Genomic DNA, 72,089 nt, shown 5'->3' on the forward strand with positions numbered 1-72,089 from the left:
GAGAGGGAGAGAGAGACGCGCAGAAACCCGCGAGGCACCGCCATTGCCACGAGGACCGCCGAGAGCGGCGTTGGCAGCAGCGCAGGAGAAGCATGCAAAACCTACAGGGTGCCGCCATTGCCACGAGAACCGCCGGGAGCGGCGTCGGCAGCAGTGGGGGAGGAAGGAAAGTGCGGGAGACGCCATTTTAAGCCATTGGGAGACCCCATTTTAAACCACACCCAAAATGCCGAAGAGTGGCAGTATCACCGCATTTGACAATGAAGTCAAAGATTGGACTACATATGTCGAACAAATAGAGGTGTACTGCAAGGCAAATGGGGTGTCAGATGACAAGAAAGCATCGGTATTGTTAAATTTAATGGGTGCAAAGACGTATGGTTTATTACTAAATCTAGTAACCCCAATGAAGCCAATGGAAAAGAGTTTTGAAGACATAGTAACGATACTAAAGGAACATTAAAACCCCACACCGCTGATGATAGCAGAAAGATTCAAGTTTCACAAACGGAACCAGCATAAGGATGAAAGCAATGCTGATTATTTAACAGAACTGCGCAAACTATCGAAACACTGCCAGTTTGGAGCGGGACTGGCAGATACCTTAAGGGACAAGTTTGTGTGTGGGCTTCAAAGTGAAGGAACCCAGAAATGGCTTTTATCTGAAAAGGACCTTACGCTGGAAAAGGCTTTCAGCATTGCGGTATCATATGAAGCAGCAGCACGGGGCGCTGCAGAGATACAACAGAGACCGCAAGAATATGGCACAAACGAAATGTCATATGGAACAGAGAAGTGCTATCACTGCGGCAGAACAACACACGAACAGAATGATTGCTGGTTCAAAGACAAAGTGTGCAGACAGTGTGGAAAAGTAGGACACATATCACGAGTCTGCAGGTCGGGAAAGAAAACCAGCAATAAGAAACCGACCAAAGGAAAGTACAAGAAGGTACATAAGATGACGGAGAATAGTTCAGATGAACAAAAGAGTGATAACGACTCCAAAAGCAGGGAACTGAGTTGTCTGAAACTACATAATGTGATCACAACAGAGGATCACCGAACCATTTGGGTCACTCTCAAGATAGCAGGAGTCCAGGTAAAGATGGAATTGGACACAGGATCAGCCCTAACAGTCATAAACCGACGGGACTACGAGCGGCTATTCTCACACATACCCTTGAGAGACACAAAAATTATTTTGAAGACGTACACGGGGCAAAAAGTCTACCCCAAAGGAAAAATAAGGGTGACCGTTATATATAACGGTAAGGAAACACCAAAACTAGACCTGTATGCATTGCAAGATGGAGGACCACCATTACTGGGACGTGAATGGATCCAGAAAATACAATTGGATTGGCATTCCATACAGGCACTGACTGTGGCTGACAAAAAGGATGACGATGTCACACCTGGGCGACTGTCAAAGATCCTAACTGACGCGAAAGAAGTGTTCCAGCAAGGACTCGGAACACTAAAAGGCATGACAGCGATGATTAAAATTGAAGAAAATGCAAGCCCAAAATTTTTTAAGGCCAGACCGGTATCTTATGCAATCCGCCCAGCCGTCAAAGCAGAGCTGGAGAGTCTGGAACGTTCAGGTGTAATGTCCAAGGTAGACTGGAGCGAGTGGGCTACACCCATCGTCCCTGTGATGAAAAAGTCATTGAGCAGCACGTCTGGGGAACCAAGGAAGGTTCGCATCTGTGGGGACTTTAAGGTAACAGTGAACCCGGTCCTTCACACCGTACAATATCCACTTCCGCGGATTGAAGATATTTTCGCCTCGCTATCTGGAGGGAAACGCTTCACTAAGATTGATCTGGCCCAGGCGTATCTGCAAATGGAGGTAGAAGAAGCATCAAAAAAATACCTCACAATCAACACCCATAAAGGTCTCTACCAATACAACCGGCTGGTATTCGGGGTAGCATCAGCTCCGGCTATTTGGCAGAGGGCAATGGAACAAGTCCTGCAAGGGATCCCAGGGACCCAGTGTCATTTGGACGACATCCTGGTCACGGGCGAAAATGACAGTGATCACCTTGCCAACCTGGAGCAGGTGCTCACTAGATTGCAGGAATATGGGCTCCGAGCTAACTGCCCCAAATGCGAGTTTTTTAGAAAACAGATCTCGTATTGTGGCCACGTTATCAATAAAGAGGGGTTACATAAGTCCCCAGAGAAGATTGAGGCAGTAGTCAAGGCTCCAGCACCAGAAAATGTGTCACAACTGAGGTCGTTCCTCGGGCTGGTAAACTACTACCATAAGTTCTTGCCAAATTTGTCTACAATACTACACCCACTGAACACCCTACTGCAAACTGGGGTGCCATGGAATTGGAGTGACGAATGTAGACGAGCTTTCCAGAAGAGCAAAACACTAATCACATCGAAAGAGGTATTGGCCCATTACAACCCAGCATTACCAATTCGGTTGGCATGTGATACGTCACCCGACGGCATTGGAGCGGTGCTGTCGCACAAATTCTCGGACGGCTCAGAGAGGCCAATAGTCTTTGCGTCACGATCACTAACCTCAGCCGAGCGTAACTACGCCCAGATTGACAGGGAGGCCCTCAGCCTAGTGTGGGGAGTGAAAAAGTTCAATCACTATCTGCACGGGCAGAAATTCACCTTGCTGACTGATCACCAGCCTCTTGTCTCCATTTTTAATCCGAAGAAGGGCGTTCCGGTGATGACTGCGCAACGACTACAAAGATGGTCACTTTTTCAAGGGGCGCACCACTATGAGATTGAATATAAGGGCACGAAACAGCATGGAAATGCTGATGGGCTGTCACACCTGCCACTGCCTACTGCGGAGGAAGCACCAGCAGTGGATCCTGTCGAAATATTCCATTCGACTATAGTTGAATACCTACCGGTAACTAACGCTTGTATCGAAAAGGAAACCCGAAATGACCCGACACTGTCTCGGGTATATGATTTGACGGTGAAGGGATGGCCATACTTAAGAAAAGACATACTTGCTCTCGAGTCAGTACAAAGAAGGTTCACTCGGTTAATCCCGGGGATGAGGGGATGGACATATGAGGAGAGGTTGAGTAGATTGGGACTCTACTCATTGGAGTTCAGAAGAATGAGAGGCGATCTTAGTGAAACATATAAGATTGTGAAGGGTTTGGATCGGGTGGATGCGGGGAGGATGTTCCCGATGATGGGTGGGACTAGAACTAGGGGGCATAGTCTTAGAATAAGGGGCTGCTCTTTCAAAACTGAGATGAGGAGGAACTACTTCACTCAGAGGGTGGTAGGTCCATGGAATATGCTGCCCCAAAAAGCTGTAGAAACTACATCATTACATAAATTTAAAACAGAAATAGACAGTTTCCTAGAAGTAAAGGGAATTAAGGGCTACGGGGAGCGGGCAGGAATTTGGGCATGAGTCTAGGTTCGGATCGGTCATGGCCCTGTGGGTAGCGGAGCGGGCCCAGGGGCCGTGTAGCCTGATCCTGCTCCTATTTCGTGTGTCTAACTCTGTTAGATTCAGGAGATGGTTCTGTGATATTAGATTGGCGGTTAGGATCAGATCAGCCATGATCTTATAAAATGGCGGAGCAGGCTCGAGGGGCCGATTGGCCTACTCCTGCTCCTATTTCTTATGTTCTTATGTTCTTATGGCGACTCACTGTTGCCAGCATTCTCGACAAGGAGAGAACAGCTGTGAGTGTGCCGGGGGACCTTGATGTGTGGATCCCGAGTGGTAATTCCACCCAAGTTAAGGGATAGAGTGCTCAATGAGCTTCATGAGGGTCATCTGGGAGGGGTAAAAATGAAAAGCCTAGCCAGGGCTTATGTGTGGTGGCCGGGAATCGATAAACAAATCGAGGACCTGACCAAGAGTTGCTCAGGATGCCAGATAGTCCAAAATGCACCACCACAGGCCCCTCTACACCCATGGGAGTGGCCCTCATCTCCATGGCAACGGGTGCATATTGATTTTGCTGGTCCATTCATGGACTCAATGTTTTTAATAGCCGTGGATGCACACTCGAAATGGCCTGAGGTCATCAAAATGTCCTCCACCACCACGGAGAAAACTATTGCAGTCCTACGGACCATTTTTGCCAGGAATGGCTTGCCAGAACAGATTTGCTCCGACAACGGACCACAGTTTGTGTCCGAAGAGTTCCGGAGGTTCTTGAAAAAGAATGGGGTAAGGCATTACACATCCGCCCCGTATCATCCAGCCACAAATGGATTGGCTGAGAGGTTCGTACAAACCTTTGAGAAGGCAATAAAGGCTATGTACAATGACAACATTCCGCTGCAGCACAAGGTGGACAATTTCCTGTTCGCCTACCGGAATGCGACACATGCAGTCACCAATCAGGCCCCAGCCATGATGTTCTTTAACCGAAGGTTAAGATCTCGCCTGGATTTGCTCAGACCAAACGTACGAAGAGATGTTGAGAGTAAGCAATTCCAGCACATTCATGAGAAGCCAACAAGGAGCTTCAATGTAGGGCAACCAGTCTTGGCCCGCGACTACCGAACAGAAAAATGGCAGCCAGGAACGATATGCACACGGCAGGGCCCACTAATGTACACAGTGGACGTTGGGGAGAGCATCGTGAGATGCCATGCTGACCAGATCCTAGAGTCACAGGAACAAGTCAACCCCATGCCTCACCCATACGTACCTGGTGATGAAACCGACGTACAGGTCGCATCTACCCCAGAAACAGTAGCATCGGAAGCTGATGAACCAACCGACGACAGGGGGCCAGAATCGCCTCCGCACCAAGAGCAAGACACTCGGGAAAGGCGCTATCCAGAAAGGATCAGGAAGCCTCCCCAAAGACTGAATATATAAATAGACTATTTTCAGCTAATATTGCATGTTGTGTTAATTGTAATTAGTTTGATATTTAATTGTTAAATGAGTGTTATGGTACTGTTAATCTAAAAGGGGAGGAATTGTAATGTATATACCTTTAAGTGGGGAACTATCTTTCACAGCTCATGTATACTGCAGTACCAGCAGTGACCACTCCTGTATATAGCCCTGAGTAGTAATCTGTACAGATCAGTTGCAGTGTGAGCCACGTTGAGTAAACACCTGTTGTACCGTTCTCCGCAGTCTGTGTCTTATTATACACGGACACAACAGGATCAATCAGCTAACTACAGGTCAGTCAGTCTAATGTCTGTGGTAGGAAACTTTTAGAGACATTAATCCGGGACAAAATTAATTGACACTTGGAAAAAAACGGGTTAATAAATGTTAAAGGCAAATTGTGTTTGACTAAATTGATTGAGTTTTTTGATGAAGTAACAGAGAGGGTAGATGAGGGTAATGTGGTTGATGTTGTGTATATGGACTTTCAAAAGGTGTTTGATAAAGTGCCACATAATAAACTTGTTAGAAAAATTGAAGGGACAGTGGTAGCATGGATATACAATTGGCTAAGGGACAGAAAGCAGAGAGTAGTGGTGAACGGTTGTTTTTCAGACTCAAGGGAAGTATGCAATGGTGACCCCCAGGGGTCGGTGTTGGAACCACTGTTCTTTTTGATATATATTAATGACCTGGGCTTGAGTATACAGGACATAATTTCAAAATTTGAAGATGACACGAAACTCGGAAACGTAGTAAACAGTGAGGAGGATAGTAACAGACTTCACGAGGACATAGACAGACTGGTGACATGGGAAGACACGTGGCAGATGAAATTTAACGCAGAGAAGTGTGAAGTGATACCTTTTGGTATGAAGAATGAGAGGCAATATGAACCACATAGTACAATTTTAAAGGCGGTGCAGCAGGGCATCAGCATCTGCCGTTAGTTAGACTTGCCCTTGAACGTTTAGGTTTTCAATTTTTTGCGTGTCAAGTTGCTGATAGTTCGAGCTGATAATGTCGCAGCGAGGGAAACTGGGCATCTGGGTCCTGAGTGAACAGGACAAGCAGCTGTGCCTCTCCTTAACCAATCAGATTGAAGGATTATGAAATAAACAGCACAAGGACTGAGAAGGAAGTGTAAATTAGAGTGGGTGAATTCAATGTAAAATCAGGGACAGAAAGAGAAAGAGAGGTAAAGAAAGATTGGACTAAGAGAGAGGGGAAAAAGAGACAGAAAGGAAAAGTTAAAAAAAATGTTTAATGTAATATTTTTTAAATCGCCAACAACAATTAAAACCTGAAGGAATGAGACTCCACACTTGTAATAGATAATTTTCAGTGCCAGAGAGATTGACTGGCAGGAATTAACACTTATCACATCGGTAAAAGAGTACTTTGACTAAAAATTACTTGACTTTACTTTCTGTGGTGAGTTTAATTCGTATCTACCGTGCAAATACAGCAACTTCACGCTATTCAATGCATTTTAGTGGTGAGCCAGACAGCGAGATGCCGTTTTCGCAGAGGTAACAGCGGAGCGACGCAACTCAGACAGCAACTTTTGGAATTTTGAGTTTAACCGCGCATCTGCCCCTCGCCTGAAGTTGCTGTATCATCTGCGCATAAATAACAGCGAGCGCCATTACCCTCACTGTTGTTTTGACAGAAGAATCTGGCTCAATAGATGCAGAAGGAATTGATAGACCCATTAGGTGATTGTATTTCATTCTGATGCTTTTCCACATTAGTATAGTTGATAACTTACTGATACAAAATAGAATGGGAAAATATTCTTTAGTGACCCTTTTGGCAGAAACTCTATATAGTTCTAAGGATGAATCACTTAAGAAAATGAACATAATCCAGATTATAGTTTCCACAAGATTCTGATCTTGTTGTGCAAGTTTCAACAAAACAGACATACATTAGCAAGAGATGACCACATAACAGAGGATTTGAAATTCCTGGAAAAATAAGGGCTATAAAAGGGGATTTTCAAAGAATCATATTATAATTTGTTTTAGGATAAAAGAGGAAAAATGCCAGACCTCTCTTTGCTAATCAATAGAATTAACTTGTTTTTGACCTTGTGACTTGTAGACTCCTTCTTTACGGTGCTCTGTTCGAAAAGGGGATGATTTATATAATTATTCAAATTCATTTGAAAGGTTCCATCTGAAACCTTGCCTCTCTTTGTATTTCAAATAATGACGAAGCTGCTGTACATTTCCAGCATGTTTTGCTTATTTCCGATTTCTAACATTCCGTTGTTCTTTTTCATCTCTCTTTGCAGCTCTCCACTTACTTTAACATTAACTCTTTTCCATCTTGCTCTTTCAGGTTTTTTTTTACAAACTTTAATACAGTGCCATTCCCAAGCGCATATTCATTCAAGTTCCTCCAAAGTATTCTGCTAGCCAATATTTTTTTTAACTGCAACTGAAGTTGATTGTTGTGACTGTGATGAAATATATGTCTTCATCAGCCCCTGTGTTTTACCTGCATTGTATTGTGTGTACCGCCCCCTTTTCCCCTATTGTGTGTATTGGCTCCGCCCCTGTCTTTTGTCATATAAAGGTCTCAAGGGCTGTATGAGTCATTCTGCCAGACGAATCCGATGTGGAATAACGTGCAATGTTCTTAGCGATTAAAAGCCTTCAGTTGAATCCTTTAACTTCTTGTCTTTGAGTTATTGATGGCACATCAGTGACATTAAATCAGTCTATAATTGGATTGTCCTCGTTTAGCAAAACCCTGATCAATTACACCTAACCCAGTACTAAGTATGCAGAGGTACGTGGCTAATACTGGGTGAAGGAAGGAATTTCAGTTTTCAATCGGCACCCAAAAATAAAGAAAACACCAATCCCCCATTGTCTAATGCAGGTCCTCACATGCAGAACCTGTGGTTGACATCAGTTGAGCTTGAATTACCTACCCAGAAATATGGGGTCAATTTTAACTCACAACAGGTTACGGGAGGGCAGGGTGAATGCGAAACGCACTCGTTAACCTAAATTTCAGGCCTCGGCTATTTTAACTCCCAGGCCTCACTTAAATTTGCCGGGTTTCCTCTGTGATCAGGTAAGGAACGGGAAGCCCACACACTTTCCCGATGGTACTTCTGCCGGAGGCTTATTTAAAGCAGGAATGCACCTCTTAAAGGGAGGTTGCATTCCCTTCTGGCTGATTTCACCGTTTCATTGGTACAAAAGGAAATTGGCCAGAAATTAGAGTGGAGTGTAATTATTGTGATACACAAGATATCACAATTGTGTGGGAAAACGCTGGATGGACCAGATGGTCGTTTCCTGTCTGTCATTGTTCGTGTGTTCATAAGAGACTCGGAGGCAAGCCCCCAGATTTCCTGAACCCTCCCAGGAAGTCATGATTGAAGGGGCAAGGATGAGGAGAATTCAATGGCTGCAGAGAAAGGTGGCTGAGATTGTCAGCTTCAGGAGTATCCACCCCGAGGAGCTGGATCAAGTGCATGAAACACTTCAGTGGCTACACAGGAGTAGCATGAGTGAGTATAGTTCTTAATTTCTCCATCGCTGGCACCTGATCCTTCCCACCCCCCTCTTCCAGCATTTTGAACAATTCCCTCCCCTGCATCACATCCTTCACCACCCATCACAAGGGCACACTAAGCCACCTTTAATTCTCATTCCGCACACACACTCACCTCTTCTTTGCTCCCTTCACAGAAACCAATAACAGCATTCTGTTCTCACATGGCAACCTTTGCAGAATCAGGAACATGTCTCATGACTACTTCTTCACTTCACGCTCCAGCCACTTGCTTTCCATTAACACCTCCCCATCCCGCTTGCATCTTGCTACCCCTCTCTCTTAGCATGTTCACTGACTAGAAGCCCCACATATGTGCACTCTCCTTTTCAGCAGACACTCACTAACTCTCATCCCCTCCTTCTGCAGGTTAAAACAGCAAACAACACATGGGAGGGGAGTGAGACCAGGGGAGAACCACCCAACCTGATGATCCTGTCAGAGCTGGAGCAGCAAGCTCTGGAGATCAGTGGTCCCTCCAGAGCTGCCCAAAATAGAGATTTGGAGGCTGGGGCTTATCTGGACAGGGTCTCTGACTACTACTTCATGTACCTCAGAAAAACACACATTCAGCCAACTTGACAACATCAAGGTGCATCGTGAAGCTTGTCATCTGCTACTGTCCAGCTTGTCAGTACTGTGCTAACTCTTGTCCCTATTCTCTTTCCTACAGGTCCTTCTCAGCAGCAAGAGCCTCCTGAAGGAGACCACTCAGAGGAGGATGATCCTTCTGAGGAGGCAACCTCACATGCTCTAACCCTAACCCTAACCCACCCTAGCACCAGCACAGAGATTGATACCTTGGGTGGGTTAGAGAATGAGTTACATGAGTCTACACATGGTGAAGCACCCAGCACAAATGTGCAGGAGCAGGCAGTGGTGACAGGGAGAGCCTTAACTTCAAAGGAAATGAAAATCAGGAGAGATGTGTAATAGGCGGCTGAATCAATATCAATAGGTTAGGCTTGTATTCCCTTGAGTATAGAAGATTAAGGGGTGATCTCACTGAGGTGTTTAAGATGATTAAAGGGTTTGATAGAGTAGCTAAAGAAAAACTATTTCCTCTGGTGGGGAGTGCAAAACAAGGAGCCATAACCTAAACATTAGAGCTAGGCAGTTCAGGGGTGAAGTCAGAAAGCACTTCTTCACACAAAGGGTAGGGGAAATGTAGAATTCTCTCCCCCAAAGTGCTGTTGAGGCTACGTCAATTGAAAATTTCAGAACTGAGATTGATAGATTTTTGTTAGGCAAGGGTGTTAAGGGTTATGGAACCAAGGCAGGTAGGTGGAGTTAAGATGCAGGTCAGCCATGATCTAATTGAAAAAACTCAGCCTCTTTACCTTTCCGTCAGTACCATTGACTCCAAAGCTGCTGTCTGACATGAAGTTTTCGATGAGTTGAAGTTTCCTTCAGTTCAACAGCAGCAAACGGAGAGTCACCCTTTTCAGTTCTTGCTAGCTCCTACATGTCTCTAGTTCTAGCTCCATTGATCTCTCTGGCTGCCCCTCAGGTTGCAGTGCTTGAGGACATTGGTGTTAGGCACCCTATCCTGCCACTTGATGCCAGTGATACATCGTAGATAAAGCAAATGGATTGGTCAAGTTGCAAGATATGACGGCAGTAGCAGATCCATAGACATAACAGAACCACTCTCAAAGTACTGTTCATGGTTGTATTATGTGGCTTGGTTTCTCTCTCAAGCCTGTAGCCTTGAAGATAACTAAACAAATCTTCACAGCATTTGTATCAAGTTAGGCTGGAGATTTCTGAATGCAGCTTTTTTTTTTTAAACTCCTTTACTAATATGACTGAATTAAATGTATTGCTACCAAACTAAAATGACACAAAAACATAATAATGCTCATTCTTGTTTTGAAATCCACCATGGTCTCACCCCACCTTATCTGAGTGCCTTCTGTAACTATATGCCTCAGCCCATACGCTCTGATCCTCTGTCTCTGGTTTACTTCTTGTCCCCTATACCCTCTGCTCCATCACAGGCCAAGCTTTCTGTTAAGTCCGTGAATGATTTAGACACGGACTAGCAGGAGTGAAAACAAACAGATGTTTACTGGTGGAAGTCCATAACGAATCTAACCAACAGAGGCTCTCTAGCGCCTTTTATACAGGGGTGGTCACTGCCGGTACTGCAGTCTGAGACCAGTTATTCTCTTAAAGGTACATACACAACAATTCCTCCCCTTTTAGATAAACAGTACATAACATTCATTTAACAACTAATGATAACGAATTACAATCACAATTACTGTTGCTAGATACATTGGTTAAGTTTAAGCAATTATAAGTTCAGTCTTTGAGGAGGCTTCCTGATTCTGTCTGGATAACGCCTCTTTGGAGTATCAGGTTCTTCTGGCAATGTTGAGTCGGAATCAATGTCATTGTTTGGTTCATCTGCTTCCAATATTACCGGTTCTGTCGTAGCTGCAATTGGAACGTCGATTTCATTACCAGGTGTATCAGATCGTGGTGTGGAGTTGACGTTTTCCAGTGACTCTAGAATCTGGTCAGCATGGCGTCTTACAATGCTCTGCCCAATGTCCACGGTATACATGAGAGGTCCTTGTCGTGTACAAATCGTTCCTGGCTGCCATTTCTCAGTGCGGTAGTCCCGGGCCAAAACTGGTTGACCTATCTTAAAACTCCTGGTCGGCCTTTCATTCATATTCTGAAACTGCCTGTTCTCCACATCTCTTCGGACGTTTGGCTTAACCAAATCCAAGCGGCATCGTAGTCTTCGATTGAAGAACATCATGGCTGGAGTTTGGTTGGTAACCGCATGTGTCGCATTCCGGTAGGCAAACAAGAAGTTGTCCACCTTGTGTTGTAGGGGTATATCTTCATTACACATTGCCTTGATAGCCTTCTTGAATGTTTGGACAAACCTCTCGGCCAATCCATTAGTGGCTGGATGATATGGGGCAGATGTGTAATGCTTAACACCATTGTTCTTTAAGAACCTCCGGAACTCTTCAGACACAAACTGTGGTCCATTGTCAGAGCAAATCTGTTCAGGCAGCCCATTCCTGGTGAATATGGTTCGTAAAACTGCGATAGTTTTTTCCGTGGTGGTTGAGGACATTTTTATTACCTCTGGCCACTTTGAATGTGCATCCACCGCAATTATAAACATCGAGTCCATGAAGGGACCAGCAAAATCAATGTGCACCCTTTGCCATGGAGATGAGGGCCACTCCCATGGATGCAGAGGAGCTTGTGGTGGGGCGTTTTGGACCTTCTGGCATCCTGCACAGCTCTTGGTCATCTCTTCGATTTCTCTATCGATTCCCAGCCACCACACAAACGCTCTGGCTAAGCTCTTCATTTTTACCCCACCCAGATGACCCTCATGAAGCTCATTGAGCACTCTAGCTGTTCTCTTCTTGGCGAAAATGCTGGCAGCAGTGGTTCGCCATGTGCTGGCCATCCCTTCACCATTAAATCATAGACCCGTGATAGTGTCGGGTCATTCCGTGTTTCCTTTTCTATGTTTGCATTCGTCACAGGGAGACATTCGACTATGGTCGAGTGGAATAACTCCATTGGATCCACTGCAAGGTCTTCTTCTTCCACTGTCGGCAACGGTAGACGTGACAATCCATCAGCATTTCCATGCTGTTTAGTTCCCCTATACTCGATGTCATATTGGTGTGCCCCTAGGAAAAGGGACCATCTCTGCAGCCGTTGTGCTGTCATTATCGGTATGCCCTTCTGAGGGTTGAAAATGGAGACAAGAGGTTGATGATCGGTTAGTAGAGTAAATTTTTGACCGTGCAGATAGTGATTGAACTTCTTCACCCCCACACTAGGCTGAGGGCCTCTCTGTCAATCTGGGCGTAGTTACGCTCGGCAGAAGTTAACAAGCGTGACGCAAAAGCTATCGGCCTCTCCAAACCATCAAGGAATTTATGTGACAGTACCACCCCAATGCCGTAGGGAGACGCATCACACGCCAGCCTGATTGGCAGTGCTGGGTTGTAGTGAGCCAATACTTCCTTCGAAGTGATTAAGTCCTTACTCTTCTGAAAAGCACGTTTACAATCATCGCTCCATTTCCATGCTACCCCCGTTCATAGCAGGGCGTTCAGTGGATGCAGAATTGTCGACAAATTCGGCAAAAACTTATGATAGTAATTCACCAACCCGAGGAATGACCTCAGTTGCGACACATTTTCAGGCGCTGGGGCCTTAACAACCGCTTCAATTTTGTCAGGGGACTTATGTAACCCCTCTTCATCAATCACGTGGCCACAATACGATATCTGTTTCTTTAAAAATTTGCACTTGGGGTGGTTGGCTCGCTCGCAGCCCATGTTCCCGTAGTCTAGTGAGCACCTGTTCTAGGTTGTTAAGGTGTTCACTGTCACCTTCACCTGTTACAAGGATGTCGTCCAAGTAACACTGAGTCCCCGGAATCCCTTGCAGGACTTGTTCCATCGCTCTTTGCCATATCGCCGGAGCCGATGCTACTCCGAATACCAATCGATGATACTGGTAAAGACCTTTGTGAGTGTTTATCGTGAGATACTTCCTAGAGGACTCCTCAACCTCCATCTGCAAATATGCTTGTGCTAGGTCAATTTTTGTAAAACGCTTCCCTCCAGACAGTGAGGCGAAGATGTCTTCTATCCTTGGAAGAGGATATTGTACAGTGTGAAGGACAGGGTTCACCGTCACCTTGAAATCCCCACAGATGCGAATCTTCCTTGGCTCTCCGGACTTATTGCTTAACGTTTTCTTCATGACAGGAATGATGGGTGTCACCCACTCGCTCCAGTCGACCTTAGACAACAAGCCCGCCTTCTCCAGATTCTCCAGCTCTGCCTCGACGGCTGGACGAATTGCATATGGTACCGGTCTCGCTTTGAAAAACTTGGGAACTGCATTCTCTTCTATTTTTAACGAGGCGGTTACGCCTTTAAGCGTGCCCAGTTCTTGTTGAAATACCTCTTTGGCGTTAGCTAAGATGGTTGACAATCGTCCAGGAGTGACGTCTTCATCTTTTTACCGTCCACCATCATTGCATGAATGGAATGCCAATCTAAGTTTATCTTCCTGATCCATTCCCGTCCCAATAACGGTGGTCCACCATTTGGCAGTATGTAGAGATACAATTTCCGTATTTTCTTGCCATTGTATTCGACAGGCACCCTTATTTTTCCTCTGGGGTATACTTTTTGCCCCGTATACATCGTCAAGACGATGGATGTCTCTCTCAAGGGTATGTGTGAAAATAGCCGCTCATAGTCTCGTCGATTCATGACGGTTAGCGCTGATCCTGTATCCAATTCCATTTTAACTTGGGACCCTGCTATCGTGAGGGTGACCCAAATGGTTCGGTGATCCTCTTTTGCGATTACATTGTGAAGTTTGAGACAGCTTAATCTCCTGTTCTCGGATTCACTATCGCTCATCTGGTCTTCGGAACTACTGTCCGTCATCTTTTGTACTTTCTTGTATGGTTCCTTAGTAGCCTTTTTGTTGTCGCTGGTCTTCTTCCCAGACCTACAAACTCGTGCAATGTGTCCAATCTTCCCGCATTGTCTGCATATTTTGTCTTTGGACCAGCAGTCCTCCTGGTCATGGTTAGTTCTGCCGCAGCGATAACATTTTGCAAATCCCCGTGTCATTTCGTGGGTGCCGTATTCCTGTGGTTTTTGTTGAATTTCTGCAGCTCCCCTGGCTGCTGCTTCATACAATACTGCCACGCTGAAAGCCTTATCTAGCGTCAGCTCTTTTTCTGCGAGTAACTTCTTCTGTGTTCCTTCACTCAGGAGTCCACAGACAAATTTGTCCCGTAGGGTATCTGCCAGTCCTGCTCCGAACTGGCAGTGCTTTGATAGCTTGCGTAGTTCCGTAAGATACTCAGCATTGCTCTCATCTTTGTGCTGAGTTCTCCTGTGGAATTTAAATCTTTCTGCTATCAACAGCGGTGCAGGGTTTAAGTGCTCCTGTAGAACAGCAACAATTTTGTTAAAACTCTTTGCCTTCGGTTTGGCTGGAGTAATCAGATCCCGCAATAGGCCGTACGTTCTAGCGCCCATTAAGTTTAACAATATCGATGCCTTTTTCCCCTCCGCTATATCGTTTGCCTCGAAATATAACTCGACTCTTTCCACATACGTGGTCCAGTCCTCTAATGTATTATCAAAAGCAGTGATACAGCCAGTCTTCGGCATCTTGCAAATCTAAAATGGTGCCTCCCGCGCTTTGCCTTCTTCTCCGATTTAACAAAATGGCGCCTCCCACGCTTTGTCTTCTTCCCCGCTGTTGTTAGCGCTGCTTTCCACGGTTTCTTGCGCGTATTCTTTTTCTTTTATTATTTTCCCGTCGTGGAGCGGACACTCTGGGACACTTCCCTCCCTCTTCTGAGGTCCGAACACTGCCCAGCTTTGAAACACCGGCCGCGCCCTGTATGCTCCACCCTCTCTCTCTCTCCTTGCTTCCCGACTTGCTGCCCGGCCCCGTTGAAAGGCCACCCGATCGAGCTTCAGCCCGCCGCAGCCCAGGAAGGATCAGAGCACTACCTGCCACCAGCCCGATTAGCTGGGAAACCACGGACCGAGGAACCCAGCCTGGCTCTGGAAAGTCGCTCCTGCAAAGCCTTGAACCCGATGATTGACGGTCGACGCCCGTTTCTCGAGTTTCAATGGCCTCTATTTTTTTTCTTTCTTCTGGCTCCGACCTTCAACAATGTCGTCAGAGCTGCTGCTGAGTTGCAGGTAAGTTCGTTTCTTTACTCGTCGCCAGTGTTAAGTCCGTGAATGATTTAGACACGGACTAGCAGGAGTGAAAACAAATAGATGTTTACGGTGGAAGTCCATAACGAATCTAACCAACAGAGGCTCTCTAGCGCCTTTTATACAGGGGTGGTCACTGCCGGTACTGCAGTCTGAGACCAGTTATTCTCTTAAAGGTACATACACAACACTTTCCTGCCCCTGCTGTCTGTAAATTTTGCTCTAAACCATTTTGTCTTGCTACCTTGCTCCCTTCCTTTAAAAGCTTTTTAAAATCTTCCTTTTTATCCAGTTGGCCCACCCCCTTAACCATTCTTAAGTTCTGTTCGGCATTCTCATCTCCCCTCCTGTAAAGTGCCCTGAGCCATTTTGTTGTCTTTGCTATAAATACGGACTATTTGGGGGGAAAAGCCACAACTCCTATCTGTCGTTTTCATTATGATCACAAGGAATTATAGATGTGAATGGTGGAGCAGGCTCGAGGGGCCAAATGGCCTATTCCTGCTCCTATTTCTTATGTATGTGAAAACCATTCAGTCTATCTTGATACAGTCATCCAGACAGATCCTAATGTCAACCCATTGTAGCATCCAATTATTTCTTGGGTAATTCTGGGGTTTTACCTTCATTACTCTATCTGAAGTTTATTCCATATGTTGATAACCTTTTGTGTAAAGAAGAACTTCCTGATATCTGTCACAAAAGTACCCTTCTGTAGTTTTAACCTGTTCCCTTGTTCTATTCCCACAGTTTAAGGTAATATTCTGGGCTCACTTTTTCTATACCCTTAACAATCTTATATATCTATAAGATCACTTCTCAGTTGCCTTATTTCCAGGCTGAAAGCCCAAGTTTCTCCAGTATCTCCTCATAACTCAGACCCCTGACACAGGTGATCAGCCTTATGGTTCATTTCTTCATGGCCTTCAACAACTGAATGTCTCTCTTGTTTCTTGGTGACCAGAACTGGGTTCAGTCTTCATGCTGCAGTCTGATTAGACCATTATAAAGTTTAATCATGACCTCCTCTGACTTGTATTCTACTGTTTTGGCTGTAGTTCAACATCCTAATGGCTTTGTTAATTGCTGCTCTGCATTTGCTGAGCATGTTTAGTGTTGAATCTACTAAGATTTCAAGATCTCTGTCAACTTAATCCATTGCTATTTCAACACCACTAATGCAGCACATGTATTTTCTTTTGTTCTTCCTTTGTGTACATTTGTCTGTTAAATTTCATCTGCAATTGTCCTGTCCATTTACATATCTTCTCAAACTCGTTCTGTAATTTCTGAGCTGCCTCTTTCCATTCCACTGCCCCTCCTAGTTTGATATAATTTGTAAATGTAACCACTTTGCATTCAGTTTCTGAATCCAGATTATATAAATTAGAAACAGTAGTGGTCCCAGCACTGAACCAAGCCACCCCACTCTGACAAAAGCCCTCTAATGAGTACTCATTATTTCTGACCCTTCAACCAGCTTCTTAACCATTCCCAGGGTTTACTCTGAATGCCCACAACTTTGAGTTTAATTCCTCAAAGAAGTTGAGGAGACTGGTCAGGCAGGATCTTCCCCATCTTTATCTAGGCTGACTGTTGTTAACTAGTGTTATTGTTGTACAGAGGATCCTCAAGTTTACTCCTGATAAATGATTCTGTTATTTCACATGGAATGATAGTAAAGCTACTGGGTGTGTAGTTAGTTGTGTATGTTTTGTCACCCTTTTACAATGTGGGCACCACAATAGTCTCTTTCCAAGTTTCTGGTACCTCCCTGGTGTACAATGACTCACTCCTAATGGTGGTCAGTGCTTCACAAATCTCCAGTCTAGTCCATTTTAACACTCTAGGATAAATACATAGGAGCAAGGTAGGAACATAGGGTCATTCAGCCCCTCGAGCCTGTTCTGCCATTCAATTAGATCATGGTTGATATGTATCTTAACACCATCTACTCATCTTGGTTCTATATCCCTTAATACCCTTACCTAACATTCGCAGTTTTGTACTTTTCAATCAACCTAGCCTCAACAGCTTTTTTGGGAAGAGAGTTCCAGATTTCCACTACCCTTTGTGAGAAGAAGTGCTTCCTGACATCACCCATGAATGGCATAGCTCCAATTTTAAGGTTATGCCCTCTTGTTCTGGACTCCCGCACAAGAGGAAATAGTTTCACTCTCTCTATCGTATCATATCCTTTAATCATTTTAAACACCTCCTTTAGATCACCCCTTACTCTTCTATACACAATAACCTTCCCTCCATTATAAGGCCTGAAATGGGGATCTTCACTGATGATTGCACAGTGTTCAGTTCCATTCGCAACTCCTCAGATAATAAAGCCGTCCATGATTGCATGTAGCAAGACATGGACAACATCCAGGCTTGGGCTGATAAGTGGCAAGTAACATTTGTGCCACACAAGTGCCAGGCAATTACTATCTCCAACAGGTGAGAGTCTAATCCCCAACCATCCTGGGGTCACCATTGACCAGAAACTTAACTGGACCAGCCACATAAATACTGTGGCTACAAGAGCAGGTCAGAGGCTGGGTATTCTGTGGCATGTGACTCACCTGACTCCCCAAAGCCTTTCCTCCAACTACAAGACACAAGTCAGAAGTGTGATGGAATACTCTCCACATGCCTGAATGAGTGCAGCTCCGACAACACGCAACAAGATCGACACCATCCAGGACAAAGCAGTCCGCTTGATCAGGACCCCATCCATCACCTTAAACATTCACTCCTTCCACCACCGGCGTACCGCGGCTGCAGTGTGTACCATCTACAAGATGCATCACAGCAATTCGCCAAGGCTTCTTCAGCAGCACCTCCCAATCCCGCGACCTCTTCCACCGAGGACAAGGGCAGCAGGTGCATGGGAACACCACCACCTCCAAGTTCCCCTCCAAGTCACACACCATCTTGACTTAGAAGTATATCGCCGATCCTTCATCATCGCTGGGTCAAAATCCTGGAAGTCCCTCCCTAACAGCACTGTGGGAGTACCTTCACTGCACGGACTGCAGCAGTTCAAGTAGGCAGCTCACCACCACCTTCTCAAGGGCAATTACGGATGGGCAATAAATGCTGGCCTTGCCAGCGATGCCCACATCCCATAAACGAATTTAAAAATCCTTTATTAGGTGAGCCTTGTAGTGAAATTGTTCCATTTCATGCATTTTAAAAAGATTTATATACAAGGTACCAAAATAAAACAGTTTCACATTCAAGCACAAAGTAATGTATAAATGAAGGAATTTAAAAATATGAAATTTAAGAAACAGCAGCACATAGAGAGTGGGACTCACCCAAACTCAATGTAAGCCTAGTGACTGATCTTTTTTGAGAGACATTTACAATGTTGGCCACTTGTATTAGAAGAAAAAAGTGTATCAATTTCAGAACATTTCATGTACAGTTTAGCCTTTTGAAATGTATCCTGCTCTTGTATTATGTACATGCTTGGCACTGGCAGATTATCTTGTAGGATAATAATTGGCTTGAACAAGAATTTTCCAGAGTGAGAGTTCTAGTTACATCAGTGAAATTGATTAATTCCATTGGGTTTTTCCAAAAACAAACTGCCTCACTTGCAGCAGTCATCCATTCTTACTGTTTTTAAATATTTCCTTTCATAATATTTCCTTTTAACTCTCAATACTTGTTATGTTACTGTTTTGCTTGAATAGAATTTTAATTCCCTACGACTTTAGTATTTTTTTTGTTCTATTTTCTATGATTCCTAGAATTTTACAATTTAGTCCTGCATACTTTAAAATTTAAGTTTTAAAAAAGATTTTATTTTAATAGTGAATGTAAAATTATATCTTATTTGTGGTATAATCTATAATGTAACTGGAGATCAAAATTAGAAAATAAATGTTACGCAAATTTTGGAAACCTTTTACAAACATTTTGTAGAGTTTTATGGCCATTTTAAGCCACTCTGCATGGAAGAAGTTAAAAGCTGACAGAATGTATTTGTTTTAGTAACCATGAGCTGTTTGAACCTCTCAAAGGAATTACCCTGGTGTTGAGAGGGAAGGAAAAGCTAAAATACATGCCAATTAGTTATTAACTTTGAAGAGAACAGAAGTGAAAATAAATGGCAGACATAAAGGCACTAAAATTCCAGGTCCAGATCAAGGCCAGTTCTGTTGGGATTATGCCCCTTTTTTGCTTACAGCCATTTTCTGGTGGTGTTGGTTGTGGCAGTGGGGGTGGTGGCAGTGGTGGTGGCAGTGGAGGTGGCAGTGGTGGTGGCGGAGGTGGTGGTGGCAGTGGGGGTGGTGGCAGTGGAGGTGGCAGTGGAGGTGGCAGTGGTGGTGGCGGAGGTGGTGGCGGAGGTGGTGGCAGTGGGGGTGGTGGCAGTGGAGGTGGCAGTGGTGGTGGCGGTGGTGGCGGAGAGGGGAGGTGGAAATGGGCAGATCTTCTGCCAGCTCCCTTTATGATCAATGATCACTATGCAGAACACTACCAAGGTTCAAAGGGAGAGGAGAGAAGAAGGTAAACCAGAAGTAGTGATTAGGGAATGCAAGCTTGGGTTTTAAAAGCCTATAGAAATTAGAAGGCAAGGAGAACTAAGGCTACAGTTTCCCTATCAATGCTGCACCATGTAAAGTGGTCAACACTAAAGTGGCAGTTTCATTCAGTGGCACTGAAGGCACCTTGCACTTATACAAAAGCAAAATACTGCGGATGCTGGAAATCTGAAATAAAAACAGAAAATGCTGGAAATACTCAGCAGGTCAGGCAGCATCTGTGGGGAGAGAAACAGAGTTAACATTTCAGGTTGATAACCTTTTGTCAGAACTGGAAAAAGTTTAGAGATGTAATAGATTTTAAGCAAGTGCAGGGGCAGGGAAAGGGGGAGGAGAGGAAAGAACAAAAGGGGAGGTCTGTGATAGGGTGGAAGGCAGGAGTGATTAAATGACAAAAGGTATGATTGTAAAAAGCAAAAGGAGATGGTAATGGGACAAGTGAAACAAATGGTCAGTCTAGTAGAGGTGTAAATGGGAATGGCAGAATCATCAACAGCTGCCATCTGAAAAAACAGGGGCAGGGATTATGGTCTGACATTGTTGAACTCGATGCTGAGTCCAAAAGGCTGTAAAGTGCCCATTAGAAGGATGAGTTGCTGTTCCTCGAGCTTACATTGAGCTTTGTTGGAACAGTGTAAGAGGCTGAGGACAGAGAGGACAAAGTGGGAGTGGAGTGGAGAATTAAAGTGACAGGCGACCCGAAGCTCGGGATCATGTTTACAGACTGAACGGAGATGTTCCACAAAGCAGTCACCCAATCTGCGTTTGGTCTCCCCAATGTAGAGGAGACTGCTGCATTGTGAGCACCTGGAAGGAGTGTTTGTGGCCCTGGACAGTGGGAAGGGAGGAGGTAAAAGGGCAAGTGTTGCATCTCCTGCGCTTGCATGGGAAGGTGCCGTGGGAATGGGAGGGGGTGTTGGAGGTGATTGAAGAGTGGACCAAGGTGTCGCGGAGGGAGCGGTCCCTTCGGAATGCTGAAAGGGGAGGGGAAGATGTGTTTGGTGGTGGGATCACGCTGGAAGTGGCAGAAATGGTGGAGGATGATCCATTGAAATTGAAGGCTGGTGGGGTGAAAGATGAGAACAAGGGGAACCCTATCGTGGTTCTGGAAGGGAGGGGAAGGGGTGAGAGCAGATGTATGGGAAATGGAACAGACACGGTTGAGTGCCGCCAACCACGGAGAAGGGGAATCCTTGGTTGAAAAAGGAAGACATATCGAAAGCAATAGTATTGAAGGTGCCACCGTCAGAATAGATGCGATGGAAACTGGGAGAATGGAATAGAGTCCTTTTAGGAAGCGGTTTGGAAGGAAGTGTAGTCCAGGTAGCTGTGGTCTGGCATCTTGCACTGGTTTGATTTTACACAAAGTGCAATATAGCTCCAACCTAGGAGCTCCATGGTTTAGATCTCCTTTAAAAAAGTTAGGAGATATTGCCATTAGTCTTGAGAGACACTTTTCTGAGTATACTTTGCTGACACGACACAAAATTGGATTTTAAACTATTAGCACAGTGGAATTTGCAACGATACCAGATGGAATAAAAAGACACAACAAAATGTTTGAAATAACATTCCCTTATTATCATATACTTTTAACAAAGTTGACATGGAGATAAAGTTGAAATGGAGATAAATTTTGGACGGTGTTTCAAAAAGTCAACATTCGTAAACACTAATACGCTCTTGAACATAAAACTGCAGGTGACCCATTCGTTCATTTTTCTTTTCTTCTACTTTCCTACCGTGAATCTGATTCTAGTGAGTAATCATTTTGATAAGTATATGTTATGACGGTTCGCAGGAGTCATTCAGTCTCCATACAATATTTGCGTGACAGTATATCTTTCCATCTAGAGAGCCCGTTGAAAGCAGACAAGACGGCCTGCTGCTCGGAGTCCAACACAAACACTATCGCACATTGCGCACCGATTGTTTTGGCTGCGTCAGGGCCGATGTTTAACATGCAAGCGGCACATTCCACTGGTCCCAATTCATATATTTGCACCAGTGTCTTGAGATATCTGACCCGGCAGAAGTGTATTTTCGCTGGTGCGGTTATTAAAACAAATACAATGTGTACTATCCTGCAGATATTGCATCTGTTTTGGGAATCGGGCAATCAGTAGAGAAGAAAGCAAGATGCAGCAAGAGTGAGATTTTTTAAAAAACAGCGGCATCTGTCCAATAAAGCGATGTCTAGCGTCGGAAAGATTGATCTATTAAAGGCGGCGCGATGGCGGTCGTCGGGATGCGTGTCAGCGGATAAACATTTCCCTTCAGGTCTGGGAGCAGCGAGGTGTTTGCCTGCAGTCTCCAAGTGCCAATCACCAGCACAGCCTTCCATTCCGAACCCCCCGCCCAGTCTTTGATCCAATCGGTCGCGGCGTCACCATAGCGACAGTACAACGGAACGCTGTTGTCCAATCCCCGGGGCGTTGCCACGGCACCCAGAGAAGAATTTTTGAGACCGCAACTTTTGCAGCCTGGGCCAATCAGAGCCACGCTTCCGCGGATGGCAGCTTTATAAAATGCAGGCGAGGGCGCAGCGGAGGGTAGAGGGCAATAGTCAGCTGTATGGTGGTGGTAGTAGTACAGTAGCGGCAGCATGCAGCACCTCACTGTGGCACGGCTGGCTTTGCTTTTGCTTTTAACTGAGGTGAATACGTTTAACAGCATAGCTGGGAATATAATATATTAATGTAATACAGCAAGCCTTTATGCGTTTTTAAATTAGTAAGCTGCTCTGTGTGAGATTTTTTAAAGGAAGCTGTTTAATAGGAACAAATGTGTCCAGTTATGAAGTTCATGTTTGGTATTTCAAAGCTTGTGCTCCGTCTTTCTGTTTTACAGCGGGCTAGCGCCCAGTATTGCTCTTCCCCTTGTAAGTGCCCAAAGGATCCACCAAGTTGCACACCCGGAGTACGGCTAGTGTTGGACAGCTGCGGCTGCTGTCGGGTTTGTGCCAAGCAAGCGGGCGAGGTCTGCACCGAGAGCGACACCTGTGACTCGCATCAGGGGCTGCAGTGCGATTACAGCGCCGACACCCGGCACGGTCTTGGCGTTTGCATTGGTGAGACTACAGCGTACACTATGAAGTATCCTTGCAAACTTACTAACCAACCCGTCTGTGATTTTGTTACAAATAGTTTCATCATCTAAGTTAGTATGCACAGTTCCTGATGGGTCCTGCTGAGCACCAATATACCTTGGAACTGATCTGAGCGAAGTCATATTACGCAGACTCCAGGAATTACATTTTAACTAGGATATTAGACTAACTCGGATATTAAATTACTTCTTCATGCTACGCCCTCATTAGTATTCTCTCTGAAGTACAGGCTGCAGTTTGGGATACCTGTTTAATGTACAACTGTATGATTAAATCAGTGCACACCATTTAGCTTGAATAAAACTTTCTGAAGTAAGCATTCATTGAAAGAAAATTGACCCTCTACTTTTCCAAGAAATTTTCAAATGTAAAATGTTAACCAAAGTAGATTAGTCAACTATCGAATAATTAAGAATGCTAGCAAGACTGTTTTGCAAGTGTTTATTTCCTCCCACTATAAATTATTAGAAAATGTATTGTTGTTGCATAGATATAGGATTCTCTAATAGATAGCACTCTTAATAAAAATGATACAAACTTAATGTCGCTTATCTTTGAATTCTAGCACATGAAGGTAATATTTGCATGTATGATGGAGTTGTCTATCGGAATGGGGAGACATTCCAGCCAAGCTGCAAATACCAGTGCTCCTGTAAAGATGGCCTGATTGGCTGTGTGCCTCGCTGTAATCTGGATGTCCTCCTGCCTGGCCCTGATTGCCCATTTCCCAAACAAGTACAAATGCCAGGAGAGTGCTGTGAGCAATGGGTGTGTGACCACAAGCAAGAAGCTCCTATTGGAGGATTTGCAATGGCAGGTAGGATACAATGTTTATGTATTCTATGTTTTAGCTGATTATAAACTTAGGATGCATCCTTTACACCCTGTAATGTATGAATAATCCTAAATGAACAATTAATTCAGTGGCTTAAACTTTTTAGCTGCACTAGAGTGGCACCTTAATTGTATCTAACAATACTGCAACACTCTATACATAGGATATATTTTACAAATTTGCATTCCAGCAGAGCATATTGGGAATTTAGGCACACAGGATATTTTGTCAATTAGCGGCCAAAGCATAAATTCATAAAATCGATCGTTCTGGTGTATACTACTTTCAACTGAAAAGGAGCTAAAATTGCATGTAGAACAGACATGTAAACTAATCTCTGATATTCTATCTACCATGCATTATTTTACCAAGGCCCCGCCTGCGCTCTCAGGTGGACGTAAAAGATCCCATGGCACTATTTCGAAGAAGAGCAGGGGAGTTATCCCCGGTGTCCTGGCCAATAGTTATCCCTCAACCAACATAACAAACAGATTATCTGGTCATTATCACATTGTTGTTTGTGGGACCTTGCTGTGCGCAAATTGGCTGTCATGTTTCCCACATTACAACAGCGACTCCACTTCAAAAGTACTGTAAAGCACTGAGGTGTCCAGTGGTCATGAAAGGCACTATATAACTGCAAGTCTGTCTTTCTTCTTTCTTGCTCTCACCTTGAGCTGGAGAATTTCATTGCTTCAAATTTCCATCTGGACCCCTCTTCCTGAAAGGACTCCATTCCTTTCAGATTCTCCATCTCTGCTTGGGTGCCACTTACCACCCCAGAACTTCCAAAACGTCCTCCTTTTTTCCTCAGCCAAGGATTCCTCTCCACCATGGTGGATAGAGCCCTTGACCACATCCGTCCCATTTCCTGTGCTTCTGCCCTACCCTTTCTCTCCCTATCAGAACCACGATAGGGTCACCCTTGTCCTCACCTTCCACCACACCAGCCTCTGCATTTGACCAATTACCTTCTGCCATTTCTGCCACCTCAATGCAATCCCACCACCAAACACACCTTCCCCTCCCCTCTCAGAATTCCAAAGGGACAAGCCCCTTCTTGACACCCTGGTTCACTCTTCCTTACCATGCAAGAGTAGGAGATGCAACACCTGACCATTCACCTCATCTCACATCATTGTCGGGGCATCAAACACTCCTTCTGTGTGAGACAGAAATTTACATGTACTTCTTCCAACCTAGCATACTGTATTTTCTGCTCACAGTCTCCTCTAATCAGAAAAACCAAACACAGGTTCGGTGATTGCTTTGTTGAACACCTCTGTTCTGTTTGTGTGTGATCCCAAGCTCACTGTCACTTACCATTTTAATTCTCGATCCAACTCTGATCTCCCTGTCCTGGGCCTGATATGCTGTTCTAATGAAGCTCAGCATAAGCTTGAGGTACAGCACCTCATCTTCCCACGAGATGTTTGCAGCCCTCTGACCTTAACATTGACTAACAACTTCAGACCTTAACTACAGCTCCCATTTTCTCTTTGGCAGTAGGTGCTGGCAATGTGTAGTGGGGTTTCCAGGGATGGTTAGGAAGGGGGGGGTGGGGGAGGGAAGGAGTGGATTGGTACTTGAGGTGGAGACCCCTGTTGGAACGCTACTGTGGGGTGGCCTACACCCTTGGTGCCGACCTGCTTTGTTGCTTCCACTGGAGTCTGCTCCACCAAGCCGGTTTTTCATGCTTCACTTTCTACTATGTCCCTTTAGCTATTCACGCACTCTATGGGCTGAATTTTGCCAGCGCTCAAAATGCGGGTTTGGAGGCGGGTCCACTGTCAAAATCAAAGTGATTGACAGCAGGTTGGGAACCCGCTTCGAACCCACCTCCATGTAAGTTTCCAAAGTGTCAGGTCTGCGATTCTAGAACAGACCCGTCACCAAGCGACAGGGGAGGCATTTAAGATAGTTAAATACTTGTTAACTACAATTTTGCCAGCCTACTTCTAGTTTACCACTTTTTTTACGAGGTTCCTGTTGCTCGGGGATCACATCAGGTAAGTAGGTCGGGTTCTCTGTCTCCACATTGCTGTGAATAGGTGACAGCTGCAAAAGTGGTATGAAAGCTTCCATTTCACAGCTGGTCACTTTCCAATGTCAGAAGCTTGAGCCTTCAGGACTTGGAAGACACCTTTGAGCTGTATGCGGTTAGGAAGTGTTTGGAGTAAACTTTCTATCCACTATCACCTCCTTGGAGCAAGCTCTCTCACCATTGACAGATCGCATCTCTCATCTCAACTTCAGCTGCCATCTATTCCAGTAACATCAGTGCCCTTGAAAAATCTCACCTTGGTCCTCTGAATCCCTCCATGATCAGCCCCAACACCAACATCACCAACAACCACACCAACCTTCTCCACAATCACCTGATGCTGCACAGGGCACCAGCACCCGATAACATTGCTGCCCGGGAGGCCAGTTATGGCATCACCACAGCCAGATTTACTTCACTTGACGCTGTACACCCTGCCTGCCACATGATGCGTTAGGTTGACACCATCCCACAGCAGCACCATAAAGCAGCCCTACAATATCGAAGCCATTCCTTTCACACTCATCACAATTGCGGGGGTGGGGGGAAAGTTATGTCTCAGTATTCACTGGAACTCACTAAGACACTTCTAAAGGTGAGCACAGATCTGTCCAATAAGGTAAAGTGTTGAAAATATAGATTTCAATGTTTGACAAGACATTAACACAAACTTCACATGAACATTGGCTAAACCTCTCAAGTGCCCACCCTTGTGTGTTGTTAGTTGTTATGCTTGTAGTAGGATGAGTGTGAGGGGTGGCTAGTGAGATGGGGAAGTGATAATGTAGATCGAGAGGGATGGGTGGAGGTGCAAGGTAAGTTGCTGTGAGTAAAGATGTGAAGGAGTAGGGAAGGTAGAGTGATGTGGATGTGATGAGTGGCACAGCAGGATGAGGTTGAGTGTTTGGCAGTAACGTTTCATGATCTGCTCAGATCATTGAAAGGCTTGCACCACTGCAGCCTGGTCCTCCTGACCACATCCCTGCTTGTGTCCTCCTGTGCAATGTACAACCAGGCTGCGTTGGTGTCCTGGAGAGATTTCTTCCGCTCATGGGAAGGGAAGAGAACCTCCCTGCGTGCTGTGACTCCCTCCATAAGCATATAGAGGGAGTCATGGGAGAGCCTGGGTGCAGCCGTCCACCTTTGTGCAGTGTTTGTAGCACCTCAATGCTGCAGAACACTGGCCGCAGCACTGTCAAAAACAATTTACGCATGGTCCCTTTAAGGAAACCGGCTGATGACGCATCATCAAATGACGTGATGGGACTCGGTTTATTTTCATTGGCCGGGAAACGTGCAGGACGGGCTTTAAGCCCAATCACTTGAAGAGCGGGCTGGAGCCAGGAGTGGGTTCGGGACCCGCCACCCACCCCTCCCGCTGCAATCCCACCTCCGCTGGCGAAATCGCGGCCTTTGTCTCTTTTTATTTCTGTCTCCTTTTGTCTCTTGCTAATATCACTTCTGCCATTTAACCAGCTCCTGTTCTCCATACAAGCACTTAATAAGTCATTCAATTTTTTTCCTGTGACTTTTTCCTTGTTCTGTTCCTTTTTTTAAGTGTTATTCATCTGTAATATCTTCCAGTCCTGAGGCAGGGTCTTAAGACCTGAAACCTCAACTGACTGACCCCCGTTTCTCCATAGTTGCTGCCTGACCTGCTGAGTATTTTCAGCTTTTTCTCTTTTTTTTGTTTTCGGGTTTCCAACATCTACAATATTTTGCTTTTTATTTAAGAGAAAAGTCATGATGGCTAGTCCATGACCCCTGTTGTATTCTCCTGGGGTGCAGAGGCTGGGCTCAGCTGTGATGCACCACGGTTCAATAGCCTACCAACACTTAAGTTCAGATTCAAACCTGAAAAATTATCCCTTAAGTGATATTGGAAGGCAGTTTCATTGAACTGTACCTCAGCATAAGTTACCAGCTTCAGTACAGAACCGGATAAGGGGACAAAACTAAAGCAGAAAAGGAATGGATATGCAAGTACATGTTTGTAGAAAAATGTCACCTTTTTATTGAATTTAAATGCTCGCCTATGAACCCTTTTACTAGGGCGACTTGTATTTAAATTCTCATGATTGTTGTCAGAAGCCTGGTACAAAATGTTTATTTTTGTTAATCTTGAATGAATCCCACAGTGGGATAATCTAGGTCACACAAACCCAGTGTTTCTTGGCTTGTAAACTGTAAAGCTTCCAAGCCAAATTCCCCAATGTCTTTGAATGTTATATCTTGGATAGAAGACACTCTTACTGACATTACCTCTATTTTTAATGGTAAGACAAAACATGAGATAGAATTGAAATTGTATTTTTCCACGCACTATAGAATACAACTTCCTTTCTTCCATGGTTCAGTTAGTAGACTGCCATAGTAACTTAGAAACTAGGAATCATAGGATTACATCAGATTACAAAGGATATACGGCACAGAAACAGGCCATTCGGCCCAACCAGTCCATGCTGGCGTTTATGCTCCACTCGAGCCTCCTCCCGTCTTTCCTCATCTAAATCTATCAAAGTGGTGATATTTAATTCTGCTGTAATTGCAAACAATTGCCTCTTGGTAAGGGAATTCACTTCACCTTCCACTGCAAAGTTTCTATGTATAGCCTTTTGTTAGAGGATAAGGTTTTTTTTTTTCCTTTCAGCTTACAGGCAGGAGGCAACCTATGAATTGGATTCACTTAACCCTAGTCTGAACTGTATACAGCAGACCACACAGTGGAGTGCCTGCTCCATAACCTGCGGCATGGGCATTTCTACTCGCGTAACTAATAAAAACCGCCAATGTGATATGGTGAAGCAGACACGACTTTGTGAGGTTCGGCCATGTGGAGATTACAAAGTCACTGTCAAAGTGAGTACAAACAATTAATACTAGAGGATTGATCTATACTCTTGGTCTTTCTGCAAATGGAATGTTCATTAAGATAGCTGGAGCTACAACAACAACTTGCATTTATGTAGCACCTTTGACGTAGAGAAATGTCTCAAGACACTTCACAAAAACATAACCAGACAAAAGTGGATGCTGTAATTACAAATCACTAAAAGTTTAGCTAAAGCAGTGGGTTTTAAGGGGGGTCTTAAAAGAGATGAGGCGTAGAGGTTTAGGAAGGGAATTCCAGAGTGTAGAACCTAAATTAAGACACAGCCGCTAATGGTGAGCCAAAGGTAATGGGGGATGCACAAGAGACTAGAGTTAGAAGAATACAGAGTTCTCGGAGGACTGTATAGCTGCATAAGGGTACAGAGATTGAGAGAGGCTAGGAATTTAACAAGAGGATGAGAATTTCAAATTGGAGCATTGGTGGACCGGGAGACAATCTAGGTTAGCAAGGACAGAGGGGATGGATGGGTGAAACTTGGTGTGCGATAGGGTATGGGCGGCAGAGTTCAAATTGAGCTGAAGTTTATGGAGGATGGGAGGCTGACCAGGAGAGCATTGTAATAGTTGGGGATAATTTTGACTTTGGGTGATAGCTGAATCGATATCGTCCATTTTACACTATCACCCAAAGTCACAATTACCCCCGTTGGGCCTGGAGGTGAAAAGGTATGGATGAGGGTTTTGTCTGTTGATGAGCGGAGGTGAGCAAGGTTATGGAGGTGGAAGAAGTCTTTGTGATGGAGAGGATACAGGGTTGGAAGCTCACTTCAGGATTAAATAGGGCACTGTGGTTGTGAAAAGTCTGATTCAACCTGAGACAGTGGGCAGGGAGGGAGATGGAAGCTATCATATTTCATAAAAACTTGTATTTCTATAACCTCTTTAACGTAGTAAAACATCCCATGGTTCTTCACAGGAGCATTATCAATCAGAAACTGACATCGAGCCAAAGAAGTAAACATTAGGACAGGTGATCAAAAGCTTGGTCAAAGAGGTAGGTTTTAAGGAGTGTCTTAAAGGAGGAGACAGAGGTGGAGAGGTTTAGGCAAGGAATGCCAGAGCTTAGGGCCTAGATGGCTGAAGGCATGGCTGCCAAAACTGGGGTGAAGGAAGGGGAGATGCACAAAAGGCCAGATTTGGAGGAATGCAAAGTTCTTGTGGGTTGTATGGCTGGAGGAGGTTAGAGGTAGCGAGGGGCTAGGCCAAGGAGGGATTTGAACACCAGGATGAGAATTTTAAAATTGAGGTGTTGCCGTACCGGGAGCCAATGTAGGTCAGCGAGCATAGGGATAATGGGTGAACGGGACTTGGTGCAAGTTAGGATACGGGCAGCAGAGTTTTTGATTGATTAGTTTAAGTTTAAATAAGTAAAGTGGGTTTGTAACTATTATTAAAGCTCATTATTACAAGATATCAATCCCTGGTATCAATATACAATTTTTTTTTTTTTTTTTTTAATACAGCTTCAACTTACACCAGGGTTTTTATTTGGTGTATGTACTCTTAATGTTACATGACTATTGCATGTAACCACAGCTGTGTAGTTCCAACAGGGTCACTGAATAGCTATCAGTAAAGGATGCCGTGGTCTCTTTTTCATCCTCTAGCTTGGGGATGTTCAAACCAGTTGTTGTACACCCGCCGCTGCCCCCGCCCCCCACCCCCGCCTCCTCAGTCCTGCCATGAATGGATAAGAACATAAGAATTAGGAGCAGGAGTAGGCCATACGGCCCTTTGAGCCTGCTCTGCCATTCAATAGGATGGTGGCTGATGTTTGACCTCAACTCCACTTTCCCACCCAATCCCTATATCCCTGGATTCCCCATGAGTCCAAAAATCTATCTAACTCAGCCTTGAATATACTCAATGACTCAGCATCCACAGCCCTTTCGAGTAGAGAATTCCAAAGATTCATAACCCTCTGAGTGAAGCAATTCCTCCTCATCTCAAGCCTTAAGTGGCCAATCCCTTATCCTGAGACTATGCCCCCTAGTTCTAGACTCTCCAGTCAGGGGAAACAACCTCTCAGCATCTACCCTGTCAATCTGCCTCAGAATCTTATGTTTCAATTGGATCACTTCTCATTCTTCTAAACTCCAGAGAGTATAGGCCCAATCCACTCAATCTCTTCTCATAGGACAACCCTCATCCCAGGGATCAATCTAGTGAATCTTCGTTGCACCGCTGCTAAGGCATATATGTCCTTTCTCAGATATGGAGACCAAAACTGTGCACGGTACTCCAGGCGTGGTCTCCCCAAAGCCCTATACAATTGTAATAAGACTTCTTTACTCTTGTACTCCAACCCCCTTGCAATAAAGGCCAACATGCCATTTGCCTTCCTAATTGATTGCTGTACCCGCAGGCTAACTTTCTGAGTTTCCTGTATGAGGACACCTAATTCTCTCTGAACACCAACATTTAATAGTTTCTCCTCATTTAAAAAATATTCTGTTTTTCTATTCTTCCTACCAAAGTGAATAACCTCACATTTCCCCACATTATACTCCATCTGCCACCTTATTGCCCACTCACTTAACCTGTCTATATCCCTTTACAGGCTCTTTGTGTCCTCCTCCCAGCTTACTGTGGTAAACCACTTTTATCGTTACACTATAGTTATCACTGTTGTATTGTTATCACCGTTATCACTGTTGTATCACGATACGAGGTCGCCTCTTGTCGCGCTGTTATACCTGGGCTGACCACCTCCGACTCCGCCCATGGCTCCACCTACCTGCCCAGGTATAAAGGTAGTCAACTGGCTGGTATTCCTCCTTGTTGGACCCGATCACCCACGAGGGTGGGCTCTGTTATTTAGTCAATAAAAACCTTTAGTTACGTTCCTAACTCGTCGCCTTTTATTGGACGAATTGATAGGTATATCACTTACTTTCCCACCTAGCTTTGTATCGTCAGCCAACTTGGATACATTGCACTCGGTCCCTTCATCTAAGTCATTAATATAAATTGTAAATAGCTAAGGCCCAAGCACTGATCCTTGCAACACCCCACTAGTTACAGTCTGCCAACCGGAAAATGACCCATTTATCCCTACTCTATTTTCTGTCTGTTAGCCAATCCTCTATCCATGCTAATATTACCCCCAAACCCATGAGCCCTTATCTTGCGTAGCAACCTTTTATGTGGCACCTTTCGAATTTCTTTTGGCAATCCAAATATACTACATCCACTGGTTCCCCTTTATCTACCCTGCTAGTTACATCCTCAAAAAACTCTAATAAATTTGTTAAACACAATTTCCCTTTCATAAAACCATGTTGACTCTGCCTAATCATTTAATGATTTTCTAAGTATCCTGTTACCACTTCCTTAATATGGACTCCAGCATTTTCCTGATGACTGATGTCAGGCTAACTGGCCTGTAGTTCCCTGTTTTCTCTCTTCCCTCCTTTCTTGAATAGCAGGGTTACATTTGTTACCTTCCAATCCAGTGGGACCGTTCTAGAATCTAGGGAATTTTGGGAGGTCACAACCAATGCATCCACTATCTCTGCAGTCACCTCTCTCTTAGAACCCTAGGATGTAGGCCATCAGGTCCAGGGGATTTGTCAGCTTTTAGTCCCATTAGTTTCTCAAATACTTTTTCTCTACTGATATTAATTACTTTAAGTTCCTCACTCTTATTAGCCCCTTATTTTAAAAATGTGCATAGTTTTGTAGAAAGAACATTTAGAAACAAGAATATATTGCTGATAGGTCAGTGGGTAAGTTTAAAGTCTCTGCCATTCCTGTAATAATTTCTCCTGTCTCCGCTTCTAAGAGACCAGTGCTTAATTTTGCTACTTTCCTTTTTACATACTTGTAGAAGCTCTTACAGTCTGTTTTTATATTTCTTGCTAGTTTACTCTCCTATTCTATTTTCTCCCTTTTTTAATCAATTTTTTGGTCATCCTTTGCTGGTTTCTGAAACTCTCCCAATCCTCAGGCTTACTACTATCCTTTGCAACATTATAACCCTCTTCTTTTAATCTAATACTATCCTTAACTTTTTTAGTTAGCCACGAATGGATCACTTTTCCTGTGGAGTTGTTGGATCTGCTAACTTCGCAGAGATCAGGGATTGATCATGGGGCGAGGGGGAAATTTAACTTCAGCAGGGGTGTAAAACGGATGGTTGCAAACCAGCTAATTTTCCTTTCCATTGAGGTCTATTGGGCAAAGTGAGTACTGGGTGGCTGAACTACTGCTGCCCGTTTTGCGCCACCACTAAAGTTAAATTTCCCTTCAGGATCTCTTGATTTATGGTTCACGGCCAATGACTTACTTTTGAAATGTAGTCACTTATGTAGACAAATGACACTCGGTTCACACACACAAAGGTCTCATAAACAGCAAATAATAGGTGACAAGTTGATCTGCTTTTGGTTGAAGGATAAATATTGACCAGGACACAGGGAGAACACCCCTGTTCTACAAATAGTCCAAGGGATCTTTTACCTCTGCCTGAGTGGACAAATGGGGCCTTGGTTTAATATCTCACCTGAAAGTCTGTACTTCTAACAATGCAGTGCTCTCTCTTGAAGGTAAATCAGTGTCAGAGCAGTGGGAGGCATTCAAGGAGGAGATCCGGAGGGTTCAGACCAAATATGTGCCCTTAAAGAAAAAAGGTGGGACTAACAAATCTAGAGCCCCCTGGATGTCTAGGGACTTACAGGGTAAGATAAAGAAACAAAGGGAGGCGTATGACCGATACCAAGGGCTAAATACTGCAGAATCGATGGAGGAGTACAGAAAGTGCAGGGGTGCAATTAAAAAGGATATTGGGATAGCAAAGAGAGAGCATGAAAAATTCTTGGCAAGTAAAATCGAGGAAAACCCAAAGATGTATTATAAATATATTAAGAGTAAGAGGATAACTAAAGAAAGGGTAGGGCCTATTAGAGATCATGAGGGTAATCTGTCTGGAGGTGGGAGACGTCGGTAGGGTTCTTAATGAATACCTTGCATCTGTTTTCACAAAGGAGCGGGGCAAAGCAGACATTGCTATCAGGGAGGAAGAGTGTGAAATATTAGATGAAATAAACATAGTGAGAGAGGAAGTATCAAGGGGTTTAGCAGTTTTAAAATTGGATAATCCTCCGGCCCGGATGAAATGTATCCCAGGCTGTTAAGGGAAGCAAAAGAGGAAATAGTAGAGGCCCTGACCATCATTTTCCAATCCTCTCTGGCTTCAGGTGTAGTGCCGGAGGACTACTAATGTGGTACCCTTGTTTAAAAGGATAGACCAAGTAATTGAAGTCACAACGGTTTATTCAGGCCTGGGGAGAACTCCTCACGTCCCAACACGAGTCCAAACTCCAACAAGCCTCTCAAAAATCCACATAGTTATACACATTTTGCCAGCCATACCTCCTCAGAGATCCAATCAATTTAAAAGTTTACACATTAATCACTATCCGGGAGTGGCTGTTCATACAGAGTTAACATATAGTATAAGTTTCATTTCTCTATGGATGGGTCATGCCTAGCCTGCTCATTTCTTGGAAATGAGTCATACTCCTTTTGCCTCTAAGGTCCAATTTCCTGGAAATGAGTCATACCAGTATCACCTTTGTAAGTTTCATTTCTCCGGACTGGTAGATGTCATTTCTGCAAGTAAGCATACAGGTGATTAGTACACTCCATCCTTAAACATTCTGTGGCTTTGCCTGTTATAAACCTGCTTTTCTGCAATTGAATCCTGTTTGTCTTGCCCTTTTTATGTCCAATTTTTAATACCTTACTTCAGATTCAAAACTGGCTCTGAGGCAGGAAGCAGAGGGTAATAGTTGATTGTTTTTGTGACTGGAAGGCTGTTTCCAGTGGGGTCCTGCAGGGCTCAGTACTAGGTCCCTTGCTTTTTGTGGTGTATATCAATGATTTAGACTTGAATATAATGGGTATGATTAAGGAGTTTGCAGATGATACTAAAATCGGCTGTGTGGTTGATATTGAAGAAGGAAGATATCAATAAATTGGTCAGGTGGGCAGAACAGTGGCAAATGGAATTCAATCTGGAGAAGTGTGAGGTAATGCATTTGGGGAGGGCTAACAAGGAAAGGGAATACACATTAAATGGTAGGACACTGAGTAGTGTAGAGGAACAAAGGGACCTTGGAGTGCATATCCATAGATCCCTGAAGGTAGCCGGCCAGGTAGATAAGGTGGTTAAGAAGGCATATGGAATGCTTGCCTTTATTAGCTGTGGCATAGAATACAAGAGCAGGGGGGTTATGCTTCAACTGTGTATAAAACACTAGTTAGGCCTCAGCTAGAGTACTGCGTGCAGTTCTGGTCACCACATTACAGGAAAGATGTGATTGTACTAGAGAGGGTACAGAGGAGATTGTCAAGGATGTTGCTGGGAGTAGAGAATCTTAGCTATGAGGAAAGACTGGATAGGCTGGGTTTGTTTTCCGTGGAACAGAGGAGGCTGAGGGGAGACCTTATTGAGGTGTATAAAATTATGAGGGGCCTAGATAAAGTGGATAGAAAGGATCTATTTCCCTTAGCAGAGGGGTCAAAAACCAGGGGGGACAGATTTAAAGTAATTGATGGAAGGTTTAGAGGGCATTTGAGGAGAAATTTCTTCACCCAGAGGGTTGTGGGGGTCTGGAACGCATTGCTTGAAAGGGTGGCAGAGGCAGAAACCCTAACCACATTTAAAATATACTTGGATGTGCACTTGGGATGCTGTAACCTGCAGGGCTACGGACCAAGAGTTAGGAAGTGGGATTAGGCTGGATAGCTCTTTGTTGTCCGGCGCGGACACGATGGGCCGAAATGGCCTCCTTCCGTGCTGTAACTTTGTATGATTCTCAGTACTAGAGCATAGATTGTGAAGTGCTGAAGTGGAGCTCGAACCCATGACTGCCTGTCCAACTCAGCGAAGAGCACATCACTGAGCCAAGGCTGAAAGACAATAAACTAGACTAGCTACAGAGCCATTAGTTTTACATTGATTCCATTGTCCTGCCAGTTAGCAATCACTGGGAGCAAAGTTGCAGAGTACTTGTATGAAAATGGCTACTAAATACTTCTTGACCTTTTTGAGGAAGTGACTTTCTCAGTGGATGTTGCAAAGTTCTATGATATCACATACCTCAAGTTCCATATAAGAGGCTATTACACAAGCTTAAGGCAGTTGCTATACTAGGTGAAACTTGAAGGTGGATATAGAACTGGATTAGAAACTCCATCTAAATTGGTTTTATTTGCAAATGATAAACAAGGAGGATAGTAGAGTCTGGTGAAGCAGATAAAGAATTACAGAAGGACCTAATCAATATTTTCAGCTGGGTAGAATGATGGCAGATGAAATTCAATAAGGATAAGTACAAGGTCTTGCAATTTGTAAGAAAAAAATGGGAGATATACTTAATGAATGATAAAGAAGATGCTAAAAAAGATCTAGGAATGATAGCAGCCCCAATGCTGGCCTCCCTCATCTGCACTTACCTTTGTGATTTTATACCTGTTGTGTACACAGTGGTAGTTATAGAATCTCTTTATTTATCTGGGAATATAAATAACTCCAGTTATGCTAACTTTATTCGATGCAACTAGAATTTTACACAATTTGGATTGAATTATACAATAGTGTAACTCAACAGTATAATAGGATCTGAACTGGATATTAGTGTCTTTTGCACCTACAAACTTTTCAAATGCAGACTGAGGAAACACTCGGTAAGACGAGGGCAGATATAAATCATTTGGTTTTCGGTTACATTAACATAGCAATGAAAAGCTACAATGTTTTGGGTTTTCAGTTAATTAATGCAGTAACATTTGATGCTATTACAAATTTGCCAAGCAAACAAAGTTGATTACAAAATTGACTCTTCCAATAAACTCAAACTGCAAATACCATCTTTGTTAAACAAGACAAAATTATGAAATTCAACGTATTGATGTGCAAAATAGGCTCTTCTGCACACATGCCAGATCAGCCATGATCTTATTGAATGGTGGAGCAGGCTCGAGGGGCCGTATGGCCTACTCCTGCTCTTATTTCTTATGTTCTTAGTACTATGATGTCTGCCCAATATGATGCCATAAATTTCAAACCAACTCTGTTAGAATATTGTTCTTTGTACTTACAAAACTGATATCTGACACAACGTGTTAATTAGTCTTTTTCTTTTTTTTTAGAAAGGGAAGAAATGTGTCCGAACACCAAAAGCAACGAAACCAACCCGATTTGAATATAACGACTGCATAAGTGTTCAGTCCTACAAACCTAAATATTGTGGAGTTTGCAATGATGGAAGATGCTGCACACCTCACAGCACCAAAACATCTCAGCTGGACTTCAAATGTCCAGGAGGAATAATCATTAAAAAACAGATGATGATCATTAACACATGCACCTGCCATTATAACTGCCCACAAGATAACACTGTACTCCAAACAGACCAAATATCTGGTGCCTGAATATTTGACACATAGTTTTGAAGCTGGCTATTGCAACATTGTTTTTGTATGACTTAAGTGGTCTTTAAATACAGTTAACAGGATTTCAGTTTGCCCCTTGGTTTGTAAAAATACTTGTATATTTTTATTGAATTTTGTATTTAAAGAATGCTCTTGCCTATTGTCTAAGTTGTAAATAGAAAACTGGCCTATCATTATGAATTGACATGAGAATTGTACCTGTACAGTTGCATATCAAATGGTCATTAAAATATATTTTTTATAAAAACACAGCACACACATCTTCAGTTGGCATGCGTAATACAAATCTGAAATTAATTTTGCTGTGCAGCCTAGGTTCAGATGAAACTACCATCTTTTACTCCGCCCACCAAAGGCCTTTAGGTTCCTCTAACGGTACTACTGTGGGCTGCTATCATGTGCCTGGTGAGGTGAGCACCTCTGAAGTGCTCTTTCAGTGTCTGCCTTCCCTGAATATAATAATGACCTTATCCTTGCAATTTGAGATGGGTGTATAGCAGGATCCAGGAGCGGTTAGGAGTTCCCACTCCACTCTGCTGATAGAACGTGATTTCTGGAATTTTGGGCCCATAGTATGCAAATTGTTACTGGCACTGCAAGATACAGATGCTAATCCAATGAACTGAAAGTGTCCCTTTAACTACTGATTTAAAATTTAGTGCCTGCATGGGAATTACTGATAAATGCTGTGGGCACATATACTGTACTTCTCCCTGGCATCTGCTGTATGCAATTTGTTGACTGGAGAGTAACATCAATTAAGAGATTTTTAAAACTCACAGCCAGTGGAAATGGAGACTAAGCACCAGTACAAACATTTATCATACAGAGCTCCCATCCAGTGTGCTCCAGCTGAAATATTAAGGGGGAGAAATTCAGTTGTGAGCACCACCCGTTAGCGCCTTAAGAGGGCGCTAAGTGGGGCACTAACCAACTAGCGCCCGGGCGCGGCGATACCTGCGCCTCTCGCGAAATTGAGCGGACATTTCATGGCAGCGCTAAACCATACCACCCGCTCTCCTGCGCACACCGATCTTGACGTCATGCCAGAGTGCAACGCCCTTGGGGCGCCCCGGACTGGAAATTCAGTGGCGTCCCACTCCTTTCCGCCTGTCGCTACCAACGACAGGTTGACTGGAACGCTTCCCAGTCGCTGTGGGGCTGGGGGGTGATGCTATTTAAAGGGGGCTCTTCCTGTCTTCTGTGTGGTGGCCATTTTTGGACCACTCGTTCTGAGAGAGAGAGAGAGATTTGCAGAGAGACCAAGGGAGAAAGAGAGACTTCTGCATTGAGTCAACGCTGGCTGAGGTAGTTTTGGCTTCTGACCATAACTTTGTAGTTGCTTTGCTTTTTCACCGGCATAACTTTGATTGCCCACATATTATGGGGGCTGCAATGGATGGGAACGTCGTGCTTCTGCATCACATTGAGAGGGCACAGAGACGCAGAGAGAGAGTGGCAATGATGGCCAGACGGAGGAGGGCCAACAGGCGTCGGTACAGGAGACCTTACCGTCCCAGGGTTTTTCGACAACAGTTCTCGTACATCAATATGTCTGAGGAGCAGTGTTAGCGAAGGCTGCGATTCAGCAAGGTCACTGAGCTCTGCCACCTCCTCCAGCCAGATCTGCAACCTCAACTGAGTAGCAGGACATCTCTGTTGGTGGCAGTGAAGGTAACAGTGGCTCTGAACTTTTATGCCACCGGCTCCTTTCAATCTGCTACTGGGGACATTGCCAATATCTCCCAGTTCGCGGTGCATTGCTGCATCCGTCAAGTCACAAATGCCCTCTTTAAAAGGAGACGAGAGTACATCTCTTTCCCCATGACCCTGGACAAGCAGCAAGAGCGTGCAGCGTGCTTTGCAAGAATAGAGGGCTTCCCCATGGTGCAGGGTGCCATTGACTGCACCCATGTGGTTTTGCGAGCGCCACAAGAGAATGCAGAGGATTTCCGCAACCGAAAGGGCTTCCATTCCTTGAACGTCCAGTTGGTCTGTGACCACAGACAGCTGATACTCGCTGTCAATGCCCACTTTCCAGGCAGCAGCCATGATGCCTTCATCTTGCGCCAGACTTCTGTGGCAGACCTTTTCGAGGCCCCGCTTCATCCAGGAGGCTGGCTTCTCGGGGACAAGGTGTAGGGGGGCATCTTTTAACTGGTTTAAGGTAATTTACCTGGTCAGGCAGCCTTTGCCTGCACTCTGACCAATTCCAACCTTTTACCTGGTTTACGGTAATTCACCTGGTCAGGCAGCCTTATGCTGCTACACTGTAAACCAATTTCCAAACAGCGGTTTCGAATCGCTATCCTACCTCCCAGTTCTGACTGGAGGGCTTATAATTAATGATATATTAAAAACGGACAAGTGGTTTTGATGTGAGAAAGTCAACTTTATTTAACTAAAGAAACTATAATCAGATTTTAAACTATACCACACGAACACAGTAATTACAGTAAAATTGCTTAAATGGGGGAAGGCAGATGGCAAAAATGAGGGATAAGTAGCTACAATGTTCATTAAACAATCTTAGCAATTTCCCCTTAATTACCACCCCCCTAACTAGGTTGCCTTGCTGAGGAGTCAGAAACCTGCTCACCTGGGGTCCAGCGAAGTAAGAGAGAGATAGCTTCTCAGGAGCTATCTTTTATACCTGGTGAGCTCCTGCTGTTTTCCTGTCTGCAAAATTCGCACCCAAAAGTTCCAATATACAAGAGAAACGCTGTGATTGACTGCTTCAAAGTGGTTGGAATGGGTTAATGTGTCTGCACTGTGGGGCCGAAATGTTCCCGCCCACATCCGGAGCTCACCTGGGCTAAAACAAAAGGGAATCCAACTGCCCTATTGTTCAGAATGATGGGTGATTCAAACCCATCCATTCCTAAATTGTTGCATATCAAAGAGTCCTTTCCACAGTTTCAATGTGCCTCATTGTCTGGTGAGTGCTTTGAATGGGTTTGGATTTCTGTATAAATAAAGGCGATTGTTCTGCGGTAGTCTCAAGTGGGCTAATCTCTTAAGTAAATAAACATCCTGCAGTTTCTTAGAAGGGAACCTCCCTTTGATTGGCAGGTCTTTCTCACAGCCACTGCTAGATCCTCTCACACAAACATACTCCAAGCTGCTAGTTGCTCTTTTAAGCCTTTTGGCCATGCTTTCTGACGGCCATTTTCAAACTTCTTTGAAATATACACAGTTCGAAACTCAGAGGTACCATTTTTAATAAAATGTAATGTCTTAGATCCTGATGTTGCCCAAGTGCTGCTCTGCTCAATGCAGCTTTTTACAATTCTGGGTATGTTTTAAAAACCCAGAGGCAATTCAAAACACATGATTCTTCATCCACGATGTGGACCAATATTTTTCAATCTTCAGGGAAAATAGGGGAATTTTGCAAACCCCTACAGTTCTTCCTTTTGATACTTCAACTTACTTGTAGTATCCACTCGAAGAAGTGAGCAAAATTTTTCTGACCCCCGACAAACAACCATCCCCTGTATTTACCTAAATAGCTACCTACCACTGATCCCCCGACCTGTCTATTTCCCCTCAAATTCGAGAAAAACCATGGTACGGTAGGCATCTTACAGATACATCAATTTACAATAAAGGGTCGCATACCCCTGCATCACTTGTAATCAAAATTTACAAACACTTGTTACATTATAACTTATTACAAAATGTTGCAATCTTAGTTACACAATGTAATCAAAATGATCCCAAGTACGGAGAGGGTCCTACGCCTCTGCTCAACTTGGAGTTGTCACAAAATGATCCCAAGCACGGAGAGGATCCTACGCCTCTGCTCAACTTGGGGCTGTAACACAAAATACAAAAAAATCTTGAACAACATGCTTAAACAAACCCCGACCATCATGTGCCAATGATGGGTTGCTAAATTCGAGTGGGTATTGCTCCTCCCACCTGGGCAGTAAATGTACCTTCCACCCCCCTTTGATTGTCTTAAACTTTAAAACAGACAGAATGGATTTACAGAACAGCCTGCTCTGCCAGCCCCGAGCCATTCCCTTGTCCCTTTGTGGAGGCGGGGTACCCCTCATGTTTAAGATTACCTTGACACAGACCGAGACCGGGGAGTATGGGATCGCGACTCCCAGTCCCTCCCCCGCCCGTCTTCCCTCGACTGGCTGCAGAAGATGATGGGTACCTGTGTGGTGGCTCTCCCTGGCCCCACACTCAAACTTGGATCCCAGATCCGGCCACCCATTCATCCTCCCCAGCCACACTTACACTAACTTTACCCGTGGGCCCCCCGGTGAGTTCCTCCCTCCCCCGAATGCACCCACGCAACTCTTGGGCCTCCCCCTCCCCTTTACAATCTTTCCCAGGCCATCACCACCCACTCCCGGGGAACGCGTCCCTATCTGATAAGGCGCCTGCGCTTCCCCACCATGACTCCTCAACAGCGAGGTCTCCCGCAAGTGAACTTCGGTCAGGATAGTGCTGGGTTGGGGGCCATGCCCCACCCAGCTGGGGCCATCTCTTCCACGTAGGAGGAGTAGGCAAGTTCCTCCGGACCCTGTCCGGTTTCTCCCGAAGGTTGCTGCGGGGTTTCCCTCTGGATTCGTCCAGTGGCGAGGTGATCCGTAACATTCTGTATCCATATCTTCATTCGATGCCCAGCTCAGGCTGGGCGAACAGGGCTGCTTCTTTGTCCAATCTCCTGCAAAACTTAAAAGGACATGCAGCCAGGTCTCACTGACCTGCTGCCTTAGGTGGAGACATGGTCGGGTCCCTCGACCTCGGACCAAAATACAAACATTTGGCACACTTATAAACTTAAACTTTATACTAACTTAAAATTACCAGTTAATTCTAAACTTACAATTTACACCTTAAAGCAAGCTATATACACACATAGCTATAATACAAATGCCGCCTGTCTCCGGACGGCCAGGCTAATCTCTGGCAGGGTTGCAGATTGCTGCTGGCTGCAGCGAAGCTGGACTGCCTCCTGTTTCTGGTCCCCTGCAGCTTATGGCTGTTGACTGGGGACCCTTGTTATCTGTTTCCTCCCGGGCTCGGGAGATTGCTCTCTGTGGCAGGTAACCTGGTGACCATCTTTTCTTGGGCTTGCAGATCCGCTGAGACTTTCTGAGGGGCGTCTCAATGGGGGAAACTTTGGCTGGCGGACCCTGAGCTTGGGTCACAGCCCTAGCTGGCTGGGAACCTTCTCCCCCATGTCCAAAACCCGTTACCAGCTCCCCTGCAAGAGGAATTGCTATCCCTGCCTCCCCAGGGTCCCACATCATGGGGGGCACCACTCTGGAAGCGGGCTGGGAAGCTGGCCCCTTTAAACAGGCGACTGCGCCTGCGCAAATCTCCTCCCCTGAGTCCCTCGGCAGAGGCTGTGAAGCCTCTGTATTCAAGCAGGTGAGTGCGCCTGCGCAAACCTTCTCCTCGGAGTCCCGCAGCAGAGGCTGTGAAGCCTCTGGCTTCAAACAGGCGATTGCGCCTGCGCAGGAAAACTTAGGAAGAGCCGCTGCGGTCCCGCAGGCAACTGCGCCTGCGTGAAGAATTTCTTCAAAGGGCTGGGGAACTGCTATACTAGCAGAGGCAACCGCGCCTGCGCATCCGATTTGTCTGAGAAGGATAGGAAGAACCGCTGGGTCTTCCAAGCAGGCTACTGCACCTGCGCGTTAGGATCGGGAAGCGGGGACCTTTAAACGGCCGACTGCGCCTGCGCACTCGGCCTCAAACTGAGCAAGAGCCGCTGGGGGTTCCGGGTTCACGACTGCGCCAACCTGGTGTTGGGGAACCTTTTCCCTCAGGCGCTCAGCTGCGCCTGCGCGGGAAAACTGAAGATGATCCGCTGGGGGTACAGGCTGGGGAACCGTGCTTGTGCGAACCTGATCTTGGGAAACCTCTCCCCTGAGATGCGCAACCGCGCCTGCGCGAACCTGGTCTTGAGAAACCTCTCCCTTCAGGCGCGCGACTGCGCCTGCGCGAATCTCTTGTTTAAAAGACTGGGGAATTCCTGTCTCTAGACCAGCGACAGCACATGCGCGGGCAGTCTCTGTGAATGGATTGGCAGCAGCCTGCAGATTTCTAATCTCAGGTTGCTGTTTCTTTGTTTCTGAGCCACATAACTTGTTCAAATTTAAACTTTGGTTCAAATTTAGGTTTTTGCCAAAATTTACGTCCCACTGGGGCGGGGAAGTGTCCCAATTTGTGGGCTGGACAACCTTTCCCTGGAAACAAGCCACAGTGCCTGTCTTTACAGGCTGTGAACTTGAACTTGCATGGACAGCAAACTCATGTTCTCTTACCTGGGTGGCTTTAAATGGGGAATTTTGGACTTGGACCTGCCTTTGGTCTGGGGCCAAAACTATCCCGTGTGCCTCCCTTGTCCCGGATTTCTGCTACTGGACCTGCTCTACAGGGATCCCAGAACTCTCCTTCCCTGTTCCCCTGCTTAGGCAGCTTACTCTGCTCATGAATGGCTCCTCCCCCCACACAAGCCACAGTGCCTGCCTGTGAACTTCAACCTACTGTGGGCTGAGGATTCCTATTCTCAGGTTCACCCCTCATGGGCGGACCGTACCTCCATTGTCGGAGGGGGTACACTGGTCCTGGTCCCCGCCTGCCTAGCGGGACCTGCTGGCATTCTCCTACCACCCCATTGTCCACCCCTCCTTGCTGCCAGAGCTCCTCAAGACTCGAAGCTGTGGGCTGCGGTCTTGGGATCTCTAATTCCCTATCCAGCACCGTTCTGGGTGCTGCCTGTGGGATTGTTCTACTTGGGCTGCCAGTAAAATCCGGCTGACCTGCCTTCGGGCTGATCATGCAAATCATCCCCTTTGTTCCCTTTAAAGCCATGTTAAGGCTTTCTATCTCTGCCCTACAGGGGCCATGATCTGCTTCCTCAAACCTTAGGTCGCAGGCCAGCTTATAAGCTGCCTTTACCTCCCTAACCTTCTCCTCCTGCACTGTTACTTCTGAGGTGAGGCGGGCATTCTCTTCCCGCAGTCTCATCTCGCTCCTCTTTGCTTCTATAATTTGGTACTTTAGGAATTCTATCTCATTCCTTGCATGGCTTTTTCCCTCGCTAGCTTCTTGGATGAGGTGTGCGATTTCCTCCTGTAGCCTCATCTCACTGTCCCTTGCCTCTGTGACTTCCTGCACAAGGCGCTCTATAAATGCCTGGCATTTCGTGACCTCTAGTATGAGGCGTGCATTCTCTTCCCGCACCCTCTTTCCACTAGCTCTGGCCCCATTCACCTCTCTGAGGCGTTCTACCTCCGCCTGGCATTTTTCAAGCTGGGACTCCCAATTCTTGGCCTCTTTAACCTCCTCCTGCACCATCTTCTCACCCTTCTTAACCCAGCCACCTATACCATGATAGGTCAGCCTACACGCTGCCACTAACATCCGCAGGACTGCCCACAGGCTAAAAACAAGAAAAGCAATAACTGATGCTTTCTCCAGATCCAGACCACTTATCAAATCAAAAACTGCCTCCAGTCCTGCCGCGGTTGCCATTTTGTAGGGGGGCATCTTTTAACTGGTTTAAGGTAATTTACCTGGTCAGGCAGCCTTTGCCTGCACGCTGACCAATTCCAACCTTTTACCTGGTTTACGGTAATTCACCTGGTCAGGCAGCCTTATGCTGCTACACTGTAAACCAATTTCCAAACAGTGGTTTCGAATCGCTACCCCACCTTCCAGTTCTGACTGGAGGGCTTATAATTAATGATATATTAAAAATGGACAAGTGGTTTTGATGTGAGAAAGTCAACTTTATTTAACTAAAGAAACTATAATCAGATTTTAAACTATACCACACGAACACAGTAATTACAGTAAAATTGCTTAAATGGGGGAAGGCAGATGGCAAAAATGAGGGATAAGTAGCTACAATGTTCATTAAACAATCTTAGCAATTTCCCCTTAATTACCACCCCCCTAACTAGGTTGCCTTGCTGAGGAGTCAGAAACCTGCTCACCTGGGGTCCAGCGAAGTAAGAGAGAGATAGCTTCTCAGGAGCTATCTTTTATACCTGGTGAGCTCCTGCTGTTTTGCTGTCTGCAAAATTCGCACCCAAAAGTTCCAATATACAAGAGAAACGCTGTGATTGGCTGATTCAAAGTGGTTGGAATGGGTTAATGTGTCTGCACTGTGGGGCTGAAATGTTCCCGCCCACATCCAGAGCTCACCTGGGCTAAAACAAAAGGTAATCCAACTGCCCTATTGTTCAGAATGATGGGTGATTCAAACCCATCCATTCCTAAACTGTTGCATACCAAAGAGTCCTTTCCACAGTTTCAATGTGCCTCATTGTCTGTGAGTGCTTTGAATGGGTTTGGATTTCTGTATAAATAGAGGCGATTGTTCTGCGGTTAGTCTCAAGTGGGCTAATCTCTTAAGTAAATAAACATCCTGCAGTTTCTTAGAAGGGAACCTCCCTTTGATTGGCAGGTCTTTCTCACAGCCACTGCTAGATCCTCTCACACAGACATACTCCAAGCTGCTAGTTGCTCTTTTAAGCCTTTTGGCCATGCTTTCTGGGCCATTTTCAAACTTCTTTGAAATACACACAGTTCGAAACTCAGAGGTACCATTTTTAATAAAATGTAATGTCTTAGATCCTGATGTTGCCCAAGTGCTGCTCTGCTCAACGCAGCTTTTTATGATTCTGGTATGTTTTAAAAACACTGTCCTACCCAGAGGCAATTCAAAACACATGATTCTTCATCCACGATGTGGACCAATATTTTTCAATCTTCAGGGAAAATAGGGGAATTTTGCGAACCCCTACAAAGGGCTATCCTCTGTGCACTTGGCTGCTGACCCCGCTGTATTCACCCAGAACCCCTGCAGAAGAATGATACAACGAGAGCCATCAAGCTGCCAGAGAGTGGAGCCCTGCAGTACTCGCCTGAGCGAGTCTCGCACTTTGTTGTTGTGTGCTGCATGCCCTGGCGGTGGCGGCGACGATGAGGAGCCTTGAGGGAATGGCTTCTGCCATGCTGGTCAAGGCAACAATGAGTGCAAAGAACAAACATGCACATTTTGAATAAAGACACTTCTTTATTTACAAAACTGTGTATCCTTCCCGCATGACAAAGTAATAGAAAGTAACAGTCAATCACATAACTGGCACTCACAACCTGGAGACAATGTCCAAAACAGTAACAAAAATATGACCACAATCCTCGGCCTTCAATGAAACAATGAACAACTTTTTGCCACACCTTCTACTTTTTGCCCTTCGAGGGTGATCTGCTTCCGTTGCAAAATTGCCCCCTTCCCACCCTGCAGCTCCGCCGCACTGGGACCCCAGTGGCTGCAGCAAGGCTGGGGGAAGGCTGCTGAGTGTCAGAAACTGAGACTGCAGATGCCCTTGAGTGACGGCCTGGACCAGCTCTGGGCCTGGAGGGCCCGGCTGCTGACTGCTCCAACTCTGCATGGGTGGCAGCAGTCTGTCCTACAGGTGGTGGCAACTGCAGTGGAGAAGTGCCAGTGGTGGCAGCAGGAATGCTGTCATCCTGAGAGAGGACAGCAACTCCCTGCTCGACCGACACACTGGCACTCCCACGGGGCAGCACTTCAGCATGCGGAGCAATCTGCGGGAGCACAGATTGCTGGCCTGCTGCGGCGCGGGGAGGGCCCCGGGGAAACCTACCTGATCCAGCCAGGGTGACATCAGTTAGTGCTCGCGTGGCCTCAATCTGCGTCTGCATGAGACAAGCCACTGACTGCATTGCAGCACTTAGCATTTGCGTGGCAGACGCCTGTGCTGCAGCGAAGTCCTGGACACTCCTTGCCAGTGACTCAATGGATTCGGGCATTCTTGCCACTGCAGCCATGAGCTCAGTGTGCCTTTGCTCCGCCTGGGTGCTCATTTCAGCGAGGAGCCGCACCTCTTCTGCACTCACTGTAGCAGGACTCGAGGCCATACACTCCCTCCGGGGAGAAGGCCCCCGAGCTTCCCTACCCCCCTCGCATTGCTGCAGCCCGCTGTGTCCTGGAGCTTCACCCTCATCAGACCATTCCCCCCCCCCGCTCCCCTCCAGGGAAGGCGTGTCCCCAGTATGGCCATGGGCTGCCTCGGCAGAGGGTTGCGCTGATGGTCCGGCTTCCTCTTCCTCCTCGCCTTCAGATTCACTCCCAGTGGCAGCTTGAGGGCCCGTCTCCTCACCTGGTCAATCAGCATCTGAAAGTAGGGAGGTACAAGAGTGGCTTTAGCGTGAGGACAGGGTGGCAGCAAGGGAGACAAGAGTGCAGCGATGTACTAATTTGGATCGAGAGTGTCAAAGGATGTTGTTGTGAGGAACAAGTGGAAGGAGAGAGGTCAAAAAGGTGATGACCTTACCTTTGCTGGCCGAGAATTGCACCCCAAATGGGGCGATACCGAATTTCTCCCCCTAAGAGTTTCCATATCCGTAACTATGGTTTTGATTTCAGAATTACTCTTCAAAATTAGGGTTAAACTGTAAACACCAATGTGGGCATACTGCAGATCTGGTGCGGCGCATGCACCTGCTTGGTGCAGGAAACACTCCCTCCATCACATTAGGCAGCATTAACATTCAGAACACTTTCAGTTACCTGCATCATGTATAGTCAGCTGAATTAAGTTCCATGTAGGATGAGATGGTAAGGATGCAGCTAATGATATGCATCAATCCCTTTTAGTAATATACTTGAAGACTGCTGTAAGCATTTATTATTTACATGATTTTGTGTTCCTTCCAAAATTGTTTTGCCAATTAAATTTGTTTACAAACAGTGGCCCTGACCCCCTCCCCACCACCCCATCAGGGCATAAATTTAGTAGTGTGCTTCTTGCATACACCTGACTTGACTTCAGCCCATTTAAATGCCCTGAGTGCGCACTGGTTGAGGTTACTGCCTGAAAATCTACACTTGCTCTAACTTGGAAGAGGGAAGTTCACCAAACTGGTCCCTGGGATGGGGGGATTGTCCTATGAGGAAAGATTGAGTAGACTAGGCCTAAATTCTCTCGAGTTTAGAAGAATGAGAAGTGATCTAATTGAAACATACAAAATTCTTACAGGGTTTGACAGGGTAGATGCAGGGTGGATGTTTTCCCTGGCTGGGGAGTCTAGAACCAGGGGTCACAGTCTCAAAATAAGGGGTCAGCCATTTAGGACTGAGATGAGGAGAAATTTCTTCACTCAGAGGGTGGTGAATCTTTGGGATTCTCTACCCAAAAGTTTTGTGGATGCTGAGTCATTGAGTATATTCAAGCCAGAGATCGATAGAATTTTGGATATCAAGGGAATCAAGGGATATGGGGATAGTGTGGGAAAGTGGAGATGAGGTAGAATCTGCCTGATCTTATTGAATGGTGGAGCAGGCTCGATGGGCCAAATGGTCGACTCCTGCTCCTATTTCTTATGTTCTTATGCTGCTGCAGGCCTTGAAAGAATTGAGTCTTTTTGACCTGTTGGTAGTTGTCAAACAACAAAAACCAGACGGTCACCATCCCTGCAGTGCAGCGCTACCTACCTGGGAATCAAAGAGGCAGTCTTGCAATGGTTTATAGCCTGTTTGCTCGACAGTCTTCGAGGAAGGCGTGCATTCAGTGGAATCCCCTGAAAATGATGCAGGAGGTGTTATAATGCCACTCCTGTGTGATTTACTTGCAATAAAATAAGGAATTCAGGAGAAACGTCTTTACTCAGAGAGTGGAGCAAATGTAGAACCTGCTACCACAGGGAGTAGTTGAGGCGAATAGCATAGATGTATTTAAGGGGATGCTAAATAAGCGCATGAGGGAGAAAGGAATAGAGGATTAGGCCTCAGCTGGAGTATTGTGTACAATTCTGGGCACCATACTTTAGGAAGGATGTCAAGGCCTTGGAAAGGGGTACAGAGAAGGTTTATCAGAATGATACCAGGGATGAGGGACTTCAGTTACGTGGAGAGATTGGACAAGCTGGGATTGCTCTCCTTAGAGCAGAGAAGGTTAAGGGGAGACCTAATAGAGGTAGTCAAAATTAAGAGGGATTTTGATAGAACAAGTAGGGAGAAACTGTTTCTTCTGGCAAGTGGGTCAGTATCCAGAGGTCACAGAATTAAAATAATTGGCAAAATAGCTAAAGGGAATATGAGAATTTTTTTCACACAGATGGTTAAGATCTGGAATGCACTACCTGAAAGGGTGGTGGAAGCTGCTTCCATAAAAACCTTCAAAAGACAATTGGACATGTGCTTGAAGACAACTAATTTGCAGGGTTATGGAGAAAAGACTGGGGTGTGGGACTAAATTGGACAGCTCTTTCAAAGAGCCAGCACAGGCATGACAGGCTGAATGGCCTCCTTCTGTGCTGTAAAATTCTATGAAATGCTGATAGAGTGAGATGAAGTAAGGTGGGAGGAGCCTCATGTGGAGCATAGACCTGTTGGGCCGAATGGCCTGTTTCTGTGCTGTGAATACTATGTAATACTGTGTAATTTAAATGTTCCATCTCCCCATGGGGGAATGTCCCAGCGAATACACATTGGGGGGTGAAATTTTATAGCGCTGAAAAATGGGCACGGGCACGGTGATGCGCGATATGCCCGAGCCTGTTCAAGGAGTGCAGGCAGCACTTCAACTTTGTGCTGCCTAATTATAATGATTTTAGTGCACAGCCTAGCGCTGAACATGCTGCTGACAGGCTGTATGCTCAGCAAGGGGCCGAAGTTCGTGATGTTCGAGCAAGGCTAGTTTTACTTAAGGCTAGCCTGCACCTCTTAAAGGCAGTCTGCACCTCTTAAAGGTGAGCTGCCTTCTGCTGATGAAAAATGGTAAAAGTGCTTCTGCACTAATCCAAAGGCTCAACAGGCCAGGAAAAGGGCACCCAGGGTCTCGGACGCAGCACTCCAGTTTTCTGCACGGGATGCATATAGAAGAGAGGTCCTCTACCCACAGGGGGCCAAGAGGCCCTCCAGAAAGAAGGATGCAGGACCAGATTGCTGAGGTGGTCACTGCCAGCAGTGTTGACCCCAGGACCCGACTCCAGTGACAAAAGAAGTTTCATGATCTCAGATGAGTGGTCATGGTCAGTGAATGTATCTTCAAAAGCTATCTCCAACTGCACCATGAACCTCACACACTGCTCAATGCACGTGTAAGAAATTGTGGATTGAAAGAAGTCTGTTACGGGTTCCCTAGATCAGCAGTTTGCCTAAATTGATGACACAGAACGATTGCAGTCATGTCAGAAAAATAGCTGTACAGAGAGCTGAATTACGAGGTCAGAACACAAAAACAGGCCTTCAAGTGGGCATAGCTAGGCCTGATAAGGGAAGCAACAAGGAGCTGTAGGATAAACAAGCTATCTACGAGAGGGCAACAAAACCTTTAGAACAGAGATAAGGAGGAAATGACCTCATGAGGCTGGGAGGGGCTGTCATAGGTAGCCTCTCCCTTGTAATTGGACAATGGGATGGGTAAAAATGATTGACACCAGGTATCCACCAGCCCATTGAAATAAGGTATAAAAACAGACAACCAAGAGAGGAAAACAGGCAGTTAGGGGCGAAGGCTTCCCCAAGGTGGCTGATGGCCTAACACCTTGGTCAAGTTTAGCCTCTGAGGTGGCTGACGGCCTAACACCTCCAACAGCTCGAGGGATGACCCAATGGAAGTGACCGCTGCAGCAGACTGCAGGAATCCACCCAATCAGACTACCGTACTGCCTCAACGTCCGTCCGGTTGTTTCATTCCATTCCAGTGCCGCAGATCGCTCTTGTCTGTCACGGGTTGTATGTCTACTGTATCTATTTCAATCATATGTAGTAATATCTGATTATGCTTTAAACTATAGCTCTTTAATAAAAAGCCTTACAACTCCTAAGACCCTTTGGGTAATCTGTGTGTGACCTGTGATCCTAATCTTACACACGACACCGCCTCCCCCACCCCATCACTCACCTACCAACAATCTCTACCAAACAAGAGGCACACCTTCCATTCCTAGCCTCACCTCATCCCCTTGGAGGAGATGATGTTGGCCATTCTTGGCAAGGGCATAAAAGAATACAAGATGCCGAAATCCTCATACGTTATCCTCCTTCTCACATCTCACTTCCCCCTCATCCCACCATATCTTCTGATTTACAAGCTGCACATAGTGTAAGCATGCAGCTCTTGCTTTACCCCCTCCCGTCACCACAACCCTACCCTTGTGCCTTCCTAATTTCAGACGCCCAAGAAATTCAGCCTGCCCAGCCAGTGGGTCAAAAGAAGAGGGGGAGTAGAGTGAAGAAGAAGAAGAAACACCATCACTCAATTTGACACTCCCAGCCACCAGGTCCTCGAGGTCATCCTGCAAGGCCATCTGCAGTATAGCCCACTGAAAGTCAGCAGCCTTCCACCAGCCATGCTGCAGCTTCTGGGGTAGCACTGCGTAAGAGCACTAGGATAGGTTAAGGCACACACAAGACAGTCACTAAGGGAATGCATAAGTGTAATTAGTTGATTTTTTGATGTAATATTGGATGCATATATGGATAAAGTTGGATTGGAAAGTTTGCTTTTATTTCAGCATTCTGGTCAAGAGGATGCTGTGATGGTCAGTAACAGGGGGAAGGGAAGGTGTGGGACAAATGTTGAAAGGGCAATTGTGGTCACTGGTACTGCAGGTGGATGATTCGATCTCAGATATCCTGGTTAAAAGGGGCTGTCTGGGTTGCCTCCTTCCTTCTGCTTCCTCCACTTGTGCTTCCTCCTCCTCCTCGCTCTGTGAGCAGCTTGTCCCCTTTGCTGCCTCTGTTCCATCTCCATATCATTCTGCAACCCAAGGGGGACTGCAACTAGAGCCCCCAGGACTGGGAGCAAGTGGTGTTCTCAGAGGCCTTCCTTTAAGAACCAAAGCCTTGCAAACATCCAGCAGCACTCCCTGTACATTAACAACTTTTTTAATGCCTTACACCAAGCTACTACTCCAATAAAATGTAAAGAAACCAGTACAAAAACAAAAATCTAAATTTACCTGAAAGTTGCGTGAGTCCCTTTAAGAAGCTCTGGTACGGGGTCCGTCATACAGCTGAACGTACATTCTGCTGTGTGTGCTTTGGGGAGGGCGTTAAAAGGAGCAGCGATGTCCAAAATTGCAGGTCGTGCATCAATTCAGCATTGCACACTGATTGACGTCACAATCTGTCTATTTTTCCATATCTGGAGTGAGCACAGACAATGGCAGTGCTGCCAACCTGCCCAAAATGGTGGTCTCCGCGTTCCGTGCCGGAAGTGAGAGGAAGCGAGGAGGCCGCCATTTTTTCATCCAAACCAGTCTTATCAGCCGGCGCAAACGGGCAGAATTTCACAGCCATATACGCAAACGAGGCAGTGACCTGGGGTTGTGGTTCTGCCCCTTTTTTGCTTTCCCTAACAACTGGAAACTGGAGCGCACGAGGTATTAGACAGAGGAACCTCAACCTCATTCTGCTTTAATTTTGACCTGTAGAATCATGTATCTGCTCACACTAATTTCACTCAGGTAGAAAAATAAAGCGAGCTGTGGGCACCAAATAAAGCCCCGCTGCAGCTCGCCAGTTTCCTGCAGCAGAAAATCGTCTGGGGCATAGACACCTGTAATATATGTAGGTAGAACAAATGAAGGACAGAGACACGATGAGTTGCTAGTCTATGTGCTTGCTTTATTAGGCCAGAGTGAACTGAGCATGCTCATACTAAACTATGTGACAAACCATGTGATAATACATTACCACACTGGTGGGCAAGAATGGGCCAGCAGTGGCCCAGTAGATTTTTATGGGGCCCAGAGGATCACTCTTGCTCCTCCTGCCCCCATAAAAATCTTAAGAAAAAACAAAAATTATTATTTGGGAGCAGCTTCCAGTGGTCCCTTTAAAGATCGCCAGTTATTTCTCACAACACTGGAGAAATGGGATTGACATGCGCCGTACATGGTTTGCCAATTTCTCCTTGAAAGTTGCAGTTGGGTTCCTACAACAGGCATAAGATCATTATTTGCATATCTAACCAGCCTCCTGCATGTTTTGAGTGCTAGGTGCCTGTTTAAAGGCCTACTTGTAAAGCTGATCCAGGCAGTCAAATGGAGCAGGACCCCACCAGACCTTCAACTGCCAGTCACACATTTTTTTGAGACAAGAAACAAACGACTGGCAGTTGAAAGTACTTTAATAGCAATGCATCAATCCCAATGCGCCTGCTGGTCTGTCCTTGTATGTAAAGCTGGAGTTTACACATGCTACGTACAACAAAGCTATTACTGATGTATATCCGAATTGATGGATATGCTGGTTTGAACTTGTTTTCTAGACTTGTTATCACTCTCAGTAGCCTCCCTTCCCCTCCAACCCCAGTGGTTCCATGCGTAAATGAAGGAGTTTGAGCTATTAGCAGGATCCTGGCTTGCACAAGGCCCTTGAGGGCTGCCAGCACCCAAGGAACTGAATCCCAGCATGAATTTGCACTTTTGGGAGAGGAGGGAGAAAACTAGAGGGGGGGGAAGAGAAGAAAATCGCATCATATAGGACAGCAGTTAGTTTTCATTGTATGTGTTTTGTACTAGGTGAGCAATGTATGTGTTTTGTACGAGGTGAGCAATGTATGTGTTTTGTACTAGGTGAGCAATGTCTGTGTTTTGTACTAGGTGAGCAATGTATGTGTTTTGTACTAGGTGAGCAATGTGTGTGTTTTGTACTAGGTGAGCAATGTGTGTGTTTTGTACTAGGTGAGCAATGTATGTGTTTTGTACTAGGTGAGCAATGTGTGTGTTTTGTACTAGGTGAGCAATGTGTGTGTTTTGTACTAGGTGAGCAATGTGTGTGTTTTGTACTAGGTGAGCAATGTGTGTGTTTTGTACTAGGTGAGCAATGTGTGTGTTTTGTACTAGGTGAGCAATGTGTGTATTTTGTATTAGGTGAGCAATGTATGTGTTTTGTACTAGGTGAGCAATGTATGTGTTTTGTACTAGGTGAGCAATGTATGTGTTTTGTACTAGGTGAGCAATGTATGTGTTTTGTACTAGGTGAGCAATGTATGTGTTTTGTACTAGGTGAGCAATGTGTGTATTTTGTATTAGGTGAGCAATGTATGTGTTTTGTACTAGGTGAGCAATGTATGTGTTTTGTACTAGGTGAGCAATGTATGTGTTTTGTACTAGGTGAGCAATGTATGTGTTTTGTACTAGGTGAGCAATGTGTGTGTTTTGTACTAGGTGAGCAATGTGTGTGTTTTGTACTAGGTGAGCAATGTATGTGTTTTGTACTAGGTGAGCAATGTATGTGTTTTGTACTAGGTGAGCAATGTCTGTGTTTTGTACTAGGTGAGCAATGTATGTGTTTTGTACTAGGTGAGCAATGTGTGTGTTTTGTACTAGGTGAGCAATGTATGTGTTTTGTACTAGGTGAGCAATGTGTGTGTTTTGTACTAGGTGAGCAATGTATGTGTTTTGTACTAGGTGAGTGAAATAAAGAATAGATTTGCCTTTCTAATCTAGGCTTTATTAACTTAAAAATCCTGTAGCACATCATCAACACCCAGTCCCAACTAAAGGCTGGAAAGAACTGAATTTAAGATGGCCACCACAAATCACATGACATCAACTACCAATGAGATTACAGCATATATCCCAAGGCAGGAAACAAACAACCAATCACAATACTTCTTACTAAACATAGAGAATAATCACCACATTCACCCCTCCTTTTAAAATATACTCCAACCTAAATAACCTTTACAATTTATAATGAATTATTTACAACTAAAACTATGCACAGACAAAATAAAACTATTCAACATGACACAATACTAAGTGAGCAACAACAAATAGTAACATTGCACATAAGTATTAAGTATCTCTCAACTAAAACAATATAATATAATATTTCAACAATTTTAAAACATTACTATCAATTTAAAAGTCCATTTTCAATCAGTCGACCGGATATCTTGTTCGTGTCGACCTTCTTAACCTTGGTGAAATTCCTTGCCCTCCCACACCAGGAGACACAGAAGTATCTCCTGCAGGAAGGCTATCCATATCCCGATTTTCAACGGTTTCCAGATTAGAAATCCCATCAGGAGGTAAACTGGGACGGTCATGAACATCCATCGAGGGCTGACTAATAGAAGTATAATTATCTGCAGTCGGATTGGAAATATTCGTAGTATCTGTAACAGCATCCACATTATCTGAATCATGACTATTGTTAATATCCTCAGAAGAGGGCTGGCCACCACAAGGAGCCAAGTCTTTAATTGAAACGGTACTTTCTTTCCCATCTTGGAATCGAATATGAGCATATTGGGAATTTGCCTCCAACAGCTCCACCTCCTCCACTAAAGGATCATATTTTGACAATCTAACATGGCGTCGAAGCAGCACAGGTCCCTGCATAGTAAGCCATGAAGGTACCGAATATCCCGTAGTAGATCTCCGCGGATAGTTAAAGAGCCTTTCATGGGGGGCCACATTAGTAGCCGTTGAAAGCAATGATCTAATGGAATGCAGGGCATCAGGCAGTACCATTTCCCACTGTGTATTCTTAAGGTTCCGGGATGTCAAAGCCAACATAACTGCCTTCCAGATCACCCCATTGTATCGTTCGCACTGTCCATTACCCTGGGGATTATACGGGGTAGTTCTGCTAGTAGAAATTCCCCGACTCTGAAGGTATTCCTTCAACTGGGAAGACATAAAAGAACTTCCCTGATCCGAATGGATATACGCAGGCATCCCAAAGATGACAAAAAGTTGAGTCAGACATTTGATAACTGTAGCAGCTGATACATCTGCGCAAGGAAAAACAAAAGGGAACCTTGAAAACTCATCCACAACAGTAAATATATATCGGTTTTGAGTAGTTGAAGGAAGAGGCCCCTTAAAATCAACACTCAAACGTTCAAAAGGAGAAGTAGCCTTTATAAGATGAGCTCGTTGAGGCTTAAAGAAATTCGGTTTACACCGAGCACAGATAGAACATGATGAAGTCATCCGCTTGACGTCTTCAACTGAAAAGGGCAAATTCTTACTGCGTATGAAGTGTATCATCCTCGTAACCCCAGGATGGCATAAGGCATTGTGAAGATTAATAAGCGTATCTCTGTGAATCACAGAACAATAAGCCCTCGACAGTGCATCAGCAGCAACGTTATCCTTCCCCGGACGATAAATTATATCAAAATGGTAACATGCCAACTCAATCCTCCACCTCAGTATTTTATCATTCTTAATCTTTCCAAAATGTTTGACATCAAACATAAAGGACACAGACTTTTGATCAGTTACCAACGTAAAATGTCGCCCCAATAAATAATGTCTCCATTTACGCAGTGCTTCTACTATTGCATACGCCTCTTTCTCTATTGAAGAATGCCTTTTTTCACTATTGTTCAAGGTACGTGAGAAAAAGGCCACAGGTCTTCCATTTTGGTTCAGAGTAGCCCCAATTGCAAAATCAGAAGCGTCCGTCTCAATCACAAAAGGAACCTGCTCATCAATAGAATGCACAACTGCTCCAAGGATATCCTTTTTAAAATTATCAAAACACGTCCTGGCCTCCCATGATAGAGGATATGTCGTAACCCGAATAAGAGGCCGGATCTTTTGTGAAAAATTTGCAATCCAATTAGAATAGTAAGAAAACAGTCCAACAACTCATTGCAAAGCCTTAGAATTAGTAGGACAAGGTAAATCAATCAATGGTCGCAGACGTTCTGGGTCTGGTTTAATCTTGTTTCCCGAGATAATGTACCCCAGTAGATTTACCTCAGTGGTCAAAAAGGTACACTTCTCTTTATTGAAAGTTAAACCAACTTTTTCCGCAGCTTGAAGGAATCTTTCTAAATTAGAATCATGCTCCACCCTTGATTTGCCACACACCGTGATGTCATCTAAGTATGAAAAGGTATCAGAGAGAGAGTTATCACTTATAAAAGCATCCATTGCCCGTTGAAAACAAGCAACACCATTAGTAACACCAAATGGTATTCGGCAAAACTGATACAGCTTTCCACCAGCCTCAAAGGCCGTATATGGTTGATCCTTCTTAACAATAGGAATCTGATGATAAGCACTCTTTAGGTCAATAGTGCTAAAAACCTTATACTGAGATACTTTATTGATAAGCTCGTCAATCTTAGGCAAAGGGTACGCATCTGATTGAGTATACCTATTAATAGTTTGGGAATAGTCTATCACCATTCGTTTCTTATGTCTCTCGTTAGTCGTGACAACTACCTGTGCCCGCCAAGGCGAACAACTAGGTTCAATGATTCCTTCCAATAAGAGACGTTGAACTTCAGAATTAATAAATTCTCTATCCTGACTGCTATACCTTCTTGACTTGGTAGCAATTGGCTTACAATCCGGCATCAAATTGGAAAAAAGTGATAATGGAGAAATGGATAAAGAGGTTAATCCACAAATAGATAAAGGTGGCTTAGTCCCTCCAAATGAAAGACTAAGAGACTCGTGTAACTGAAGCACATCATGACCAATCAAAATATCCGCACAGAGATTAGGCAAAACAGATAGGCGTATATCAGTATACGTATTACCTAGAAGAATCAATTTCACACGGCAACAACCAGCTACTTGTGAAGTGAGAGTCGTCTGAGCCATACACACCTGATAGGAAACAGGCAAAATTTTCAAATGCTTCTCCTTTGCAAACTGAAGACTTATAAAACTCTCGGTACTGCCCGTATCTATAAGGGCCTTCACTTCCAACCCATTAACTTGGGCCGTAACTATAGCTTTGTTTAGGCCATGAGCAAATGCAGCAGAAATTGATGCAATAAACGCCCTATCTAAAGGCTGAATAGTCACAGAGGAGGTAATTGAACCTGATGATTTACACACATGTGCGTAATGACCTCTCTTGCCGCATTTACTACACACAGCCTCCCGAGCAGGACACTTCAGACGAGGGTGCCGGACGTTCCCACAAAAATAACACTTCTGAATCCTAGAGGCAACAGCCGCTGAAGTAGAAACTGTTTCAGAATCTAGTAAAACACTCCTATTAAGTCCACATAATTCCTTTTCATCCGAAACTGCCGAAACCACAGTCACAGGCCGATTAAAAAGAGCATAAGAATCCGAACTTCTCTGAGCCACATCCAATGTAGAAGCTTGCTCAAAAGCACTCTTAAGATCCAAAGTCTTATTTTCTAACAACCGCTGACGAATTGATCTAGACAGTAATCCATTAATAAAAGCATCCCGTACCGATTCTTCCTTATATTCTTCAGCCGTCACGGCCTTATAATTACAGTTAACACTAAGGCACCGAAGTGCTTGTAAATAAGTATCCAAAGATTCTCCCACCTGCTGCCTACGGGCAGATAGAAGGTGACGTGCAAATACCTCATTCTTTGGTTTAACAAAAAAAATTTCCAATGTAGAAATAGCCACTTCGTAAGTTTTACAGTCCAAAATATACTTATACACATCCGGAGCAATGTAGTTGATCAGCATATTCAGCTTATTTAGAGACTCTTCATCCAACACGCCCAAAAAGTTTTTAAATGTACAATACCAATGTTTCCATTTATCATCCACTCCTGCAGAATTAGGGTCAGCATTGAATCGTTCTGGTTGAAGATATCACTCCATTCTGACATAAAGTTAATAAATTGAAATAAAGAATAGATTTGCCTTTCTAATCTAGGCTTTATTAACTTAAAAATCCTGTAGCACATCTTCAACACCCAGTCCCAACTAAAGGCTGGAAAGAACTGAATTTAAGATGGCCACCACAAATCACATGACATCAACTACCAATGAGATTACAGCATATATCCCAAGGCAGGAAACAAACAACCAATCACAATACTTCTTACTAAACATAGAGAATAATCACCACAGTGAGCAATGTGTGTGTTTTGTACTAGATGAGCAATGTGTGTGTTTTGTACTAGGTGAGCAATGTGTGTGTTTTGTACTAGGTGAGCAATGTCTGTGTTTTGTACTAGGTGAGCAATGTATGCGTTTTGTACTAGGTGAGCAATGTGTGTGTTTTGTACTAGGTGAGCAATGTATGCGTTTTGTACTAGGTGAGCAATGTGTGTGTTTTGTACTAGGTGAGCAATGTGTGTGTTTTGTACTAGGTGAGCAATGTATGTGTTTTGTACTAGGTGAGCAATGTCTGTGTTTTGTACTAGGTGAGCAATGTCTGTGTTTTGTACTAGGTGAGCAATGTATGCGTTTTGTACTAGGTGAGCAATGTATGTGTTTTGTACTAGGTGAGCAATGTGTGTGTTTTGTACTAGGTGAGCAATGTATGCGTTTTGTACTAGGTGAGCAATGTGTGTGTTTTGTACTAGGTGAGCAATGTGTGTGTTTTCTATTAGGTGAGCAATGTATGTGTTTTGTACTAGGTGAGCAATGTGTGTGTTTTGTACTAGGTGAGCAATGTGTGTGTTTTGTACTAGGTGAGCAATGTGTGTGTTTTGTACTAGGTGAGCAATGTATGTGTTTTGTACTAGGTGAGCAATGTCTGTGTTTTGTACTAGGTGAGCAATGTCTGTGTTTTGTACTAGGTGAGCAATGTGTGTGTTTTGTACTAGGTGAGCATATGTGTGTGTTTTGTACTAGGTGAGCAATGTATGTGTTTTGTACTAGGTGAGCAATGTGCGTGTTTTGTACTAGGTGAGCAATGTGCGTGTTTTGTACTAGGTGAGCAATGTGTGTGTTTTGTACTAGGTGAGCAATGTGTGTTTTGTACTAGGTGAGCAATGTGTGTGTTTTGTACTAGGTGAGCAATGTGTGTGTTTTGTACTAGGTGAGCACTGTATGTGTTTTGTACTAAGTGAGCAATGTGTGTGTTTTGTACTAGGTGAGCAATGTGTGTGTTTTGTACTAGGTGAGCAATGTGTGTGTTTTGTACTAGGTGAGCACTGTATGTGTTTTGTACTAAGTGAGCAATGTGTGTGTTTTGTACTAGGTGAGCAATGTGTGTGTTTTGTACTAGGTGAGCAATGTCTGTGTTTTGTACTAGGTGAGCAATGTGTGTGTTTTGTACTAGGTGAGCAATGTGTGTGTTTTGTACTAGGTGAGCAATGTGTGTGTTTTGTACTAGGTGAGCAATGTGTGTGTTTTGTACTAGGTGAGCAATGTGTGTGTTTTGTACTAGGTGAGCAATGTGTGTGTTTTGTACTAGGTGAGCAATGTATGTGATTTGTACTAGGTGAGCAATGTCTGTGTTTTGTACTAGGTGAGCAATGTCTGTGTTTTGTACTAGGTGAGCAATGTGTGTGTTTTGTACTAGGTGAGCATATGTGTGTGTTTTGTACTAGGTGAGCAATGTATGTGTTTTGTACTAGGTGAGCAATGTGCGTGTTTTGTACTAGGTGAGCAATGTGCGTGTTTTGTACTAGGTGAGCAATGTGTGTGTTTTGTACTAGGTGAGCAATGTGTGTTTTGTACTAGGTGAGCAATGTGTGTGTTTTGTACTAGGTGAGCAATGTGTGTGTTTTGTACTAGGTGAGCACTGTATGTGTTTTGTACTAAGTGAGCAATGTGTGTGTTTTGTACTAGGTGAGCAATGTGTGTGTTTTGTACTAGGTGAGCAATGTGTGTGTTTTGTACTAAGTGAGCAATGTGTGTGTTTTGTACTAGGTGAGCAATGTGTGTGTTTTGTACTAGGTGAGCAATGTCTGTGTTTTGTACTAGGTGAGCAATGTGTGTGTTTTGTACTAGGTGAGCAATGTGTGTGTTTTGTACTAGGTGAGCAATGTGTGTGTTTTGTACTAGGTGAGCAATGTGTGTGTTTTGTACTAGGTGAGCAACGTGTGTGTTTTGTACTAGGTGAGCAATGTGTGTGTTTTGTACTAGGTGAGCAATGTGTGTGTTTTGTACTAGGTGAGCAATGTATGTGTTTTGTACTAGGTGAGCAATGTCTGTGTTTTGTACTAGGTGAGCAATGTGTGTGTTTTGTACTCGGTGAGCAATGTATGTGTTTTGTACTAGGTGAGCAATGTGTGTGTTTTGTACTAGGTGAGCAATGTGTGTGTTTTGTACTAGGTGAGCAATGTGTGTGTTTTGTACTAGGTGAGCAATGTATGTGTTTTGTACTAGGTGAGCAATGTGTGTGTTTTGTACTAGGTGAGCAATGTGTGTGTTTTGTACTAGGTGAGCAATGTGTGTGTTTTGTACTAGGTGAGCAATGTATGTGTTTTGTACTAGGTGAGCAATGTATGTGTTTTGTACTAGGTACAAACATTTCAATGTGAGTGTTTTGTATTAGGTGAGCAATTTTGAAAACTTTTAAACACTCTGAAAGTTCTTTCCCTGTTTTCAATGGCCCAGAAATTCGGGTCGGTGGCTTCCCGCGGGTGCAAGCCCCCGACCTACACTTACCTATCGCGCCGACATTTGAGGCCTGGGCCTGCGTGGATTTCTGCTCTGTGACCCGGTCCAGCTCCCAGCGCGCTGTGCTTGCGTGATCCAGCGGCGTAGTTAGTTCAATGAGCCGGCTGGGATCACATGAGCACTGGGCAACCAATCGGAGGTTGCAAATGTTTATTCATGAGTTTGATAGTAAGAACTGTCAAACTCATGAAAACTCAGGGCACCCAAAACAGTACTTAAACTTCAAAGTTAAAAAAAATCCCATTGAATAAATGAACTATGAATAACTGTAAAAAAAACTATTTTAAACAATTAATCAAATTTTTGAAAAAAATAATTTTTTAACAAATCGGGTCTAAAAATACACTTACCTTACTGTAAATTCTTTAAAAATAATAAACCTGTGGAAAAAAAATTCTAAATTTTATTACTGGACCACTTACCTTTTAAAGCTAAGTACTTACGTCTGCTTTTTTCACATGCAAAAACCGGAGGCCTTATCGCACGGGCAACTCTTTAAAAAAAAAAGAAATTTCAGCGCGCACACGCTGCCTGAAACGTCGCACGCGTTCCGCCTCTTAACCCCTTGCTTCAGAGGACAGGAAATGCTGGTTTTCAGCACATGCGCTGTGCATCCTGAAAACCGGCACTTCCATCGGGCCCACGCGTGAGTACCCCGTCCGTACTCACGCATTAGGACCCGAATTACTGGGCCATTAATTCTACAATGATTGTCATTTCTCGACCACAGTGATAGATTACCAGACACAATGAAAGAACACGGTCATCATCAGGATGTCCTGCTGGCCGCTGCACTCAGTTTTGTCTTCAGTTAGAGTATCTCTGTAAATGGCCTTTTTGTATCCTGATAGAAACTTCTGCTCTATGAAGGCAAAGCAGTTCTTCCATGCATTCCTTACACTATTAACAAACAAAAAACAGTAATGTTATTTATCCACAAATATTTGTTATATAGCCTGATCTTACAACCAGCAGCCTTCCATTACGGCCCGTCCTTCCAGTTTGCACCTGCCCGCGACATATGCAAGATCAGAAATTCCCCTTCTGGGCGTTCTCCCATTCCATGCAACAAAAGTTGGAGTGTCAACGCACTGTGCCATCTAGCAAACAATAGCAATGCATCTTACCCTAGGCAGGGTAACATTGCTGTGTACACTCAGTGAAAGACTAATAATATGTGCAATCTGTGTGACATAATACTTAACCATCAGATTCAAATCCCGCCCCCTCAAATTCTAAAAAGGAAGGACCTAAAAATTCATAAATCTAGAACATTAATCAGCATCGATTATAAAAAAGGTTAGTTACTAAGATGTCATTTTTTGACTCTCAGGAGGATTGTGGAAGGGTCTCACTACATTTGGTGCCAATTTTCATAATGATCACTTGGTTGAGAACCAATCAGCTGTTATTTCATTGGAAAGAAGGATCGGCAACAATCATTGTTTTACTATCAATCAGTTCATGGTGAAATGCCCAAAGTACACATAGGGGATATTAATTTATGAGGTCATGACTATCCTATTGTTTATTTTTGGTTTTGAATAATCACAAACTAGCCGTATATAAAGATTCTGTATAGGTGGTGTAGTTTGTGTTAAGATGAGTACAGGTGAACCGCATTACTGCAGCAGAATGAAATCATATTGGATCAGTTTCAGAAATAGGGATAAAATTCCTCTGGGCCCATTTTTAGGCCCAAACTTGGTGCTTCATGAGTAGCACAAGCCTGAAACAAGATGCCCGAGGATCAATGGAAATTGATCCGCATTAGCATATGCTGGCAGCTCGCCTGAGGAAGGCATCGATGTTGGGCTGTCTGCCTCACTGGCAGTGGCCCTCAGGTAAGTCCCAGGAGGGAGGTTGGAGCAGGCTCCATAGGTGGGGTGGGTTGTTTGATCGTGATGCCTGTGGCATTGGGGGAGAACTCCTGCTCCTCCTGGCTCCACAGGAATTTATTTTTATATGCAGAAATTTTTACACTTAACTGTCATTGACTGCCAAGGGGGCGGCTGAAGAATCCTGAGTGGGGCAGGCCCGCACATCACTGACTCATTTTGAAAAGGGGTCCTTCAACAGGTGTTATACTCCCTCACTAACATATTCCAGGAGCCTAATGCCTGCTTTAGGCATCCGCATGGAATACCTAAAAATGGGCCCCACGAATTCAGCAGTGGGATCAATGTCTGTGTCGATTGGGCACTGGCCATCCCACTGCTAAATTGGTATGCTTTGCACCTGCTTAAGAACCAAAAAATGGGCCCAACGCTTACCAATTTCTACCCCATAATGTCTTATTAGGCTCCGGGGAAAACATTTTAACTTTGATATTACAGTGCTAGAAGTACAGACGTGGTTCCGAGGTTGCTGTACATGTACTAACGGGTGTGAATATGCAAAAATGGATCCATTATCCAAGCTCCTGGCTTCACAGCAACCTGCCATGTACATTGGATACTCTGCTCATGCAAGTAGCGTAGGGTAATACCGCAGTCTAACTCTATGGAGGTTCAACTGCTACATTATTTTTTATCATGAGTACAAAATCTAAATAAGTAGGATACAGTTGAACTAGAGCTCCCCAAAGTGGCAAACTATAGAATTGCTTCATGCAAGCAACACACCTAGTACATGTCCAGAAACTTCTGGGCCTCATCTGTAATGTTAAAACAAAAACACATTTCCTCAGTGCCTAATACATCATTATTTCTGAATCTTCTCCAACGTGATTTCATTCTACGATAGCAAAATACTGCGAATGCTGGAAATCCAAAATAACGACAGAAAATGCTGGAAAAACTCAGCAGGCCAGGCAACATCCGTGGAGAGAGAAATAGAGTCACGTTTCAGGTCGAAACCCTTCATCAGGACTGAAAAAGCACAGGAAATGAAACAGATTAAAAGGCCAGTTTGGGGGCTGGGAAATGGGGATGAGAGAACAAAAGAGAAGTGAAGAGACATTAAGAGGTATTCAAAACGAGACGAGATGGTGATAGGACTAGTGGAGAGACAAAAGACGGCTCTAGATTAGGTGTGAAATGCGCTGGCAGAATGAGACAGCTGCCATGTGGGAGAGAAAAAAAAGGGGGGGGAAGGGCCAAAACAAAGGTGTGGATAAAAAATATATGTAAAAATGTAATAGGGGCCGAGGTTATGATCTGAAATTGTTGAACTCGATGTTGAGTCCGGAAGGCTGTAAAGTGCCTAATCGGAAGATGAGGTGCTGTTGCTCGAGCTTACGCTGGGTCTCCATGGAACAAGGCAAGAGCCTGAGGATGGTACGGTCTGAGTGGGAATGGGGCGGTGAATTAAAATGACAGGCAACCGGAAGCTCGGGGTCACCCTTACGGACTGAACGGAGGTGTTCTGCAAAGCGGTCACCCAATCTGCGTTTGGTCTCCCCAATTTAGAGGAGACCACATCGTGAGCAGCAAATACAGTATACTAGATTGCAAGAAGTACAAGTAAATCGCTGTGATTTCATTCTACTGTGGCCCTGAGCTTCACCTGTACTCACCTTAACTCAAACTACACCACCTATACAGATACTTCACATACGGCTACTTTGTGATTATTCAAAGGTCAATAAACACAGCTAATAAAGTGATAGGTTAAAAAGAGCAGTTTAAAAGAGATGGTATAACAGAAATTCTTAACATGACATAGAATTACATAGAATGTACAGCACAGAAACAGGCCATTTGGCCCAACAGGCCTATGCCAGTCTTTATTCTCCAGACAAGCCTCTTCCAACCTTACTTCATTGAACACTATCAGCATATCCTTCTATTCCTTTCTCCCTCATGTGTTTATCTAGCTTCCCCTTAAATACATTGATGCGATTCGCCTCAACTATTCCTTGTGGTAGCAAGGTCCACATTCTAACCACTCTCTGGGTGAAGAGTTTCTCCTGAATGCTTTATTGGATTTATTAGTGACTATCTTATAATTACGGCCCCTAGTTTTGGTCTCCGCAACAATTGGAAACACCTTCTCTACATCTACCCTATCAAACGCTTTCATAATCTTAAAGACCTCTATTAAGTCACCCATCCGCCATCTCTTTTCTAGAGAAAAGAGCCACAGCCTGTTCTATCTTTCCTGATGGGTATAACATCTCAGTTCTGGTATCATTCTTGTAAATATAGTGACTGTTATTAAAACAAAACTTATATAGAAACATAGAAGATAGGAGCAGGAGTAGGCCATTCGGCCCCTCGAGCCTGCTCCGCCATTCAATGAGATCATGGCTGATCATCCAATTTCAGTACCCTGTCCCTGCCTTCTCCCCATATCCCTTGATCCCTTTAGCCCTAAGAAATATATCCAACTCCTTTTTGAATATATTTAATGAACTGGCCTCCACTGCCTTCTGTGGTAGAGAGTTCCACAGGTTCACCACTCTCTGGGTGAAGAAATTCCTTCTCATTTCTGTCCTAAATGGCCTACCCCTTATCCTTAGACTGTGACCCCTGGTTCTGGACTCCCCAACCATCGGGAACATCCTTCCTGCATCTAGTCTGTCCAGTCCTGTCAGAATTTTATAAGTTTCAATGAGATCACCTCTCATTCTTCTAAACTCCAGCGAGTACAAGCCCAATCGACCCAATCTATCCTCATACGTCATTCCTGCCATCCCAGGTATCAGCCTGGTGAATCTTCGCTGCACTCCTTCCATGGCAAGAACATCCTTCCTCAGATAAGGCGACCAAAACTGCACACAATACTCAAGATGTGGTCTCACCAAGGCCCTGTACAACTGCAGCAAGACATCCTTGTTCCTGTACTCAAACCCTCTTGCTACAAAGGCCAACATACCATTTGCCTTCTTAACCGCCTGCTGCACCTGCATGCTTACCTTCAGCGACTGGTGCACAAGGACACCCAGGTCTCTTTGCACTTCCCCTTCTCCCAATCTATTGCCATTTAGATAATAATCTGCCTTCCTGTTTTTGCCACCAAAGTGGATAACCTCACATTTACCCACATTATATTGCATCTGCCATGTTTCTGCCCAATCACCCAACATGCCCAAATCATCCTGGAGTTTCTCGACCTCCTCCTCACAGTGCACACGCCCACCCAGCTTTGTGTCGTCTGCAAATTTGGAGATATTACATCTAGTTCCCTTGTCTAGATCATTTATATATATTGTGAATAGCTGGGGTCTGTCAAGGAAATTAATTATCAGACGGAGACTTCGAGGTTCGCTTTAGGAATTTATTACGTGATATCACGGAGAGTCTGCAGCAGTCCCTACTGCCCACCAGCACTCTAAATTACTAATGTACAGCGCTCATAGTTATACAGCAAGGTAAACAACTTCAGGTGATTAGCTTACATTACATTTCAACATAGGGTTTCATAGGTTCCATTGTTCTCAAGAAACAGATTAACATGTTCACATTTTATCACCAGATGTCCTAAGCCAAAAGGTCAGCTTGACTTCATTATGGCAGTCAGCAGTTCTTTTAGTTTTAACTAGTTTAGTGTCCTTTGTTCTATTAGTAAAGTGGTCAAGTATCCCAGCATGCCTTAATGTTTAATACGTTTTCTCCCACAGGGTCCAAGGACCGATCCCTGTGGTACCCCACTAGTCACTGCCTGCCACTCGGAAAAAGACCCGTTTATTCCAACTCTTTGCTTTCTGTCTGCCAACCAGTTCTCTATCCAAGTCAGTACCTTGCCCCCAATCCCATGTGCCTTAACTTTACATGTTAATCTCTTATGCGGGACCTTATCGAAGGCCTTCTGAAAGTCCAGATGCACCACACCCACTGGTTCTCCCTTATCTATTTTACCAGTTACATCCTCAAAAATTCCAGTAGATTAGTCAAGCACGATTTACCTTTTGTGAATCCATGTTGACTTTATCCGATCCTGTCACTGTTTTCCAAGTGCTCTGCTATTACATCTTTTATAATGGACTCTAGCATTTTCCCCACTACCGATGTCATGCTTACCGGTCTGTAATTCCCCGTTTTCTCTCTACCACCTTTTTTGAATAGTGGGGTAACATTAGCTACCCTCCAATCCATGGGTACTGTTCCAGATTCCATCGAATGTTGGAAGATGATCAGCAATGCATCTACTATTTCTAGGGCCACTTCCTTAAGTACCCTAGGATGTAGATTATCAGGGCCTGGGGATTTATTGGCCTTCAATCCCATCAATTTCCCTAACACCATTTCCCTACAAATACTGATTTCTTTCAGTTCCTCCCTTTCAACAGACCCTATTTTTCCCGGCATGACTGGGAGGTTATTTGTGTCCTCCTTTGTGAAGACAGAACCAAAATATGTATTTAGTTGGTCTGCCATTTCTTTGTTCCCCATTATAAATTCCCCTGATTCTGACTGCAAGGGATCTACGCTTGACTTCACCAATCTTTTTCTCTTCACATATCTATAAAAGCTTTTACAGTCAGTTTTTATGTTCCCTGCAAGCTTCTATTTTCCCCTTCTTAATTAATCCCTTTGTCCTCCTTTGTTGAATCCTAAACTGCTCCCAATCCTCAGGATTATTGCTTTTTCTGGCAATTTGTATGTCCTCTCCTTAGATCTTATGCTATCCCTAATTTCCCTTGTTAGTCACAGTTGAGTCACCTTTTCTGTTTTATTTTTATGCCAAACAGGGATGAACAAATTCTGTAGTTCATCCATGCAGTCTTTGAATGTTTGCCATTGCCTATCCACCGTCAACCCTTTGAGTGACATTCCCCAATCAATCCTACCCAACTCGCGCCTCAGACCATCGTAGTTTCCTTTATTTAAATTTAGGACCCTAGTCTCTGAGTCAACTACTTCATTCTCCATCTTAATGAAGAATTCGATCATATTATGATCGCTCCGACCCAAGGGGCCTCGTACAACAAGATTGCTAATTAATCCTTTCTCGTTACATAATACCCAGTCTAAGATGGCCTGATCTCTGGTTGGTTCCTCGACATATTGGTCCAGGAAACCATCCCGTAAACACTCCAGGAATTCCTCCTCCACAGTATTGTTACTAATTTGGTTAGCCCAATCTATATGTAGATTAAAGTCACCCGTGATGACTGCTGTGCCCTTATTGCACGCTTCTTTAATTTCCCTTTTAATGCCATCCCCAACCTCCGCCTTACTGTTTGGAGGTCTATATACCACTCCCACTAACATTTTCTGCCTCTTGGTATTTCTCAATTCTACCCATACAGATTTCACATCATCAGAGCTAATATCCTTCCTTGCAATTGTGTTAATCCCTTCTTTAACCAGTAATGCCACCCCACCTCCCTTTCCTTTTTGCCTATCTTTCTTGAATATCGAATACCCGTGGATGTTGAGTTCCCAGCCTTGGCCATCCTTGAGCCACATTTCTGTAATTCCAACCAAATCATAAACGTTTACCTCTTTTGCGCAGCCAATTCATCCATCTTATTACGAATGCTCCTTGCATTAAGACACAAAGCTTTCAGGCTTGTTTTTTTAATGCTCTTAGACCTATTAGAATTATTATTTATTGTGGCCACGTTTGATTTAAACCGTTGATTTCTCTGACTGCCACTTTTGTTTTTCTCCCTCCTATCTTTTGCTTTTATCCTTGTTTCCCTTTCCTCTGTCTTCCTGCTCAGGTTCCCAAACCCCTGCCATTTTAGTTTAAACCCTCCCCCAGAGCATGAGCAAACACTCCCCCTAGGACATCGGTTCCAGCCCTGCCCAGGTGCAAACCGTCCGGTTTGAACTGGTCCCACCTCCCCCAGAACCAGTTCCAATGTCCCAGGAACTTGAATCCCTCCCCGTTGCACCATTCCTCTAGCCATGTATTCATCTGAAATATCCTTCTATTTCTACTCTGACTAGCACGTGGCACTGGTAGCAATCCTGAGATTATTACTGTGATAAATCCATGTAGTGAGACAAGGACTCAAAGAGGCGATATCATAGAATTAGCACGAGTACTGTATTAACAAACAGAGTAACAAACATTATGCCTGCATCCTGGCATTTCACCTTTGCTGGCCTTGACAGGAAGCAAACCTCTGACCTTAACAGGAAGCAAACCTCTGACCTTGCAGCAGCATTGGCTACAGCACCACCTGGTGGATAACGTTAATCATAACATCCCAGATTGCTATATCCCTCCTCCCTTAAGGTTTCAGTATGAATTTCTTAACAATCAACCATTCCTGAGGGTCACATAAGGAGTCTCCATTCATCATGTTCCATACTTGACGAATCTAACAGTTCAGTATCAATCTCTCTGGTGGCTTGCGAGCCCTTTGTGAACGTCTAACAGTAAAGTCCCTGCTTGTTTGTGGTGAAGCCACCAGCTGCTCCTGAGCAGTGCTCAGAGTATCTGACTCTGCAACGATGGTTTCCTCTTGACGAATAGGTTCCTGTGGAATTGTCTCTGTCCCTGGTGGTGGCACCACAGATGCACTTGGATAACTGGGGGCAACCCTGTCTTCAGTCATTGCATCTGGAACCTTCATTTCAATTTCCCCTTGTCTGGGAAGTATCTGATCTACATGTCTGCGTACTACCCTACCATCTCCCAACATGACCTTGTATGATACTGGACCTGTCATTGAGTCTATGAAGCTAGGAACCCACCTTGGTCCATAACTGAAATTCCTGGTAAGGACCGCATCTCCTTCTCCAAAACTTCAGCTCTTTGTTCTTTTGTCATGGTTCTCTTTTTGTTTGTTTTGTCTGTTTTCCATTTTCCTTTTTAGGTCTGGGTGGACAAGGTCAAGAGTGGAGCGTAGTCTACGACCTAATAACATCTCAGCAGGAGAGAGTCCTGTGGTGGATTGAGGTGTTATTCTGTAGCTGAACAGAACCCGTGACACTTTGGCTGCTAAACTCCCTTCTGCACTTTTTTTCATCATCTCCTTAAATGTTTGTACGGCTCGCTCCGCAAGTCCATTCGAGGACGGATGATATGGAGCCAAGGTCACCTGCACTATGCCATTTTTTCTCAAGAACTCTTTTGTCTCTGTACTCACAAAACAAGTGGCATTGTCACTCACCACGATTTCCGGTAGCCCTTGATTACTGAAGCTCCGACGCAGGCAGTCTATAGTAGTAGTGGCGGAAGCAAAATTTACAGGATAAACATCCATCCATTTGGAATGTGCATCAATGATTATGAGGAACATCTTCCCCATGAATGGACCCGCATAATCTAAGTGCAATCTTCTCCATGGTTTATCCGGCCACTCCCAGGGGTGGAGAGGAGCCGCTGCTGGTGCCTTCCGGTGTTCCTGACAAGTGCTGCATGTCTTGACTAGATTTTCTATCTCCTCATCTAGCTTTGGCCACCACAAGTAACTCCTAGCCAAGGCTTTCATACGCGAGACCCCAGGATGACACTGATGTAGTTGCTCTAGGATAGATTGTCGTGCTAGCTGTGGAATAATCACTCGTGCTCCCCACAACACGCAACCATCCTGCACACTCAGCTCTGTTTTCCTGACACTGTAGGGTGTGAAGTCAGCCCCTTCCGAATGCTGTGGCCATCCCCTCATCACATATTCTCGAACTCTAGACAGTACTGGATCTTTACCTGTCCATGTTCTTACTTGCTCTGCAGTCACAAGTGCCGTGTCAGTGTCCTCCAACATCAAAACTCTGTCCTCTGGAGCTGCACGGATAGGTGTGCCTGGCAGTGGAGGACGGCTCAAGGCATCTGCGTTCCCATGGTACTTGCCCGCCTTGTAGACGATGACATACTCATATGCCCTCAACGTCACTGCCCACCTCTGGATCCGGGGTGACACCATCTGTGGAACTGCTTTCATTTAATTGAAAAGAGAGAGAAGAGGTTTATGATCGGTGCATATGGTGAACTTCCTGCCATATATGTACTTGTGGAACCTCTGTAACCCAAACATTACTGCTAACCACTCTTTGTCTAACTGGGAATAGTTTTTTTCCACTGGTGTTAGAGTTCGGGACACAAACCCTATTGGTCTTTCAATTCCATCTTCCATGCAGTGTGAAAGAACTGCCCCCACCCCGTAAGGTGAAGCATCACAAGAGAGAATGATGTCTTTCTCTGCATTGTAGTGAACCAGCACATCCGACGACAGCATCAGTTTCTTGGACTGTTCAAATGAAACCCCCTGCTCCTCTCCCCACCGCCACTGTGTCTCCTTGCGCAGTAGTTTGTGAAGAGGTGCTAACACCGTTGACAAGTTTGGTAAAAACCTGTTATAATAGTTCAGCAGTCCCAGGTAAGCTTTTATCTCAGCCACATTTGTAGGAGCAGGGGTGTCCTGCAGTGCTTGTACCTTCTCCTTGAGTGGATGGAGCCCGGTGGCATCCACTCTGTGTCCCAGGAACACTGCCTCATTCCCCAGGAAAGTGCACTTACTCCTCTTGAGCCGGAACCCTGCCCTCTCCAATCTCTGTAGTACCTCTCTCAGAGTGCTCAGATGCTCCTGGTCAGTTCTTCCCGTCACCAGAGTGTCATCCAGATAGATGGAAACATGTGGAATCCCTTGCAGTACACCTTCGATTGTCCTCTGGAAGATAGCTGGACTAGATGAGACACCAAACAGTAAGCGGTTATATGTAAACAAGCCCTTGTGTGTATTTATGGTGACATATTTCTTTGATTCGTCATCCAATGTAATCTGCAAGTAGGCATGACTCATATCCAACATTG

At 44.6% G+C, this 72,089-nt stretch overlaps 1 protein-coding gene across 2 annotated transcripts; it reads left to right on the plus strand.

The window, feature by feature from the left end:
- The first annotated feature begins 22,292 nt into the window (after positions 1 to 22,292).
- On the plus strand, positions 22,293 to 37,345 carry LOC147115073 (CCN family member 3-like). Of its 2 annotated transcripts, XM_085993321.1 has the most exons (5): positions 22,293 to 22,407; positions 22,602 to 22,821; positions 23,426 to 23,677; positions 28,390 to 28,598; positions 36,789 to 37,345. In XM_085993321.1, the coding sequence occupies exons 1-5, from the start codon at positions 22,357 to 22,359 to the stop codon at positions 37,068 to 37,070; spliced, it is 1,014 nt and encodes a 337-aa protein (XP_085849447.1). In that variant the 5' UTR covers positions 22,293 to 22,356; the 3' UTR covers positions 37,071 to 37,345. The 2 variants fall into 2 exon arrangements, with proteins under 2 accessions (XP_085849447.1, XP_085849446.1); XM_085993320.1 differs by lacking the exon at positions 22,293 to 22,407 and having other exon boundaries at positions 22,423 to 22,821.
- Positions 37,346 to 72,089: the final 34,744 nt, after the last annotated feature.

The sequence above is a fragment of the Somniosus microcephalus genome, chromosome 7, assembly GCF_052327205.1.
Source record: "Somniosus microcephalus isolate GS21.2 chromosome 7, FLI_Smic_1.0, whole genome shotgun sequence".
Lineage (NCBI taxonomy): Eukaryota > Metazoa > Chordata > Chondrichthyes > Squaliformes > Somniosidae > Somniosus > Somniosus microcephalus.

Coding starts and splice junctions, on each gene's coding strand:
- LOC147115073 (XM_085993320.1), top strand. CDS start 22,536: ATGTGTCCAGTTATGAAGTTCATGTTTGGTATTTCAAAGCTTGTGCTC. Junction 22,822..23,425: donor CGGTCTTGGCGTTTGCATTG/GTGAGACTACAG, acceptor TTTGAATTCTAG/CACATGAAGGTAATATTTGC. Junction 23,678..28,389: donor TGGAGGATTTGCAATGGCAG/GTAGGATACAAT, acceptor TTTTCCTTTCAG/CTTACAGGCAGGAGGCAACC.